We start from the raw sequence: 72,089 nt of genomic DNA, 5'->3' as shown, positions 1-72,089 counted from the left end.
GTATACAGTTTTTAAAAATTCTGACATTTATAGCTGTAGCCACTAAATAAACCAGCATGTGTTCCTTGAGTCTGGTGTCATTCTCTGTCTCAGGAGACCTTGGTCATATCCATTTGCTTGTCACAAGAAGTGAGAATTCCCCATATAGGGTTAAGTCCCTGAATCAACTCTTCCATCCCCTGCTCTTACATTTCTCTGGAATATAAAATACCAGATTCTGCTAGAAATGAAGAGGTTGTTCTGATACAAAGAGAGGCTGATTACTTACGGGTCCTACAGAATTGAGGACAACCGTTGCCGGTGTGGCCATTTCATCAAGTGAGGCTGGATTAGTGATATCAGAAATTATTATTCCAATTTCAGATGACAGTGTTGGTCTTCCTAAAATAAGAAATAAATTGTCTTAAGCAAATCCTGATACAGTATTAGATCTCCCAGATCTTCTTTTCATAGTAACCAGTGATGGCAAATTTACTAACTATATTGAAATCTAACTCTCCCTCTCAAACAAAAGACAAAAGGGTTTTAAATCAGGTAATAGAAAAGGAAAAGACTATGAGGAAAATGGAGTTAAAAGGATTGCTAAAAAACATTACTAACCTTTAAAAGAAAATCTAACATAAGGAACGTGTAAATGGCGGGCCCTCTAATTTAGAGGTCTTGCTGTTATGGAAATGACAGGCCAGCCAAGAAACAAGCACCACTCGGAGGGTTGGAGTACTCAGATGTATTACACTGGTGGGCTCAGAGGGGCTTCTGCTCCTAAGCTCTGAGCACCTCCAAGACGTGCACATGAGGTTTTATAGGGTTAAGTACAAGCTTGGGGTATTCGGCCAATAGGCATGGAACAGCTTTAGCAACATCATTATCACTAAAGTAGAGGCAATGAGGCAGCAAACCAACATTTCAAGGCCAGATATGTCTCTTTGAAAATCCAGCTGGCTAGCAAAAACTTGAACAGGGAATCAGCAAACTGACACTTATTAACTTAGATTTACGAGTTAGCCCAGCAGAACTCAGATCAGTAATCCGACACTTGTTACATTTAGATTTGTGACTTAGCTTGTTAGCCCTGCTGGGCTTTTCCCTTCATGTCACTATCGGCTAAACAGTGGGAGTGCTGGAGAATTCTTACAAGCAAAAAATAAAGCTTCAGGAATGTTATCAGTAAAACTCGGAAGCATTTTCTCCCAGCTCCAAAACACAAGGCAAAGTACAAACAATTCCAAAGAAACCAGCGCTCCACTTTCGCTTCCATCAAATACCAAGGGAACTCCAGCCCCACCAGCTACTAAATGGGATGGAGCTGGGAAAGGAAAACCTAAAGTTCTATTTCCCCAGCGGGGCTCCCCAAGTAAAGGAAAAACCCAAGCTAGGAGATTTCATCTGTTTTTCTGTTTGATGTAGGGAGCAAAACAAAGCTGACACTACTGAAGATCCGCTCCCCTTCTCCCTGCCTCGAGCAGGGCTGGGGAGCTGGAGGGGCGCTGCGGGAGGAGGGACGCCCATTTCCGGTGCCCGGAACCCCTCAGCCCCGAGAAGGGGGCTCCTGGGTGCGAGCGGCGGCAGTGGCGGCGGGGCCGAATCCGGGTCCCCGGAGCCCGCGCCCCTCACCCGGCTTCACAGCAGCCTCTCCGGCACTCTCCGCAGCTTCTCCGGGGAGCGGCCCGCGCGGCCCACGGCAGGTGGGAGGTCCGCTCTGGGACACCTGCTCTGTCATGAACTGGCCGGTGAGGCCAGAGGCGCCGAGCACCGCCAGGCGGAAAGGCCTCTGCTGGGTCGTCAGGGGAAGCCCACAGCCATGCGAGGCCCCGGCGGGCTGCGTCCACGCGCCTGCGCCTCAGGCAGCGACCCGGGGACCCGGCGCAGCAGCCCCTCCGCCTGCGCGCCGCCGCGCCAGAGCCCCTCCCATGGACGACCCCACCCCGCCTGGCGCCGGGTCTGTTCCCCGCGCCTCCTCTCGGGGGCTTCCCGCACTGGTGTCGGCGGTCTTGGCTCCGCGGCTGGTGCGCGTCCGGGGCAGGCAGGACCTGACAGCGGCCCATCCTCGCCCGGTCGTGGTCCAGGCGCAGTTCTGCCGGCCCCAGGCATTGCATCTTCCCACCCGCCTGAAGGCTGGAGCGGGCGGTGGCTGTAGCCAGTTAATGTGGTTGCAAGAGGGGGTTGTGCAACCAAAGAATTCATGAAAACCTTCTGATGGCCGAAGAGCCTACACCCGGAACCCCACCCCTTTTAAAATTTTTATTTGGGCTTTAGAATTACGTTGTCCAAGGAGTGTCTACGGAGCCTGATGGAGGTGGTGGGTGGACGTGGGGTCTGGGGTTTCCACGGATCGCCTCCGCCCTCTCTCCAGGCCCCTGCCTCCACCGCCTTGGAGGCCCTCTTCATGGCCTGTGACAGTTATTGGTGAAGCTCCGTGGGGAGGTAACTCCCAGAGCTAATTTTGTTTTGCAAATTATATAAAAGAACATTTCATGTTCATACGCTTTATTCTGTTTACAGTGCCTTGTAATAAAGTACAATGAGAAGAAAGATCAGTTTTTAAAGTTGATGACTGAACAAGTACTAAATAGGGGAATATTCAGTCTAACAACAATTTGGTGGAAAAAATTAAGGCCTTCACTTAACAGCATTTTAAATCTGAGTTGATTTTGTGGTGTGGTTGCAAACAAAACTAACATAATCTAGGCTACCTTGGTAAGAATTTACTGGCAGGGTCAAGGAGGTAATGGTTATACAGATTCTGCACAAAGCAGGTCACCTAAGATATTCAACTTACTTGTGAATTTCTGTTTTCATCCGGGTTAAGATACATTACCAAGTGATCAGCTAACCAAGATAAACCAACTAGTAAGAGATAGTCATGACTGGAATTCATATGTTTCTAGCTCTTTCTCATTAATCATTTTTTCATTTAATTATGTTTATTAGTTCTTGTAAGGCATTTAGCTTTGGAATAGAGACGCTTGAACAACTTAGCCAGAAGAAAGCATAAGAAAGACATCAACAAAGACATGAATTTCTACATATGCAAATTAAGAAAACCTAAAATGTATATCAATACAGAGAACTCGAAATCAAAACCTTGGTTTCATAAAGATTACAAGCTCTGGCAAGATTAATAGAGAAAAAAGTGGGTACATTTACACATAATTTTAGAAGTACAAATTTGAATATAAATAAAATTACTCCAGAAAATTAAAAAATAAGAAAAATTATGAAAACTTTATACACAATAAATATATAAATAAGTAAATTTCTAGAATAATGAAAATTAATCAAATTGACTCCAAGGAGAAAAAAATCTAAAAGTCACATGAACTTTAAGAGCAATTGAATCAGTAGTCCAAAAAAAACTTCTCATAGAGATAACATTAGGTCTATTTTGTTTACAGTTGAGTTCAATTGATATTTAAACCTTAAAAAAGTTCCACAATCTTACACCAGAGAACAGAATCATGAGGACTACTCAAGCAATTTTATGTGGCTTGATATGCTTGAAATCAGGGAGCTATGAAAAAAGAAATCTCCATCCAAACTAACTTGTGAAGATAGATGCAAACTTTCCAACCAAAGCACGAACAATCAGAATCCATAATGTAGAAAAATGGTAAAGACTAAACTGGCCACTTTGCTTTTATCACAAAAGTTCAATGTTGGTTTAATATTTAAAGATCAGTTTAAGTAATTGACAATAGTGACTGATTAAAGGAGAGGGGGGAAAATATCGCAATAAGAGTCAGGAAAAGAGAAAATTAAGTAATGGTTCATGATGCTTTAAAGAATATTAAATTAAGATTGGAAAGGCTCCACTTTATTAAGAGAATCTACACAGAAATGAATAGTGTATATATCTTATTTAGTATAAAATATTGAAAGAATCCTTTAAGATCACAATTTTCACTGTGACCACTTTTATTTAACATCATACTAGAAGATTTGGACAGATACAGAGATTGAAAAGAAAGGAACAAATCTGTCATTTATAGATGATATGATTATCTGCTTTGTGAACTGAGATGATAAATTATTAATAGGTGAATCTAGAAAGGAACCGTATACAAAATTAATATTAAAAAGCAGTTTGGTTTTTTTTACATCAGCAAAAATCAGTTAAAACAACACTTTAAAAATAAGTCCTTTAGTAATAAATAATAAAAGTACCATAGATAGACTCTATATGGAAAAACAAAGGTACAAAATAACCAAAGGAAATCCTAAAAGAAAGATGGAGATGGAGTTTTAATCAAACTTATCTGATGCAAAGACTTAGGACTCATTTTAAAAAAGAAATGATGACTGAGACAAAATGCTATTGGTATGAAAATGGATTTTAAAAGATCAATGGAACTGAAAAAAATAGCCTAGAAATATCCCATGCATGTATGGAAACTTGACTTTGAACAAAATAAATATTGCAGATCAAGACAATAGGATAGACCATACAATAAATGCTACTGGTACCACTGGTTATCTAAAGAGAAAAAAGCATCCATGTCTGTACCCCGACTTCATATTATACATCAAAATAAATTCTAGTTGAGACAAAGGCTACAATTTTAAAAATCATACTAAAAAATCTTGAAAGGCATTATCTTGGAATTTTTGCTTCTGACTGTGATTGAATAAACCTTTCTGAAACAACAAGAAAACTTGAGAAAGAAAGCATGAAACAGTAGTCTCACTGCACAACAGATAGTGTCTGACTGTGATCCCTGAGAAAAGAGAAAACAATGAGGTGAGGCTGACAGTAGCCCGGAGTGTTGCCTGAGTGAAGTTTCCGAAGTGATGTGCACTGAGGGAAAACCCAGACAGCACTGTCTGAAAGAGGAGTATTGGAGCAAAGGTAGGCCCAAGAAGCTAGAAACTGTGGACCAGAATATTAGAGAAGAGGAAGCTGGAGAGAGACAGAGACAGAGAGAGAATCAATGCAGATATCTGTGAAGGTGTAAAAGGGAACGTCCAGACTAGCTGAGTACTGAGTTGGATGGAGAACACTACCTTCCTAAGGCTGGTGGAAAACCACCAAAAAGCACGAAGAGAAGCAGTTCCTGGAGCTAACACTGAGCTGGGAACAGCGTGTTTTCCCACCACCTAATGGGGAACAGCTTTGTAACAGAGAGGACTGCAGTAAAGCACCTGGAGGGCCCTGCCCTAGTGGAGGGGCTAGGTTAGCCCCAGACTCCAGCCTGCTATAGATTCAGCTTAGCAGATCTTAAAAGCAAGCCTTAAAAGAAACCAATTTATTCCAAAACTGCAAGTCAAAACAAAACATGATACCCCTTAATTAATTACAACAAAACTGGGCACCCAACAGTGTAAAACCCATCACGTCTGTCATCGAATAAAAAATGACCTGCCATGTAAGCAAGCAGGGCTGTATGAAGCATAACCAGGAGGAAAATCCTGGTTGATGAGAAAAACAGACCAAGGTACAACAAAATTGAATTATTAAAAACAAAACAAAACAAAACAAAAATAAAACAAACAAACAAACAAACAAAAAACAGTGGTAGAGATAAAGAGAAAATCTTAAAAGCAGCCAGAGATAAAAAGACACAACATGTAGAGCAGAACAAAGATATGAAACATAGAAGATTTTTGTCGGGCATCACACAAGCCCGAATGCAGCACAGAGATATTTTAAAGTACTGGGGGAAAGAAAAGACAACAATAACAAACAAAAAGCATTAGTCTAGACCATTTCCCAGACCAAAACACCTTTTAAAAAATGAAGGCAAAACAGTTTCTCAGAGAAATAAAAGCTTTTTCACCAACACATGTAGACTAGTAGAAATACAGAGTTCTGATAAAAGGAATATGACAGCAGATGGAAAGTTGTCCCTACAAAAAGAGGTTAAGAGTAACAAAAAAGTAAATAATAATGATTTCTCCATGAACTGACACCTACAACAGGACCTCAGGCTTGCCCCCTCTTCAGCCCTAGGGCTTAACACAATGATTATTGAGTGACCAACAAAACAAAGTTAAAACAGAAATTTGGATAATCTGTATGAACATTTATTTGGAATTGTAGAACAGAAGACTATGCAACCCCCATTCCTGACCTCAGAACTAAAGAAAGCAAAATTGACATCACTTTGAAAGAGTTTCAATCAAATCTTAATGTAAAACTTTGCGTTTTCAGTGTATCCTTTTCAGCAACACTTTACCCCCGTGTTCCACGCACAGCTCAGTGGAGAACTACAGGGAAGCAATGAAACTCCGGAACTGAAAAAACAGCATAGTTACTAGCCCGAGTCCTCGTGGGACAAACCCCCAGTGTGCTGGCCTCTGCCACTTGGAGGGGACCAGACCCACCAGCTCTTGTCGCTTAGTTTACTGGGGTAGTACTATGCCATTTCTGAACCTGTTGTGGCCAGAGTGTTCTTTCTGTAGCGGGTTTTTATATCTCACCCAGTGTATATGTTGTGCCATTGTTGTTGGCAGTGGGAAGAGGGCAGGATTGTGGGGAAGGATGGGACACAGACATGGAGAGAAGGAAGGTGGCCGCTGGGAAGCCCAGGAGAAAGGCCTGGGACCTATCCCTCTCTCACCCTCAGAAGAGATTGATCCTGTGGCTTCAATAGCAAACAAACACATTATTTCCTCTTCTCATTTTCACGAGAAGAGTCTGAAAGCTGCTGTTTATGCAAGGGGTGGCCCTGGCCAGTTTTCAGTGTTTTGGTCCTTATGCCTTTCACAGATCTGATTGAAATGCTGGATCTCTTCCTTATTAGTTTTGTAATCTTGGACACGTACGGTAATTTAGTTGAGACTTGTTTTCATTATCTGCAAACTGAGAGTTCCAACACCTCCTTAGAATTGTGCAAAACCCTCAAAACTACCCTTAGCACACAGCACTACTCAGTAAATGTCAGTTGCTTTGTGAATTTCTGTGCTTGTATGCTGCCGTAATTTATATCAGAGGTAATCTTTGTATCAGTGAAAGACATTTGTTAAAGAGCACTTTGTCCCCTGCTTGTCATTGCTATCTCATAGAGCATCTAGAGGTTGTAAAGACTAGGTAGCATTCAAAATAAAAATGGACAATCACAGAAGGTAATTTTAGCAAGTGGATCATGTGACTTAAACAGCAGCTTTGCAGCGATGTGAACATTTTAAATCAGTTACCGAGCTTCCTGGGAAACCTGCAAAGTGTTTTGCACTTTATCTTGAAGTCACCAAAATAAAGCTAACAAGTATCACTGCAAGTCTTTCCAAGCACAGGACACAAATATCTAACTATTCCTGCTTCACTAAAGACCCAGTATTGACAGGGATTTAAGGTTTCTGCCTGGGGAGAGGGGGAGGGTGTAGCTCAGTGGTAGAGTGCGTGCTTAGCATGCACGAGGTTCTGGGTTCAATCCCCAGTACCCCATTAAAATAAACAAACCAACACACCTAATTACCCTTTCCAAAAAAGAAGAAAACAAACAAAAAATAGTAAATTAAAAAAAATTTCTTCCCATCAATACCTGATGAGAGAAGTACATTTTTTAGGCTTAATAAGCAGCATCAATACCCTGCAGCTGTAATGGAACAAGTTAAAACTGAGGTTGTTAAGGTGGACCCCAACGTGATATCAGTGGTATCTTTATAAAAAGGGGGAATTTGGGGACAGACACCTCTACAGGGAGAGCATCCTGGGAGCATGAAGACAGCCATTTACAAGCCAAGAAGAGAGGCCTAGAACAGATCATTTTCTCCCAGCTTTCACAAGGAACCAACCCTGCCAACACTTGACTTTGGACTTGCAGCTTCTAGAACTGTGAGCCAATGAATTTCTGTTTTTTAAGACATTCAGTTTATAGTATTTTGTTATGGCAGCCCTAGCAAACTAATAAAAACCTTATTTTTAAAATACCATAATTTTCATTTTGTTTTAATTTATCACAAACAAAAGGCTAATCTAATATCTAAAGAAGTTATAGAAACTGATAAAAGACTAACAGTTCAACCAAAAATGAGAAACAGATGTGAACAGTTCATACAAAAGGAAATACAAATGGTTCCTAAGAGAATGAGACAGTATGAAATCTGACTCACAGGACAACTACACTGAGAAATCACTTTTCATTCAGCTTAGGAAAATAACAAAATAGCAAAATGGGTAGCACACTATTATTGAGAACTTATTTATTTATTTATTTATTTATTTACATTTTTTATTGATTTATAATCATTTTACAATGTTGTGTCAAATTCCAGTGTTCACCACAATTTTTCAGTTATTCATGGACATATACACACTCATTGTCACATTTTTTTCTCTGTGAGCTACCACAAGATCTTGTGTATATTTCCCTGTGCTATACAGCATAATCCTCTTTATCTATTCTACAATTTTGAAATCCTAGTCAACCCCTTCCCACCCCCCCAACCCCTTGGCAAACACAAGTCTATATTGTATGTCTGTCAGTCTGTTTCTGTTTTGTATTTATGCTTTGTTTGTTTGTTTGTTTGTTTGTTATTAGATTCCGAATATGAGTGATCTCATATGGTATTTTTCTTTCTCTTTCTGGCTCACTTCACTTAGAATGACATTCTCCAGGAGCATCCATGTTGCTGCAAATGGCGTTATGTTGTCGGGTTTTATGGCTGAGTAGTATTCCATTGTAGAAACATACCACCTCTTCTTTATCCAGTCATCCATTGATGGACATTTAGGCTGTCTCCATGTCTTGGCTATTGTAAATAGTGCTGTTATGAACATTGGGGTGCAGGTGTCATCCTGAAGTAGGGTTCCTTCTGGATATATGTCCAGGAGTGGGATTCCTGGGTCATATGGTAAGTCTATTTCTAGTCTTTTGAGGAATCTCCATACTGTTTTCCACAGTGGCTGCACCAAACTGCATTCCCACCAGCAGTGTAGGAGGGTTCCCCTTTCTCCACAGCCTCTCCAGCATTTGTCATTTGTGGATTTTTGAATGATGGCCATTCTGACTGGTGTGAGGTGATACTTCATCGTAGTTTTGATTTGCATTTCTCTGATAATTAGTGATATTGAGCATTTTCTCACGTGCCTATTGATCATTTGTATGTCTTCCTTGGAGTATTGCTTGTTTAGGTCTTCTGCCATTTTTGGATTGGGTTGTTTGGTTGTTTCTTATTAAGTAGTATGAGCTACTTATATATTCTAGAGATCAAGCCTTTGTCGGTTTCATTGGCAAAATTTTTTTCCCATTCAGTAGGTTGCCTTTTTGTTTTACTTATGGTTTCCTTTGATGTGCAGAAGCTTGTAAGTTTCATTAGGTCCCATTTGTTTATTCTTGCTTTTATTTCTATTGCTTGAGTAGACTGTTCTAGGAGAACATTATTGAGATGTATATCAGATAATGTTTTGCCTATATTTTCTTCTAAGAGGTTTATTGTATCTTGTCTTATGTTTAAGTGTTTGATCCATTTTGAGTTTATTTTTGTGTATGGTGTAAGGGAGTGTTCTAGCTTCATTGCTTTAAATGCTGCTGTCCAGTTTTCCCAACACCATTTGCTGAAGAGACTGTCTTTTTTCCATTGTATATTCTTGCCTCCTTTGTTGAAGATTAGTTGACCAAAATTTTATAGGTTCATTTCTGGGCTCTATTCTGTTCCATTGGTCCATATGTCTGTTTTTGTACCAATACCATGCTGTCTTGATGATTGTAGCTCTATAGTATTGTCTGAAGACTGGGAGAGTTATTCCTCCAGCCTCTCTCTTTCTCTTCAGTAATGCTTTGGCAATTCTAGGTCTTTGATGGTTCCATATTAATTTTATTATGATTTGTTCTAGTTCTGTGAAATATGTCCTGGGTAATTTGATAGGGATTGCATTCAATCTGTAGATTGCCTTGGGCAGTGTGACCATTTTAACAATATTGATTTTTCCAATCCAAGAGCATGGGATATTTTTTCACTTTTTAAAGTCTTCTTTAATTTCTTTATTCAATGGTTTATAATTTTCTGTGTATAATTTTTTCACCTCCTTGGTTAGATTTATTCCTAGGTATTTTATTACTTTGGGTGCTATTTTAAAGGGGATTGTTACTTTACCTTCTTTTCTTGTTGATTCATCATTAGTGTAAAGAAATGCAACTGATTTTTGAATTTAATCTTGTAACCTGTTACCTTGCTCAATTCTTCAATCAGCTCTAGTAGTTTTTCTGTGGACCTGTTAGGGTTTTCTATATATTGTAACATGTCGTTGGCATATAGTGACACTTTTACCTCTTCTTTTCCAATTTGGGTCCCTTTTATTTCTCTCTCTTGCCTGATTGCTGTGACCAGGACTTCCAAGACTATGTTGAATAGGAGTGGTGATAGTGGGCATCCTTGTCTTGTCCCAGATTTTAGTGGGAAGACTTTGAGTTTTTCACAATTGAGTACTATGCTGGCTGTATGTTTGTCATATATAGCTTTTATTATGTTGAGATATGTTCCCTCTATATGCACTTTGGTGAGAATTTTTATCATAAATGGGTGTTGAATTTTATCAAATGCTTTTTCTGCATCAATTGAGATGATCATGTGGTTTTTGTCCTTTCTCTTGTCGATGTGATGTATTACATTGATTGGTTTGTGTATGTTGAACCACCCTTGTGTCCCTGGGATGAACCCCACTTGGTCATGATGTGTAATCTTTTTTATGTGCTGTTGGATTGTATTTGCTGATGTTTTGGTGAGGGTTTTGGCATCTATGTTCATCAGTGATATTGGCCTATAATTCTCTTTTTTGTTAGTGACTTTGCCTGGTTTTGGTATCAGAGTGAAGTTGGCTTCATAGAATGAATTTGGGGGTATTCCCTCCTTTTCAATCCTCTGGAAGAGTTTGAGAAGGACTGGTATGAGTTCTTCTTTGTACATTTGGTAGAATTCTCCAGTGAAGCTGTCTGGTCCTGGACTTTTATTTGTAGGAAGGATTTTTATTGCTAATTTGATTTCATTTTTAGTGATCAGTTTGTTGAAGTGGTCAGTTTTTTCTTGATTCAGTCTTGCTGGGCTGTATGTTTACAGAAACTTGTCCATCTCCTCTAGGTTATCCATTTTCATTCCATATAGTTTTTCATAATATTCTGGTATGCTATTCTGTATTTCTTTTTTACTTGTAATTTCTCCATTTTCCTTTCTTATTTTGTTAATTTGTGCTCTTTTTTCTTCTTTGTGAGTTTGGCCAGAAGTTTGTTGATTTTATTTACTTTTTCAAAAAACCAGATTTTGGTTTGATTAATTTTTCTATGGTTTTTTAAATCTCTATTTATTTCCTCCCTGATCTTTATAATTTCCTTCCTTCTGCTGCCTTTTGGGGTGTTTTGTTCTTCTTTTTCTAATTCTTTTAGTTGGTGGGTTAAGTTGTTTATTTTGAGATTGTTCTTTTTTGGGGAAGGCCTGCATCACTATAAACTTCCCTCTTAGCACTGCCTTTGTTGTGTCTCATAAATTTTGTGTGGTTGTGCTTTCATTTTCATTTGCCTCAAGGTAATTTTTAATTTCAACTTTGATTTCCTCATTGACCCATTGTTTTTTTAATAGCATATTGTTTAATTTCCATGCTTTCCTTTTTTCTCCTTTGTGTCTCTGTTGTTGATTTCACTTTCATGGCATTGTGGTCAGTAAAGATGCTTGAGATAATTTCTATCTTCTTAAAATTGTTGAGTTTTGTGCCCAAGTACATGATCAATCCTAGAAAATGTTCCATGTGCACTTGAAAAGAATGTATATCCTATTTTTAGGGGGTGTAATGCTCTGAAAATATCCACCAAATCTAAGTTTTCTATTGTATTATTTAGTTTCTCTGTTGCCTTATTTATTTTCTGTCTAGAAGATCTATCTAGTGTTGTTAATGTGGTTTTATAATCTCCAACTATGATTGTATTCCCATCAATATCCCCCTTTATCTCTGTTAGTAACTGTTTTATGTATTTACGTGCTCCTATATTGGGTGCATATATATTAACGTGTGTAATATCCTCATCTTGTATCACTCCTTAATCATTATAAAATATCCTTCTTTATCTTTCTTTATGGCCTTTGTTTTAAAGCCTATTTTGTCTGAAATCAGTACTGCAACACCTGCTTTTCTGGCTTTTCCATTTGCATGAGATATCCTTTTCCATCCTTTCACTCTCAATCTATATGTGTCCTTCTCCTTAAAGTGGGTCTCTTGTATGCAGCATATTGAAGGTTCTTGCTTTATTATCCAGTCTGCCACTCTGTGTCTTTTGACTGGAGCATTTAGTCCATTCACATTTACAGCAATTAATGATAGATGTGTGTTTATTGCCATTTTGAACTTATCTTTGAGTTGATTTGGTATTTCCTCTTTGTTCCTTTCTTCTTCCTTCTGTGGTTTGGTAATTTTCCTTTGTATTATCATGGATTTTTTTTAGTTTTTGTGACTCCCTTGTAAGTTTTTGGCTTGTGGTTACCCTTTTCTGTAAGTCCTTAGCCCATTAGTATATTCGAACTCATCCTACTGAAAACAAAAATTTTTAAAAGAAAGAAAAAATACTCTATATTTTCTTGCTTCCCTCTCCCACTCTTAATGATTTAGATGTCTTCTTTTAAAATTTCGTGTTTATTTTATTTGTAATTCATGAGTTATCACCTTTCCAGTTAGGAGATTCTCATTTCTGTAGCATCCTGATGCTTTTCTATTTATAGTATACCTTTCAATATTTCTTTTAGCATGGGTTTAGTGTTGCTAAACTCTTTTACTTTTTGCTTGTCGGTGAAATTCTTTTTCTCTCCTTCTATCCTAAAGGATAGCCTTGCTGGATAAAGTATCCTAGGCTGCATCTTTTTTTCATTCAGGACTTTGAATATACCTTGCCACTCCCTTCTGGCCTGTAGTGTTTGTGTAGAGAAATTAGCTGAGAGCCTTATGGGGGTTCCCTTGTAATTCATTCTTTGTTTTTCTCTTGCTGCCTTTAGGATCATTTCTTTATCCTTGACTCTGGTCATCTTGATTATGATGTCTTGGTGTGGGTCTGTTTGGGTTTTTCCTGTTTGGGACTCTCTGAGCTTCCTGTACTTGGATATCTGATTCCTTCTTTAAGTTTGGGAAGATTTCATTCATGATTTCTACCAATACCTTTTCAATCCCCTTTGATCTTTCTTCCCCTTCTGGGACCCGTATTATATGAAGATTAGCACACTTTATATTATCCCATAGGTCCCTTATGTTGTTTTCATTTGTTTTTATTTGTTTATCTCATAGCTGTTCTGAGTGGGTGCTTTCTGTTGTCCTGTCTTCTAGCTCACTTATTCTTTCCTCTACATTTTCTACTCTGCTTTGCACAGCATTTAGATCAGTTCTCACCTCAGCCAATGAGTTTACCAGTTGTACTTGGCTCTTCTTTATAGCTTCCATTTCATTTTTGACATATTTTATATATCTAAACATTATCTCTTTTAGTTCCTTTAGTACTTTGAACACTCCTTTTTTGAAATCTTGATCTAGTAGGGTATCAATGTCTATTTCATTGATCATTCTTTCAGGGGATTTCTCTTGTTCTTTTAATTGGGAAAGGTTTCTCTGCTTCTTCATCTTGCTCATACCTCTCTGGCACTGTGGCTTATGGAGTATCAGTTATCTATTGTGGTCCTTAAGGAGTTTATTTATTTATCTATCTAATGCCTATGTAGGTATAAAACATATTTTTGGCCCCTCTGTCTTTTGAAGAGGACGATGTTCTGTCGGAGTTCCGCAGGTGCTCTGGTTGGCTGAGTGGGTCTGTGGATGTGAGTCTTGGTGTATTTGTGGGAGAGGGTGAGCTACGAGCATCCTTCCACTCTGCCATCTTGGCCTCCTCCATGAAAATGACTATTGGCAGCAAGATTTAGTGCTCTCCATGTGAGCTCTTCATAGGGCTATTTGACATGGGTAGATCCTTTTTAAAATTGTGCTTTAAAAGGGCAGAAAGTAGATCAGAGGTTTCCAGGACTTGGAAAAATATTGCAAGTTTATCCTCTGGAGGTCAGCAGCATGGAAACGCACCGTTCCCTGGGCAACACCATTTTCCAGAATTGTCGTCTTTTTACTTTTTTGAATAATGGAGGATTTCTTTTGTCATAGAAATCTAGATTTACTCATCAAGAGAGATGCCTGAATGTTTCATCTTAAGGCCACAGTCTAGACATAGAAGCCAATTCTTCTTGTAAAGTAAAATCAAAGTCAACAATACCAGCCCCCTAGTCTGACTGCAGTCTCAGGGCGCCTGCCTAAAAGCACCCACACTTATCAGTATGCTTTGGCTGGTCCTGCAGCACCCACTCACTGAGTGAAGAGCCCCATGTGCCGTCCTGACCCAGAGTCATAACTTCCTCAGAAAGAGGAGACATACTTGTCTGTCACAGCCAGGACCTCTCTGCCTGAAAGTTGTCTGCTCTCCACTTCCTTGTTCCAGCACAGCTCAAATGATGTGGTCATGATGGCTGACAGACCTCAACAGAACAGGGTCTATCCTCAGCCCCACCTGCAGCAGCTTTGAGATCTGCCCCAATTTCTTTGGGACCCTTAATATTTCATTGCTCATCCCGACCTTCTGCCCCCGAGACCACTGGGTGTGTTTTCAAAGGCCAGCCCTGTGTCTTTTCTCTCTTCTTTGGAGAATTGCCTTTAGGCTCCTGGAGTCACTATGCTCAAGTGCACAGAGAGCCAGAAGATTCCTGGGAATCTACAGTTTACATCCTCACCATTCTCCTGGTGGAGCTCTCCTGTCTTGGGTCAGGACCACCCTGGGATGCAACTTCTGCCCCTATGGAATCAGGGCAATGCTACCCTTGGTGGGGCCTTTGTCTGTGATCACACCCTTGAGTGGCTTCCTGCCCTTCTCTGACCTGCTTCTCTCTGTCCTTTACTGATTTCTTCTGGGTGCACTTTGCTAATAAGTCACATGCACCCAAATCCTTGTCCTGAGGTCTGCCTGTTTGGAACCTGACCTAAGACATGGGCATTGATGGGAGATTGGGGCTGCCTCTGTGAAGAGTTCGTGTTATCTGAGACGCAGATGTCCAGCCATGGGGTGGGGAGGGGGGAAGTAAAAGCCTCAGCTTCTAATCATGGAAACAGTCAGACGATAGAACTTGATGGCTATGGTCACAGGCTTTATCAGGCAAACCCATGTTGCTGTCCTGGCTCTGTCACTTACCCTCTACCTTTAGCTTTGGGCAATTTGCTTACCCTCTTTAGATCTGAGTTTTCTCCTCTGAAAAATAGAGATAATGGTCACACCTGCTCTGCGGGATGGTTGTGAGCATGAAGGAAGCACGTGCGTGTGTAGCGCTGGGCACGTGCTGGCACATGGCAAGTACCCAGTGCGTACTGGCCCGGCTTATGGTTTGGTTCAAGCTGTCATTGTTCTTTGGCTTGTGCTCTGTCCCCAACTTGTAACTGTGTGTGCCAATGTCATTGTCTCCCCTGGTGGCCAGTTGTCATTTCTAGGTGGGGAGGGTAGAGTCAGGAGGGAGAATTCCTCTTCTTTCTCAGGAACAGAAAAAATATTTAAGCAGTCTTGACTGTAATTTGGCTTTTGATCGATTATCTGTAAAATGATTGATGATGCCTGTGTGGCATCGGTTGTTAACCATTTTTAACGTTGCCCTTGTCTGGGGAACTCCTGATGAGTCAAACTGAGAAGATAGTTTGCCTTTGATTTGACACAGTCTTTGAGAAAGTAAGAAGAAAAGACTGTAGGGGTTGAAAGTAGGAACTGATAGGCCTCTGGAACCTTCTGTGGACCAGTCATTATCTCATTGAATCCTCCAAGTCATACAAGGTTGGGAATATGACCCTTATTTCCCAGCTGAGGAAGCCAAGAGCTGTAAAATAATTTGTGTAGAATCAAATAACCAAGTAACTGGGAGTGACAGGTGTTACCCAGGTTAGCAAGTGGTGGAGCAGAATTACAGCATAAGGCTTGTTTTTCTAAATTTCCTGCCTTTTTTTTTTTTTCAGCACAAAGGGTTAAATGAAGACACTGAAATTATTCAGTAAAATTCAATGGGAGTGGGGTGAAACTTGGGCATTGAGAATATAATAAAAATCACAGAAGCTCTTTAAGTAATAGTTGGAATGGAAGATCTCACAGTCCCTCAAAGCTCAAAGAATTTGTGCCTATGGAAGACACCTTCTAGGTGCAAATGCAGAACTCTCAGAAGCTTCTTAGGACCTTTACTCCTGCTGTCACAGCCTCTGGAACCACCAGAATTGGATTCTCCTTACTAAATCCAGGAACAGTCACAGCCCTGGAGCACTGAAGGGGTTTCTGTCTGTTCACAGAGGCAGCAGGTGTCCGTTTTGTGGCTGGGTGTTTGGCGATGAGGCAGCATGCTGTGGGGATACTCACTGGGGCTTTGACATAAAACAGACCCAGGCTCAAATTCTGGCCCAGCCAATCAGCAGAGATGGCCCCTTGGGCACTGTCTGTCTCACTCTGTTTTCTCATCAGAGGGACGTATCTGAAGTTATTACATCTAGCACATGCTTCACAGTGCTTTGCTCCTGTCATGGTTCATGCTTCCCCACTTTGCTGTTTGGGGAACAAACGTTCTTTGTGGATTTTGTTCAAGGATCACCTTTTGTGGTCCTCCCACAAGCCAAGCTAGCTGATTTTCTCTCTCTCTCTCTATCTTTTTTCTGTCTCAGTAGAAAACTGTGAATATGTTGATTAAGGCACTTGTCACATTGTGTCATAATAATCTGTTTAAAAATCTGTGTCTGTAAGAAATCCTTTGGCTGCAAGTAACAATCAAATTCCAACTGGCTTTTTGGATGAGGAAATTGCTTATGTCAAGGGATGAAAAGCTAGAAGGAACTAGACTCCATCTCGGAGTTTAAGAGGTGCAATCAAGGGATAGAGGGGACAGAGTGGTTTTAAAATATGAATAGAAACTCTTTGGCACGCCGCTCTTCAAAAGGTAGAGTATAAATCCCTGTCCTTGAGTGCAAGTTCCTCTAGATCCTCATGGTCCTCATCTGTCTAATGGGGTAATGCTCACACTCACCTCCTGGGGTTATTATCAGTAGAGTGAGGTCAGGCTGGTAGCATGCCTCGGGGGAGACAGTGTTTCCAGGAATTTTGATGGTCATTCTGCACCCACAGGGACTCAGCTGTTGGTCAAGTAAGTTTGGGAAGCTCTGAGTTAAGCTGGTTGGCTGTAGGATTCCTCAGAGCCTTGGATAAGCTAATCTTCCTTGCACCCATCTAAGAAAGGCATATTATCAAGTGGCATTTCTTTGGTATATTTGACCCTAGAGTCCTACTTTTGAGGGCATTTTATGGGCCTGAGTCCACTGCCTTAGCTCTGTGTTAGGGAAGCCACCTGTGGCCACCTGTGTCCTTTGGTGGGTCCATGGCTGGCACCTCTCCTGTTTGAAGTGGAGGGCAGGCCCTGTGCAGTGAGTGGAGCCCCACCTTTCCTCCTGCCCTGTGTGAATTCTGGGCTGAGTATACTTAGCAGTGGCCTCACCTGTACCTCACTTGTCTCCCATAGTGCACAGGGACTCATAGTCTCAAGACTGCCCTGGGCATCTGGTGCCACGCTGTGGAAATGCACCTGGCAGGTGGTCCTGAGGGGCCCGGGCACACATCATACTCTTCTTACCACCTGTGTCTTGCAGCTCCATTTGTTACCAAAACAAAAGCCCCTGGAAATTCAGCTCAAGGATGACATGATCACCTTTAAGTAAAAGGCACCTTTAAAATCCGTATGCCAGATGAGGTGCTTCCTGCGTGGACACTGTCATGGAGAACCCATCCTTAGCTTCCTTAGCTCCCAGGGTAGCTGATGGGCATCAGGGCAGAAGAGGGCACTGACACAGATAGGATAGCACACAGCCACTCCCCGCCATTCCTCCCAAGTTTCTGTTTTCCTCCCCCAGAGAAAACAACCATTTCTCCTGGCTTTGAGATTGTGATGCAGCGCCCTTTCTGTGGTGGGTTCTGGCCTCCTTTGTCCCTGGCTGTCCCAGTGAGGCTGCATCTGTTTTTAAAAAATTTAATTTAATTTTGAAATATAGTCAGTTTTTTAATGTTGCATTAATTTCTGGTTTACAGCCTAGTGACTCAGTTATACATACATATATATATATATATATTCCTTTTCATATTCTTTTTCATTATGGGTTACTACAAGATATTGAATATAATTTCCTGGGCTAACAACAAGGTTAGCTAATTTATTTTATTTGTGTGTGTTCTTTTTTGCTTTTTTTTTTTTAGTGTGGGGAGGCAATCAGGTTTATTTATATATATATATGTGTGTATATATATATATATATATACACATATATATACACACACACACACACACATTTATATACATATATATATATTTAATTGTAGCACTGGAGATGGAACCCAGGACTTCGTGAATGCTAGGCACATTACCACTGAGCTATATCCTCCCCCATATTTTTTTTTAAATTGAAGTATAGTCAGTTTACAATGTTGTGTCAGTTTGTGGTGTAATGTTTCAGTCATTCATATATGTAACATATATTCATTTTCGTATTATTTTTCATTATAGGTTACTACAAGATATTGAATATAGTTCCCTGTGCTCTACAGTAGAAACTTGTTTATCTATTTATATATAGTATCTGCGAATCTCAGACTCCCAGCTTACCCCTTCCTGCCCCCTTTCCCCCTCTAGTAAGCATAGTTTGTTTTCTATGTCCATGAGCCTGTTTCTGTTTTGGGAAGCTCCTTCTTAAGGCAGAAAAAGCTATGGGTGAAGGAAGGGAAGCCTGTTGGGCCGAGGATTCAGACTCAGGGTTTATCTGCCCCGGCCCCACAGCTTTGGTACCCATAGTGTGGAGTTAGTTTGGGATTCTCAGGGCTGTTGGGCGATCTTGGAATGAGCAGAGCCTCTGAGTGGCAGTTCTTGGTCTATTTTGGGGAGCAGGTGGAATCTTTGATTCCTCTCCCCAGAGAAACACAAGCCAGACTGACACACATATAGTAGGCCTGGCATTTAGGGTAAAATCCCTTAGATTAGGGCACTATGAGTCTGCTCTCTTCTCATTTCCATTTTGGAGTCCCTGTTTGGTGTTGCCTTCCTTCCTTTTAGGGCTGCATTCGTGCCTGTGCCCAAGACAGTGGGGGTGAGACACAGGAATGACCAACCAGCTCCTCCATCTGTGATCCCCCATCCTGGTGATGACAGCACAGGTGACAGGGACCAGAGCATGAGCTTCCCTTGCCCAGAGCCTGGGATGGGGCAAGTCAGGCAGGGATGGAGGGTGGGGGGTGGGGAGGAGAGGAAAGGGATGGGGACGGAAGAGGAGAGAATTTGGGGAGGAGGAAGAGGGAAGAAGGAGAGGATGGAGGGGGTGAGGAAAGAGACCCAAGAGAAAGGGGGAGGGGAGGGGCAGGTGGGAGGCGAGGGGCAGAGGGAGCAAGGGTCCCTGACTAGGGGGCATTCAGCACAGGGTGATATGTGAGTGACGCCCAGTGACTTAAGAGGGAAGACATTGGCCTGAAAGGGAGGGGGACAGAAAGCCGGGCTTTTCAATATGAGCATTCATGTCGCTGTGACAGTGGTCACTTACCACGCCCTGAACGGGAGCTCAGGGCCCAGTGCTGCCGCCAAAGGCCTCCGGGTAAAGTTTTACCTGAGTGTGAAAGGGGCGGGGGCCTGGCTGAGCAGCAGCTCCTGGAGCTTCCAGGGCTGCAGGGGTGGCCCCCCCAGGGCTGGATGTTTGGAGCAGAAAGACTTTGGCACCAGAAGAGGGGACACAGGACAGGTTGTTTCCAGGTGGGGGACCCCTCCAGGCATCCCTGGCTATTGGAGGAAGGGATTGCTTCATACAGGGGCCTGGAAAGACCTTCTCCAGCCACCCTTTCCCCATTCAGTGTTGTGAGCCTGCCAGGGGGTGAGAGAGAGGGCAAGTTGGGGAGCATATCTGGGCAAGTGATGTCACTGGTGCCAGTTCAAGTTCTTAGAAAAAGATATTGTTTCATACTTACCACGTGTAGGTCATGTATAGATTTTTAATGAGGGTGACCCTCCCTGTTTGCTGTCCGGGAACTCAGGTTTCCTGGGATGCCGGACGTCCCACGTTAAATCTGGGACAGTCCTGGGCAAAGCAGGGCAGCTGATCGCCCTAATATTAATTTGTTTGATTTCACAGTAGCTCCTGGAAAGAGGCGCTGCATTTACATCCACTTACAAATAAGGAAACAGGCAGGGAGAATGAAGTTCCGGAGGCCACAAAGCCAGGGAGCAGGAGAGCCTGGGTCAGAAGGCAACTAGTCTGGTGTCTAAGTGTGCGCTCCCAACCCCTCCCCTTTGCCACCTGGAACCTAGAGGCGACACCAGTGTGATTAACATTTTCTGAACAGTGAACCAGGATGATGGGGGCCAAGGGGGTCACTGATCTGTAGGTCCCAGTGCTTGAGACAGGCCTGCCCCTCCCTAAAAATTAGATAAGAAGGGAAAGAAATACTCCTATTTAATAAAACTGAAATTAAAACGTTTCCATCACAGAATGTATGCCCAGCACTAATGAAACAATTTAACAGCATTTTAGTCCTGAGCACAGAGTACAGCGCAGCTGCACAGCTTTGGTCACGACAAGTAAACAGCAATACTTAACACAAACTGTGTAACAGTCTTTGTGAGTAGATTAAGGTCAACTCCATTTTGTGAAAAATCATCAATATACTGTCACCTCTCTTTTCCATTACATTAAAAGAGCTTTCAAATTTGGGAACCCTCTGTAGACTGATATAAATACCAGACAAAGAGACCACATTTTGACTAACATTCTCGACATGTTTAAATAAGTAAATCAGCTGAACAGTAAACAGCGGGTTGCATTGTATTCCAGATGTATTTTCTGACTGTCATAAAAGCAGATATCTTAATTTGAAGGTGTTTTTTAATAGCTAGGCACAAAAATCCAGCCATGATAAAAGTGTGAATCAAGCAGTATATCAATTATAGGATACATATGCATTGGTAGATATTAAAATTAAGCACACAGGATAGTACACAATTTTATTAGAATACCATTTACATTCAGCAGTTGGACTCAGATATATTTCCCAGTTAATCCCATTCACAATTTTGCCTAATAAATGCAAGATGACATTTTCCATACAGAACACAGAGTGTTATCTCAGTGTTCAGTTTATGACTATCTCCATCCATGTTTAATAACTGGCAATATCTTCCCCCAGATCTCCTGCATCAGACATTTGACCATCTTGTAAATTTTGAGCCTTCCAAATTCTCACAGTTCGATGACTACAAAATAATAAATTAAAAATGAACATGTGAAAAGATGTGGAAATATAAAGAAATAAGTTCTTAGAATTACTTATCATGGAAACATTTTCTGAAAAGACCTTTAATAGGTGTAAGTAAAAATATACATTATACTATAATTATATCAAAGTTACTCATAATAATGAACTTTAAAATAGCTCCTATTATCAAAGGCTTACAATGTGCCAGCATTGTCACTATGTGTGCCTTACAAAGATGAATGAATTTAATTCTCCTTGCCTACCAAAAGATACAGATAATGCTATTATCCCCTATTTACTGATGAGGAAACTGAGGTCTAGAGAAGTTAAGAAATTTGCCCAAGATCATAAAGTAAGTGATAAAGGCATGATCTGAATCTAGGCAGTCTGGCTCCAGGTCCTTGTCTCCTAAACATCACACTGATATGACAAGGTCAGAGGTCCTTAGGCAAAAGAGCCCAGAGTAAGGTCAGAGTTTAGGGGCTGGGCAGGGACTCCAGGGAGCTAGTGACTCTGTCAACAGTCAGGAAGAATCATGTTCCAGTGAAATCAGCAGAAGCCCACAGGAAAAGCGAGGGTATTAAGAAGTGGAATACCACTCTACCTATCATAGAACACAGAGGATGCAAAATTTTTCTGAGAAAACTATTTTTGTTGACCCAACATGTGGGCACTGGGGACCAGTCACTAGGCAGTCACATTTTTCTACCATGTCTCTCACGGCTGTAAAAGGGGAGTGTTGCTTTTCTCTAATTTCCTAATAAATCCAAAGCCAAAAAGAAAGATTTGCCATGGAATTTTATAGCTAAAAAGCTTTTCAAAGGTTATGCAGTCCATTTCAAGGATGAAGGACATTTACTGACTTGTCCAGTGTAACACAGTGGAGCACAGAGCAGAGCCTAGAATCCAGGGTTTCCAGTTCTTAATCAATAGTCTTCCCTCCTGTGAGAGTTCTCATCACAGGAATAAAAGGCACACTTTTTCTTTTTTCTTTTTTTTTTTTTGTATCTACATCAGATGATGGATGTTAATTCCTAAATTTATTACGGTAATCATTTCATTATACATGTCAGTCAAATCATTATGCTGCACACCTTAAAGTTGTGCAATGCTGTATGTCAATTATATCTCAATAAAACTTGGGGACAAATAATAATCTCATCCACCCACACAGCACATGTACATTGAAAATAGTAAGGGGCTGTGCTCGTCCATCCACCCATTTATCCATCTCATTTATCCCATTCAACCATCCACTCAGCACATTTTCATTGAGAGCTTGCTGTGCTCTAGGCACTATTTTAGGTGCCTGGGATGAACATAAAATAAACAAATAAATAAATAATAGAATTTTCTGCCTTTATAGATCATACATTCTAGCAAAAGGAGACAGACAACAAACCACAATAAATAATTAGATTATAAAGTTTATTAGAAAGTAATAAATGTTATAGAAAAATAAAAGAGCATGGCAAAGGGGAGCAGGAATAGCAGGTCAGAGGAGAGATCACAATTTTAAATAAAATGGCAAGGTGATTCTTCTTGAGGAAGAAAGAACTTAGAAAAAAGTCTGAAGGCAAAGTATTCCAGACAAAGAGATCAGCCAGGGCAAATGCCCTAAGGCTGGAGTGAGCCTGCTCTGTTCAAAGACCAGCAGAGAAGTGATCAGTGTTGTCAGAGAAGGAGCCCAGCAGAGGGCGCTAGAAGGTGACATGAGAGAGAACAGATGCTCAGGGGGCTAGGCCCAGTATTGGTTCGTTGCTACATAAGATGGACAATGACCACGAGCTTTTCAGCCAAGCAGAAACATGATCTGACTTGTGTTTTAAAAAAATTACTCTGGCTTCTGTACTGAGAATAGATCACACATGGGCAAGGACCCTTGTTTAGAAGGCTGCTGTAGTCATCCAGGAGCTGATGGTGACTAGGGTCAGTGAGGCAGCAAAAGACATGGTGAGAAGTGGTTGGATTCTAGATGTAATTTACAGGTACAACACCAACAGAATTTGCTGTTATGGAGTGTGAAAGAAAGGGAGGAATGAAAGTTTCAGCTCTGAGGAACAGAGGAGACAGAGAAGCCATTGACTGAGATGGAGAAGGTTACAGAGCAAGCCTCAGAAAGGCTGGGAGTTCAATTTTCAGCATATGAAATGTAAGATGATCACCACTACTAGTCATGAGAGAAAAACTTGTGCCAGATTCTCTCTCCTGTTGTAAACAAAGTGAAAACTTGAGAAAATGTAAGGAACATCTGTTTTCAGACACTGGGCAATGGGTAGTTCAGGCTTGTGATCCCTGAGAAAAGGGGAACAGAGAAGGTAAGCTCTGTGACGGACTTGGTTCTGCTCCTGGAAGCACCTTCCAGACTACAGCAGGGGGCGGGGGAACCAAGCAGAAAAATCACAGAATGGGAGGTGAAGAGATAGTAAGAAACACCTGGGAAGTATGAAGTCATTGGAATTTGTAAGACCAAGTGGAGAAGAGGAGAGAGCATGCAAAAACAACTGTGGAGCTACAGGGAAAAAATTCCATAAATACACATAGAGGCGAAGCTGCACATGAGTAAAGCCAGGCCCAAAACCTATCACTAGTTAAGTGTAAGTCAGACGACTCCCAGGGCGCACTGAGGGCTGTGAGATGCTCAGGTTCTGACCAGTAGAGCAGAGAGTGTCATCACACACCTAAGACAGTCAATAGGGATCCAAGAAGAGCTCAGAACAAGTCTCAGAAAGATGAAGCTGAGCCACAAGCAACTTAACTGCCTGACAGACAAAGCCCAACACTCTTTAAAGGAATATAATATAATCCAGATACTCAAACACAACACTGTCATGTTCAACAGTCAATAAAATATTACTTGACATAAAAATGGAGGGAAAATGAGACCCATAATCATAAGAAAAATCAATGACAACAGATCCAGGAATCAGATATGACAGAATCACTTCTACAGGGACTGGGAATTACACAGTGCCTCAGTTTTCCCTCCTGTAAGAAAGGGATGATGACAATGCTCCCCTCCTAGGGTTCTCATGAGGACAAAATTTTAGTGCCTGAAAACTCTTAAAACAATGCCTGGCAGATACTAAGCCCTGTACACGTTTGTTAAACAGCAAATATGTAGAACTAATTTGAAAATAGCCCCTCTGATTTTATTGTCTGTTTTCCTGATTTGAAGTTATGTGGTAAATGCATCTGCATCTGATGCACCAGGAGTAAACTGAGGGAAATTTCAGTTCTTTAAAAATAAAACTGGGTCATGGAAGGTACTACAGTACCCTCACACCTCACTGGACAGGCCTCAGGGACGCACAATTCTTTTATATTCTTACCTGAGTGTCCTATGACTTTGAGGGCTATTAAGTTATTTCCAGTAAACTGTCAAGGACATAACAAGTTTCCCAGGGGATAAACAAAAGCGATGACTCTTAGGAAAGTAATGCATCTTGGAAATTGCATCAATGAAGCATCAAAAGTAAGCACCCTAGAAAAACACAAAATAAATTGGCTTTGATGTTCTTTAAAGATGAGAGAAAGCAAATCTAAATGAAAAGAGGGATTTGAGGAAAATATCACAGATAATAAGAGACACCACAGAAATAGGACAGAGGCTTCAAAATAAAATCAGGGTTATCATGCACTTAGGATAAAAGAATCTGGAAGGTGCTCAAGTTAAATTAAGTAACATAATTGGTGCACAAATGACATGGGGAGGTTTTCAAGATAGATATTCAGGAGAAATCACATTTTATTTGAAGGAGACAAACACCTCACACTATAGTACATATGCTTTCCTTCCCAAAGTGCTTATACACATATCATGTCGTTTTTATGGTCGCACCTCTACACCTCCTTCAAGCACCTTCTTAAGTGTCACTGTCTCAGGGAGGGCCTCACTGACCACTCTCACTGCGCAATGCCCCCACCCCCACCCTGTACTCTCCTCCTTGCTTTGTTTTTCTCCATCGCGCCCATCACCGTCTGACATATTTTACTTATTTATTTTCTTTTCATCTCCTTAGAATAAAACTGGGGTTTGTTCATGTTTTGCTCACTTTGCTGTTCCCAACAGCCTAGGACAGTGCCTGGCACACAGGAGAGTCATCATGAATGAGCAAATAAATTAATCAATCCAGTCATCAGTATAGGGAGGAAGCAAATATTCATACCATGTATTTTAAAAGAGTTGGGAGAGGTAAAAGAGGTTTTTTCTTTTTTTTTTTAAATAATTTGTTCTAAATATGAAGAATGGCAAGTTTGTTGCCTTTCTGGGAAAAAAAAACTTTAGAAATTAGTCACCTATCAATGATTAAAAAAAATTAAAATCACCAGGAGAAGATCTGGCAGGAGACTTCCCAGTGTAAGCAGAGAGCTGATACAGGAGTAACACTAGTATCTTGTACCTGGGGAGCCCGAACTCAGTGCCCACAGTGGGCCTCAGAAAACAGAAATAAGACAGCATGAACAGCCATTAGAGTGACTGCAATAAAAGAAGGATTTCGCATGTTCTGCATTCCCAGATGCTGACAACAGAGCATTCATTAAATCTGAACACGAGCAACCAGTGTAGAGAAATATCACACGGGAAAGCTGACTCAGTAGCAGTAAAAGTGTGGGTGGAATTACCTCCTATGGCTTTGCTGGGGCCATCATAACCTGCCATCTCTCTGACGGGCACAAAGTTATCCACGTTCCAGAGTTTAAGAATACCCCCTCTGCAGCCACTGAGCAAAACTGGGTGGCACCATTCCCAGGGCACAGATCCAGTCCTTGTGTGTGTTTGGAACTTGCTGAGAGAAAAAGGAAAAATTATCAGCATAAGAGGAGGCTTCCAAAGAAAATTTTCATATGAAAACTAGTTACAAAAGTTTTTACTGACAAAATTCAATATTTGGAACACTGAATTGGCCTGGAAACTATTTTAAAAAAAATTTTGGTATGCAATCACTCTTAGTGATTTAAAGAAATAAGTCTATAATTTGCTCTGCAATTTGCCTCACTAGTTATCATCAGTGTTATCAGCATTAAAGGGTTAGAATATTAAAAATCTATAGAATCTAAAAGACCTGGAAACTATACAGGATTTTTCAAACATCACTTCCTCTTCAAAGGAGTAATTATCTCACCTTTCTCTAACATGTATTTCATGCAAGTTTGGAAACTTTAACCTGGTATGTAGTCTCTAAGGATTATCTCATAAAGTCACTGCCTTAAATTTTGAACAAGAACAAGAGCCTAAAGCTTTCTGTTGAAGGCTGGAGCTAAACTATACATTTCAAAATGAGTAGGCAATAATTATAAGCTCATACATTATGACCATATTTTATGCATAAAAATATTCCTATGCATAATATAGAAGTTACATCCAAGAATGTACATCTATAAAAGAAAAGCTTTTGAACACAATGTCTGCATCTGTTGCCAGGTTTTTTCTATCAACATACAGTCTACTTGTTTATTTGCTTTTCATCTGGTTGTCAGCAGGAAAGTGACAGCAACAGCAGGACAAACGCGCCCACATTGAGAGAAGGGAAAGCTGGAACCTGAGAACAAGTTCATATGCTAATTCATTTCTTCCTCTGGGAATTAGGGAAAGCCACCAATATTTGATTGTACTGACAAAACACTTCAACCCAACCATCATTCCACAGGAAATGAGAGAACCACCACTCATGGAGGTATGAACATGCTCCTGCAGAGGAGGCACCATTTACACTGCTCTGACTTTAGCTACACTTAGATTTCTTTGGACTGTGCATACCTAAATCAAAAACAAAACAAAATGAGAAACTGTAACTGCTTTACTCTGAGACCGATTTTATTTAGTAAGCAAATGCACAGGGCAATCCCAGACTTTCCAGTTCTTATCAGGGCCTACTCTCCTCTTATCTAAGAGGTTATCATTCAATGCTAAGTGTTGCCCTTTTCATAATTAAAAACCCTGATGGGTGACAATGAAACACTCTTGAAGAGGAAGCCCTGACTGATATCATCCTTAAATGATGAAATTCTACTTAGAGGCTCTTCAAGTTCTTATAGAGGATACTGGTGACTTTGAAGCACCCAGTCTGTCCCGTGCATTACCTGTAGAAGGTCTTTTTGAGCCAGATCCCGTTTCTTGATTCCATTGTCTCTGGACCCACTAACTAGGTTATCCCCTTGTATGATTATCACTTCAGTGCCATCATAATGAGGGGGCTCAAAACTGCAGGTGGGACTCACAGTTCCAAGAGCCCCTTCAGTTACATCAAACATCTAAATAAAAGCAGAAAGAAAGCAGTCATCCTATTTAACTTACATATAAGTACCTATATGTGTCCATTCATAGAAATACATAAGATGTATATTAACAAGACATGATTTGTTTTGTTGTGATATTTTACTAAGTTAACTAAAAAAAAACTGGCTATGAATGACTCAGAATGAACCTGAGCCCTATTTTCAGATTACTTTTGCTGACATATTAGGCTTTTAAAGGCAAAAATTTTTTCACGTATGAGTGCACAAATGGTATGTTCAATAATAAAAATGCTGGTTATCAATCCAGTTGCTATTCAAATAAGTGACATGATGGTTATTTCAACACTGCTAGTTGGCTCAGCGGTCCTGCTGGTCATCGCAAATACCCCAGAGCTGCTATTCTGAACTTTTCCCTCCCCTCAGTTGCCCTCATCTCTCTCAGCTGTTGACCTTGTGATGTCCTGCAAAGGCTAGTGTGATCAAAAATTAACTTTCTGGACCCTCCTCCCAGTTACAAAAGTTTGCTTTTATCCTCAGACATTCTCTTTCCCATCCCTTCTTTTCAGCTGCTAAAGTGTACTTACTTCTTTCCAAGGTTCACATCTTTGGTCGGACTCTTTTTTGGTCTGATTCATCAACTGCCACCCCTTTTCTGCTCACACTTTCCCTCTCCACTGAGCCCATCTCCCAAGCATTTAAACATGCTCAAGTCTATAGAATACAAATCCCATCCCCTTAACCATTCTCTTTTCAAGTCACTAACTCATTTCTCATCTTTTAATAAAAGTTCCTTTAAAAGGAGCACTTATATGCTTCCTAGATCTCTTTATCACTGTATCCTCTTTTATTCCTGTTGGTTCTTATAGGATTCCCAAGGCTGAGTCATGTCAACTTCTTGCTCCTTTGGCCATATCAACTACTCTAACTTCTTGAACATCTGCTTCTGTTTGACTGGCTCTGAAACACACATGTGTACTAATAACTTATCTTGAGCCTTGGACTTGCCTTTCAAATGGCCTACTGGTCTACACAAGGAAATCTTCAAACTTAACATCTCCAAAATCAAATTATGCATCTCTCTTCATCTGCTACTTGCATAAAACCTGAAGACCATAATATGTTCAGTATAAAAGATGGTGATGATGGGACTTAAGCAGTAGTTGGATTGACTGAGCCAATCTTTAAAATCCCTCCCAACCTATCTTCTGTGACAAGTGATCATATACGTATAAATAATAAGACAACAAAATCAGGAACTATGAGTGAGGAAGATCAGGAAGAAAAAGCAAAGGCTAGAAATGAGAAAAAAGAAATATGATTAAGAGAACAGGGTCCTAGGTGTATCTGAATACTTTAAATCTATCAATAGGAGAATATAATTCAACAACTGTATTATACACACTTTGATGTAATGATCCTTGGAGCTGGTGATGATTAGATCTTGTCCATTGGAAATCTGATCTACAGTTAAGACATATAACTGGGCCTAGTTGTCCTGTTAACTTTCCTGTGGACTGAAACCTTAGAGAAAAAAAAGAAAGAAAGAAAAAAATTTTGATTGGAAATATTTCTTAGCATGCTGAGGCTAAGTCTCAATAAAAATAATCTATATTCTTTGATAAAATTATTCATTCATTTTCTTCTGATTTAACTCCACCTCTATACAAGTCTGTTCAAATTAACAGTCAAAAAATGGCCAAACTACGATGGAAGTGTCAGAAGTCCTAAACAAGTTATTCCAAAGTGACTAATGTCATTCAAGTAGTAAACAAAAGGGCATCAAGAGTCCAAAAACTTGCTACAGGTTAATTTTAACTCCACCCTAAGTCCAGGTAAACTTTAACCTGTTAAATGTCTGCATATGTTATAGACATATGACTGATGTTATCAGGCCCGATGTGAAATTGGATTAAAACAACTATGTCACTGATATAACTAGAAAATAGCAATATGGAGAAAGTAAGATTATTTTTTACACACACATATTTTCACACATACACATGCACGTATATGTACACCTATCTTATATACACATGTATACACACATGTGTGGGCACTACATGCGTACACATGTGCACCAGGACATAGGTAGTCCATTTCATCAGTTATTTTAAAGATATGAAAATGACCAGGAATGTATCTGACTGGTAGAAAAGCATATGATGTCAAATGTCAGGGGTGACAATGAACTTTTTTTCGTAGTCCTGCTTCAAATCAAGCTGCTGGGATACAGAGATATATTTGGCTTCCAGAATATTACCATTTCTTGAACACTCTTTTCTTAGTTACTTTGTTAAGATGAATCTGTATTTAATCATGTTGCTGAAATCAGGCAGGTTTCAAAGGATCTAACTTTTCAGCAGAAAAGAAAGTGTGAAGATTTTCATAACCTGATCTTTTCTGCCTCTTGTGGTGACTAAGTTTCTTCCTCCATGGTGCTCTGGCTACAAGTTTAACATCTTCAAGAATAAACCAAGTCTTCCTCTCTTTCCTAATTTTCTTAAACAAACACTCATTTTATTTTTCTTCTTTTTATTTTTAAAACAGTACTCAGGGCTGTGTTTCTTCTTTCTCTTTCTCTCTCATTTATTTATATATAAATTAGGTTTATTATACTTTCTCAAACATGCATTAAAATATTACAAGTTATAACTAGCTATTCCTCAAAATTTCTAAAATAAACTTCCCTTTATTTACCACTAACAAATTCCTTCTAGATTGGATTATTATCTGAATTTCCTGAATTGCAGACTGAATCCTGTAATTGCCTGTTCAGTGGGCTTTATCCTCCATTATGAGATGAGTTCTAAGAAGGTGGACCCCACGTTTGTCTGGCTTAGCCTTTATCCCCAGTACCTACCACGGTGCTGGTACAGTGTCTGTCATAATTGATCTTGAATATATATTTGTTAATGAATAAATAAATATTCTCTTGCTGCCAAAATTGAAAGAACTAAAATAAATACTCTAGTGGATAAAATCTCATACTTCAATATATCATTTTTCTTTTTTTACTCACTCCATCTTCTTACGACTTCATCTTTTATATATATTATTTCATATTCACCAAAATCCTGTGAGGATTTATGTGCAAAGTTGTAAAGTTTATAAACTGAAAAATTTGAGATATAAGATGCATGACTGATGTTACAAAAAATAATTCTTTCAAAGGTACTAATGCAGTTAGGATGAGAGTCTTGGTCTCTTCTTAGTAAACAGTACAACTGGAGACATATATTAAGGAAGGCTGTTTTCCTTCATATATATTTTCCCCAGCAATGGAGATAAAAGAAGGAAAATTGGGAGTTTGCTAATGAGGACAGAAGAGATATTTAGGAGTGTTATATTCAGCAGAAAAGCCCAAGATTTTATATTAACTTCTGGGGTTATAAAAATTAGACTTCACATGCGCTAATGATAAGTGAAAAAATATATTTGCCATATAAAAGAAATATATTTTCCTTTAAAATTCTGCCTTTTAAGATCCCACATACTGACCGCATTTCCAGAAGCTGCACAGAGGAAGGTGCCAGTTGGGTTTAGTGCAGTTTGACTGATCTGGTTTTCCCCAGAAGGAATAGCAACTGTCCGGCTGGTACTTGCAGAACAGGCATCTCCAAGAGGAACTTGACCTGAAGACCTTAACAGAGGTGAAACAGCAAGGTAAGTCACATTTCTGGGTAACAGTTAGGCTTAGAATGCCTTAAATTCCTAGGAAACTGGCTGCAGGCAACCAGATCTGGTCACTGTAAGCAGCTTACCCAGCACAGCACTTCACACACACGTGACTGGCACTTATAAATAAACATTTTGACAGATAAATAAATAAATGAATGAAGAAAACAAGATGACATGGCTTTAAACTCAATTTGCAAGTCTCTTAAACACTGGAAATTATGGGTCCTGAATTAAGGATGACCTCAAAATGATTCAGAAAAGATTAGATGACAATGATTTAAAAACTCAGCAAGTGATGCAGTGCCACAGAGGTAATTCATTTTCCTGCAGTTTCCAGAAGCCCCCTGAGGGGCAAGCCTACCGATATTCTTTCATATGTAAGATTTGCCCTTTTCAGTTAAACACACTGAGGAATTTTAAAATTATTTTTAGTTTTTGTTTACTTTAACCCAATCATATATGGATTAGTTACTATTGCTTAACCATAACTTACTTCTATTTCCTCTGCTAAATTCTAAATGGCAAGTGTATTTTTAAATTTGGGAATATTTTCTCAGTTAACTTCTAAAATATCAAGTTATAATCAGTCTTTTCAAATTAGATTTTAGTCAGTCAACTGGATGGGTAAATTTCTAACATAAGATAACAGTGTTCTTTTTCTACAAAACTTCCCTCAAGAGACTTGTATTCAATACAGTAAATAATTAGTAGTTCTCAACATGCAAAATAGAATTTAATGTTAGTAAACCCCACTGTACAAATTAGTAAAAACTAACCACTCCTATGCTCCCTACTCTTATTTAAACCAACAGAGTTCACCCTAATTTTAATTATGTAAAACAGTTCATCAACCTTATGGCAAAAAGAATCATCTGCTCTACATTTTAAAGACATACATGATAAGAAACACAGGAAACAAACTCATCGTCCAATTATCCAACACAACCTAAAGTTATAAAATACGGTCTAACCTCAAGGCAGTGATAAGTCCTAAAAAAAACAAAACAAAACAACAAAAAAAGCCCTCTCAGTTATTCAATACATGCTAATTAAATGTTGCAGGTACTTCTTCACCATCTACAATGGTGATTCCAGCCATTTTCCAGGGAGTGGTATTCATTTGAAGTATGTAAATCATTTAACTATACAAGTAATAAATACTATGAAAATTTAATTCCTTAGTTATTTGGTTAGGGAGGAAATATGAAATGTGTACTTAGTCACAGATCAAATATGACTTCTCCCTTCCTGTTTAATATTGAGCTCTTATATATTATTTTCTCAATAGTTTTTTTCACCTTACTTTATCGGCATTCTTACTGTAAACATTTTAACATTCCTTGCAAGTAGACAGGTATAAATAAACAAAAATGCACTCACAGACCTATCTTTTCTCATATTTATAAACAAGGACTATTTGCCCCTTATGCTATTTGCCTTTAAGTTACTTACATTAGCATTTGAATGCACTTTGCTGAGTCTCTGATATCCCACACCTTAATATAAGATGTTGACACTGTGAAGACCAAACTTGTATAATATAGTATTTTACAGATATGACATTGTTGGGATGACCCCCCAGTGACATTATCCCATACTTTACAAGTACGATCTAAAACAAGCAAAAAAGAGGAAATACTGTCGATATGAACTAAATTAGACTCACTTAACAATAACAATTTCTCTTCTATGAGGAAAAAAATGAGATAAGGAAACAGTAATTATTCCATTCACCTGAAACAGGCATCCTAACTCCATCCCTGACACTTTGCAGCAGGTTCAAGGGCAAAGGAGGTGTGAAGGATTGGATGAAAGCTAGGGATGCATCATGAGGTATTAAAAAAATAATTACACAAAATTTTGAAATAGACATACGAAAAGAGTCTTACGCCAAATTGCCCCTGAATCTTAAACAGCCATCCTAAATCAGCTGTTTCAAAATCTGCTCTTAGCTCCTGAACACTCCATACTCATAAATACACACACGTTTCTTTTCCAGGAGTCATTGATGGATTTTATCTTTGACTCAAAAAACATAATCATAAAACTATTCTATTTTGTTTTTCTGACATGCTGAATGTGTAATTATACTGGAGAAATCAATTTAACTTGAATCATTAGAAAATTATATTTTTACAGAGTAAATTTTTTTTAATGGGGGAATTGCTTGCCATTATTCACAACGCATACGCTAGACTCTTGTATTTCCCTCATAGACAATGAACAAAAATGTTCACTGATCAAACTGAGTCTTGGAATATCCCTAAATGCTAAAAAACAAAAACAAAAACAAAAAAAACCTAGCTCCCCAAATTCCTATACATGCTTCCTTCTCATCGTCCTAGTCTCATTGCCCATTGTCATGTATATTCTACCTTTCAACTCAATTGGATTTAGTTTCCAAACCACTTCTTTTCTTTTCTTTTCTTTTTTTTAAGGATTAGATTTATTCATTTATTTCTGCTTGGAAGAGGTACCGGGGATTGAACCCAGGACCTCGTGTATGTTGAGCATGTGCTCTACCACTTGAGCTATACAGCCCCCTCCCCCCAAATCCACTTCTGCCTCCACATCTCTGCTTCTGCTCTTCTGTGTTCTTGGTTGCCAGTCCTTACCTGTCAATAGCAACAATCCTGTAAGGTTCATCCTAAGTACCTCCTTATCAAAGCTTTGCGTATTTTTACAACTTGGCATAATCTCTCCCTTTCCTGAAACCCCAAAACTCTTAGTCTCTAATTTTTCAACTCATTTATAGTTGATTATTTTAGCTGCCTGCCATTTTACCAAAGGGGTTAAGAGCACAGGCTTGGAGACAAATAGACCTAAGTTTCCAATCCTGGCTCTTCCACTTTCTAGCTAAGTTTATCTGGGGAAATTATTTAACTTCTTGAATCTTCAGTCTCTTCATCTGTAAAAATGAGGATGCAATATGTATGTCATTGGGGTTGTTGTGAAAATTAAGTGAGATGTAATTTGCATACTGTCCAGTGCAGCCTCTGACATACAGGAACTTTTCAAGAAACGGGGGCTGCTACCCACCTTACTCTCTCTGCCACACTGTACATTGCAATGGCCTTTTGTAGATTTCTACGCAGCCTGCGTTACTAAGCTCAGGGCGTTGCATACATAAGACTCTCAACTACCGAAGAGATGTATCCCCTCGCCATTCTACTCGCATCACATCAACAGAGGTTTTCCTTTCTTACCTCCCATGCAGTGATATTATGTTTTATATAATTCAGGGGTTGAACCATATTATCCCTCAGATTTTTATGAGTCTTAAACAGTTTGACATTTTTTTCAAAACCTGTTCAACGTAATCATTTTTAAAAGATCTACTATGTATCTAATGACACAACAACTAGCACCTTTGATCCAGTGAGGAGAAATCATAGCCCCCACACAGAGCCCAGCTGTTGTGCGCCCTTCAGATGTGTGTGTGTGCACACACTGAAGTGGGGGCGTTCTGATTCATTTTGAAGCTGGAAGTGGGTTGATTATGCCCCTGAGCTGGGAGAAAAATAAACAGAGCTTTACTTCAGTAGCTGTATCATGAAACTACTTTTAATTTTTTTCTCTGACTTTAAGAAGTCTTTCCAAGCAATTAGTAATAAAATCCATACTGGTCCCTTGTCTCATTTTTTAGGCAAAGGGACACAGTGTGAAACAGTAAAAGCAGTGATGGCATACATCAACTAATCAGGTGTCAGCTAGCAAGTGCCTTCTGCAAGGAGCAAAGCCAGTGCTGCATCTGGATTTTCTTATTAGTAATTTAATCTCTTTCAAATTTAATGAAGTAATATTGGGAGCTATTCAAGTATAGTGAATTCTGACAGGTAAGAAAGTATAAATGATGGTTAACTGGCAGATGTGACTCTGTCAGGCTGGAGTATAATTCTACATCAAAAAAGACATTCTGAAGAAAGTATAACACATATCACCTAAAGTACTAAGAAAGCAAATTTGAAACCAATTTGAAGAAATATAAGAATATCTGTATAGACAGAAATTCTAAAGGGAGAATGGCTCAAAAATAGCAAAAACTTTAAAACTCTTAACAGTGTCAAAGAAAAAAAATTAAGAGTAAAATTTTAAGAGAACAGTGAGGCTCTTTAGGGAGCTTTATGATAAATTTAATATTTCTAAGTTTCTGCTTTATGCCATTGGACTATGAACTGTGGAAATAGAAAGTTTATCAAAACACTGTCCTTATCCTACAAGAATTTAAGACAGGATCTGAATTGAAATAACTGTATGAGGAAGACTAAAAATGAGTGTGAATTAAGACATAATAAATATGTAGGTTGACTGTAACTGTGCTTCAGAGCAGGAAGAAAAATTATGCTAAAATATGCCCATCATCTAAGACAGATGGCATACTATGAGGGCAGATGAGGGCATGAAACCAAGCTTTCTGTTTCCATCTTCTTGATGAATGAGAACAGCCTTCATGATGCAAGGTGCGGGGATAATTAAGGAGAAATGTAAGCCCAAGATAAGTTAGAACTGATAATTAAGACTTATTCAATGAGTTCAAGTACTTCTGTTTCTGAAACACTATGTCACAGGGTTTTGAAAATATATACTATTGTGGAGGCAAAACCATTGTTGGTACACTGGATCAATAAAAGGGATAAAACACATAGACCCAATTTTCTAGGAAGGAGAAAAATAGTGGATTTCAGAGATTACAGATGAGTAACTCTTGTTGAGTCTCACAGAGGAAAACATTAAATAAATATAAACACTTAAATGCTCATATAAATGTTCATATAAGATAACATGGGGAAGTTCACTAATCTCATGGGGAAGTTCTTTGTAGAATCAATAGACAGCATGTTAGGAGAATGTCATATTCACAATATATTTTGACTCCAGAAAGGTCCATACAAAAAGCTTTTCAAATGACATCCTTGTAGATGTGGTGAGTAAGAAAAACACTATTGTAGTAAGTAAGGTAGTTTTCCATCAGTGCTGAAGAACCACACCTAAAGGGTCCATGTTCCTGTCAGTCTGGAAAGAGGTCTTCAATATCTAGTCAGTCTTTCCTCAGAAACAAAGACAGACATGGCATGTTTATTAAATTGATATATTAAAGAGATGCACTGCCTAGAAAAAATCACAAACAAAATTCATTTAGGTACATACCTACCACTAAAATATTCAATGGAAAAAAAATAAGCATAAAATTTAAGTTGAAGATAGAAGAGAATGCTCCAAGTAGGAAAGGGGCTTAACTCAATTTTACAAGCTAAATAAATTTGTTTATTTATATGAGATCAATGGCTTAACAATTTTTGATTCCTCTACCAACATTTTCAATGACTTGTGCAATACAAGTAAATATCTCAGAAGAAAGCAAGAGAGTTACTATATTCTGCTGAGGCCACATCTGAAATGAGATTGAGCTCTGGATGCCACATTCTAAGAAGAACTCTGAAAAATGGGAGATTTTTCCAAAACCGCGGAAGCAGAAAGAAGGATCCTAGACTATATCATATTAGGAGCAGATGAATCTAAAACTGTTGAGATGATAAGAGAACTTCCATTAGAGAGAGCATACAAAAGCACAGTTAAATGGCTGAATATTTAAAAGATCTGTCAGATACCCACAAAAAGATGTACTGGATTAATTCTACTAGAGCTCAAGAGGGCTGATGAAAGGCCAATGGATAGAAATTTAAAGGAGGTAAATTTAGGCTCAGGATTTTTTAAAGTCCTTTATTTTTAGGGTTTAGTTATATTGATTTCAAAAAATGAAGGGAGTTCCTCGTTACTAGAAATAATACCAGGAACTGTTACCACATGGATGTGTAATGACAAAATCCAAAGTATTATTTGCATACATGCATCAGTTTGAGATTTTTGAAACTAATGCTCAGTAACTTGTTGGTAATCTAAGAATTTAACCAGAACTGTAATGGGAGCAAAACCTCCTCAAAAGTCTGAATCTGCCATTTCAAAAGCTTAACTGATGTGGGGTTTAAAAGCTATGAACTGAAGCCATCAAATTATAACTATTGCTTCATATGTTGAAAAGTTATGATCTAATACACAGTCAACTGCTACTGTTACTTCGAAAACAGAATATGTATGTATATATGTATGTATGTACGTATGTATGTGTATTTTAAGAAGCTGACTATAAAGAAAAAAAATCCATGATAACAGCCTAAGAGTTGCATGATCTGCATTTAATGACCCAAATCACCCTAAGGAAAAAAAAAAAGAAAAACTAAACAGTACCCTCAGTTATATAATACTATGTCTCCAAAAATTTCCTTCATTCAGATCATTCTCTTTATCCTGAGAATCTATTAAATGTTCCCTTCATGACATAACATCCAACACAATTCTGTCATGTCAAAGGCTGTAACATTACAAAAGTAAATACTTGCCTCCAGTGACTTAATGTATGGCCCAGCCTAGAGACCAGGATGCCTTTTTTTCATTCTTACTTGTTTTTATTTTTTCAGACCTTTGAAGAAAAAGAATTTCAACACTAAATAAAGAATTTTATTCATTAGATACTGAAAAATACTCTCATATTCTCAGAATATTAGGGTCAATATTTTATAGAGATTACCTTATATCAAAGATAATAGAAAAAATACAGAAATTGGAAACATACATCCTTGGTATTTCTTTTCTATTAAAATTAATCTATTCACATTCTGGAATATATAAATCAACTTTAAAATTGTTTAAGTTAAGGTTAAACACTGCAAACTTACACAACAGATCTAATCTGAAGGAAAAATAATGCTTACTTTTGTTCCATTCAAAACCAGCAAAGTCTTGCAATGCTGTGAATGAGATTAATTTCCTCCCCCTTCCCCCACTTGCCTTCTGGAGGATCTACTGATGATCAGGAAAATGGCCATAAGACATGGTGGGGGGGGAAGTGCAAAGGGAAAGGAGACAAAATGATTAGTGGAAAGAGGAAATGATAGAAAGAAAAAGAAATTAAGGGTCCAAAAAATCTGTAACATGAAAAAATGCAACATTGTTATTTCTAAAATAGCATTTACTAGTTAAAAATAATAATTATTTTTTAAAACCTCTTTTTCTTTCTATTTCTTTCTATACTTTAGGTACCATAGTATCCTTTTTCCCCTAGCATACCTTTTTTCATCACAAACCCTGCCATAAACTTCTTATTTAAAATCAATAAACCAACATGAAAAACTACCTATTCACCTCCCACAATTTGAGGGGGCAATATTCACTGAGGAAATTAATTTTCATAGATCTAAATTTCTTTTAAAGAAAACTTTTAGATTATAGACAGAAAACAAATAGCACAATTTTTTATGTTATTATACAAAAAAGTCTGCCACTACTTTGTCTGAGAGTTATGATCACAAAAATATATTATATATATATATATTAAAATTTATGGTTAAAAATGTTAGTGCATTGACATTTACCAGTTATGAATGCAACAAAAATGGGACTTGCTTAAAGTTTCTAGGAAGGCATTTTAGAACATCACTGAAAGGTCAGAAGGTAGGAAAGACAGAAAGAACCTGTGTATCTCTGACACAGAAGAGTCACTTTTATCAGATCTACAGGGAAAGAGTCAGAATTATGAAGAGAAAGACTGCAGATGGTAACAGGCGGACACTGAGGCTGAGCTGATGCAATGGTATGAATAATAGAAACACAGCAAACATTTCCTTTAATGGGCCCTGCTTTCCTATTTGCACTGGATATCAGCAAATTCAATATACACCTAAATTAGCTACAATATTTTGTTCTTATGTTTTCTACCAAGATTTGGGGAGGGGGAACTTTCTATTACTGATCCATGGAACCGATCTGTCCTCGCTTTCTAAAATGTAGCCCCTGAAGATGAACGCCATCAAGTAAATGAAATCCATCACTTCAAGGTGCTATTTAATCTGACTAGTACTAGAAAACTTTTCCCATTTCAATAACCATTAATGAATTTTATTCCTCTTGATAATTACTTTAGAGTCTCATATGAAAATTACACAAATACATGTCTGTGTGGGGAGTGAGTCAGTCAAAATTTAATAACCTTTGATTTAACTCATCTCAAAAACGTGGAGGTCTTCTGCCTAGTCAGTCCCTCAGCAACAGCAGGGAGGTTTTGGTGGGATTTTAAAAATAAGTGAGCCATTCCTGTCAGCCTGAATCCTCCAGTACTGACAGTAAGTCTGGTTATTATATTAAATATTTAGCATGTAGAATCATACAATAGGCTTGGGAAGAATGAGGACAGAGTGAGTCCTGGCATGTCATGTCATCAGAAACAATGTGTTTGACCTAACTTCTAGCAGGTGAAATATGCTAGTCTCCAAAAGGAGCCCAAAAGAAAGTGATTCAGAAGGTAGGTGAGGGTTTGGGTTAAGTCAGTTATTCTAAGTTTTAATTTATAGAGATGACAATGCAGTTAAATGATTGGTAGCTGATAAACCATTTCAGTAAAAAACATGGAACTATGATTAGACTGTCAAGATTATCAAAAGACTGACAAACTTTTATGACCGTAAATACAAGGTGGACAAAATTTACTAATTCTTCATATCACTAGTGAAAATGGACTTCCTACAGACATTCCTAATGCTGTGCTCTTTTCTCAGTTAAATGAGAGGTATGATTTAACAACATTCAAGAGTCTTTTAATACTTGTTTTTAAATTTAAAAAATCACCTAACTAGATCACCTTAAAGAACATATCATATACTGATTAAACTATATTAAAATTTAATCAAGAATTTTATCCATAAATTAAGTAGATTAAAGATTACTTCAAAATAATCATGTATCTAAGTCTACAGAGCCATTTAGCATGATCAAACATGCCAGACAGATCTTAAACAGTATCCTGTAATTTCAGAAATCGTTGATATATGTAGGAAGATCATAGCATAGAAAACAAGTTGGCATGGGAGGCTGGATATCAAGTACATACGTCCACAACATTATAATTCAAAATCAAAGCAGACAAGTCAGAGTTAATAAATACTTTATGGCAACACCTTTAGTATGAAATTTTTACAAGAGAGATTCTGGCTCAATGTGGGGATACTTTTTCACTTCAACTTTGATGAAAATAGTATTTTCCATACCCCTCCAACTTTTCTTTCCCCAACAGCCCACCCTGAGTTCTACCCTCTCCACCTCTCCACCTATAAAGGTACTCTTATTTTTCAAGAACACAATGACTCAAGTTTTGTGGTGGATTTGTAGAACAAGCAAATGATAACATGTTACACATATGTGACACGGTCTTTGTCAGCTGTTATATCCACCAAAGATAAAATAATTTGCCACTTTTCAAGGCAGGATATTGGATTAGAGGCTTCTATGGGCTCAATGAACATGAAAAGTCCCAAGAAATTTCAACTTCAAGTGATCACAAAGATATTTCAATTCTAATTGACTTGCAAAAGGAAAAGGCAAGGCAAGTGCTGAAGTGAAGCAATGCAAATCTACAGCAGGGAATAATGTTCAACAGGAAAATAAATTCATCTAATTTTGTGTATATGGTTCATTTCCCATTGGAAAAACACATAAAATACAGCATGAGTTCACAAGTCAGACTCCACCTCCCACACAGAGAGAGCTAAGTGTTCTCTCTGGATTGTATTGAAATGCTCAGGAATATTATAACCTATAGTTGGGACTCTTTAACATAATGACTTACTTATCCTGCTGAACTGATGTGTTTCCCTGAGAAACAGTGAGACGATTAAAAACATTCAGTTCATTACGGGGCCAGCTTGGTGGGGAAGAAGGAGGTGAAGGCTAGCCTCTGAAGTTCCAGAATCTGAGCTACAAGGAAAAAAAGTTAAATAGGTGGCTATTTATTTGTTAGAAATGTTATAAGAAACATGCTTTAAAAAAAAAAAAAAAGCTTCTCAATAGAGAACTCCTTCCTTCCTTCCTTTCTTCCTCTCTTCCTTTTTCATAAGATAAAATGCACTCTGAACAATTTAATTCTTTTCCCCTACTGGATTGTGTTACATTGGCCAAAAGATGGCACTAATGAAAAAGTTCTGTTGGCTAAAATCTAAACTCAGTATGAATAAATCAAGGCAAATTTAAAATTATACAATTTTACACTTGAGATCAAGATGCTCACTTTACAGATGAGGGAAGAGACCCTGAGAGATTAAGAGGGATTTGCTTATTCAACTGATTAATTCATTTATTTTTTAATTACTTATTTGCTCCATCCCCTATCTCCTAGTTATTCTTTGAGATATTTGATTCATTAGAAACCGATAAATTACATCTTTAAATACAGGAAGCAAGGATGATTAGGACAATTTCCATGACATTCAAGGCAGCTAAACCAGTGGTCAAAGTAGAGAGTGTGCATGATGGTACAGGGGAGGGGATGGTATAAGATCACTCACTTGGGTACAGAAAATACCCAAAAACTTCTTTTCATATTTAATACTGAAGAAATTGGCTTTGCCAATATTTGAACAGAGATTGCCATTGATGATTTCACTTAAGACCATGTCAGAGATCTACCTGCCATCTGCAGCCCGTGAGGTGACCTGAGGGAAATGTGAGTGTGCCGCAGGTAGAAGGATACAGGGGCTCTAACCCATTTGTAACTTTCTGCGTGTTGTGGTGTTGCAATTTACAAATGCCCAGGTAAGTTGACCATCGGATTATATTATATACTGTTAGGCAGACTAACCCTCACAAAACAAACTCTCACAAAACACACACGTAGCTTCTAAAAGAGTTCAACAACAAAAAATTAAGGATAATACCAATTTAAATATGAAAGAACAGCAAGAAAGCACCATAACCCACACATCTTCTAACACTAGATTTTTTTCAACCACTTTAAAGTGGTGAAATCAATGTGTTTTATTCAGATAACAGTAACAGTCAGAATTAATTTCAAATTTTTCTAGAAGACTATTTGAGTTACAGTTTTAATAAACCTCTCCTCAAAGTTATATTAACTTCACAATGAGATACACAGATAATTGAAAAATAACAGTACATGATCAATTTATTTTACAGGTATGTGTGAGACCAAGAAAATTAGAAGACCACAAGCTGACAGCTGATTCAATTGTCTTAAGTCAAATCAGTCACAATCCCAGAGTCAGCCTAAATATGGAGAATAATTCCACTGCTGTCCTTTAGCATCTCAGTGCTGCTGATGTTTTATACACCCTATCAGATAAAAAAGCATTAGTAACTGACTGCCTTTGTTCCTTGGTCTTTGGGTTTTCTGCTTTCTCACACACCTTTCTTCTTGCTATGGGGGGAGGCTCTGGTGGGTTTTTTTCTGACAGAGATGACTGTCTAGAACTAAGAGAGAAAAAGATTCTGTAATCATCTAATTTTAAATATATACATAGAACGTTGGCAATTGAACCTAAATTTTTAATAGATTACTAAGTAGAACTTGAAAAAGGTTACTTGGGAATAAAAGATAGAACTAGGATAGGAAAATATTACATGAGTTATTTTTAATTAATGGGAGCTTGACAACTGTATATTTAATTTTTTAATTGGCAATCTTATCAAAAACATATAAGCCTATTATCTTTGAACATAAACATCAATGCTCTACTGCCAAATAGCTAACATGAATTTTTAAATTTTAAATGTCTTTAAGTTTGATTAAAACTGCTTTAGGTGAAGAAAAATTGTCTTTACAATTTTTCAAGAACAAAAATATTAGAATATCAGAATATGAGAAACAATGAAATTTAATGAATTATTATTTACAGAGTCACAAAAGAATACTACAGGTGAGCACAAAAAGTGTTTTACTTAACTATTATTTAAGTATTAGTTAGCTATGTAAGTTTTGGTTAAAAATATTCTTGTTTTATTATAAATTTTAAATGTTGAATAATGGCTATGTAACTAATAATTTAAGGCTGATTTTTGTGTATAGTGGTAATGAATTTTAATTGGAAAAAAAATGAAATTTTGCTATCCTTGGCTACTTATACTAATAAGGAAAAAAAACACCAAGGAATTAGAAAGCAGGATCCTCAGAACGGGCTTAAAGTGATTCCTACCTGAAAGTGAAAACTAAATGTAACCAAACTTCATGTGCCTGATTTTTCTAATCAAAGGAAATCACGTTTTAGAAGTTCTGCATCATTTAAGTCATAGGCCTACTTAGGTGAATGATTTTATTTTATGCAATAAAAGTCATGAATTAATGTGTTATAAGAGTTACCGTACCAGCATGTGACCAGCTCTTAAATTTGTACAGAATCACACAAGCATCTTAATTGATGAAAACTTGAAAATAAATCATGTGAAGAGACAGTATCTAAAAGATATTTTCTACAACCTGTCATGAATGATAACATTTTTAAAAAGAAAAAGGCAAAAAGAAGATATTCTGGATTCCAGATCATAGATTTAGTCTTGAATTTCCAAAAGTCGCTATTCATCTGACAGACTAAATGCTGAACACATGGGAGTTCCTAAAATCTGGTCTCAGTTCTGTATCACTACCTTCACCAAAAGCTTTTCTTCTACTGTTATCTTATCAAAAAAGCACTGAAGCCATAAGCCATACTAGTTAGCAATCTTTATCAGCAAATTCAATGGTTAATCACATAGGCCACCTCAAGCACAAGCAAGAAAGTTCTGCCATCTTCAAAATTAATTTTGGAACTAAAGGTAGCAGATGGGCTTACTGAATGGAAGACAATGAAAATACCTTCATAAGATGAAGAAAGTTATGAGAAACAGATATTCAAGTTGGGGGCGGGGAGTTTGTTATATTTTATTATTTGCAGAGTCATCTAGTATGTGCCATTTTTTGGCACTATTTCTCAATGCAGTCATGTGTTCATATAGTAAATCATTTGCTAGATCATATATGAGGGTTAGTTTGAAAAAAGTCATTAAAAATCTTTACCAGTGAATGACTGATGTAGTTGTAATACAACTAACAAACAAAACACACACACTGGCCTGTGTAGGAAAATCTTTCTTCTCAAGATAATTATGAACAATTTCTAAATAAAATCTGTTTTGAGTAGAATGTTTCTTGTTAAGATGATCACAGATGGGAAACGTTCCCTCCTTCAACTCTTTAATAACACAACAACAATTCTTTGTGTATACACTCATACCAGACATGCAATGTCTTCAAGGCAAAGGATTAGGAAAGTTCAAAATGGTTAAGTTGGTAACTGACATCTGCATTTTTCTTTAACGGTGTCAGCAAAAGTCTACTCACCTGCCCAGGCTCTTAGAATGAGGATGTACCATGACTCAGAGCAAACTGGAGAGGCTCCAAGTTTCTGTTTGCTGTAATGATTTTACAGGTGGCACTTTAACCTACATTTGTTTCTAAATAAGTTTTGTCTGTAATTCACATCTCAGCCTTCATAAAAATGATAATCTTTAAGAAAGACCCTAAAACTTAGAAATAGGACACAGCAATTTCAACAAAGAACATCTCATTTAGATTATTCCGAATATTCAAAAAATTAGGGGACACGACACCTGGCAGAAATTACTTTGAAAACTAGAGATCTTATTTACATAATTAAAAAAAAGAAATAAGAAATTAGCAATATATATATACATAGAAAAAGAAAAGAAAAGTCAAAAGAAAGGAAGTTAGTGTAGCTGGGCTAGACTTGCATGCTGCCTCTCTTAGAATCGAAGCCAGAAGGGGGAGGGAGCTCTTTTTCCCTAGCACAAGTACTGGTCTCAGTATTCATTCTAATCTCTTGCCCTTCTGCAACAGATGTAAAAGGGCCAGGCAAGAAGGCATCTCCTGTACTAGTGTCTGAAGGTAAAAACATTTAGCATGTCTTTCCCTAGCAAGTGTGTCAAACATAGCACGTATGACAGTGACAAGCCAGAGCTACAGACAGGGAAGAATTTTGGGGGTCATAATCATAGCCAACATTTGTATATGCTTATTGGATGCCAGAAATTTTTGTAAACACTTTATTATATTAGCATATACTATCATTATCCCAGTTCACAAGTGAGAAAACAGAGGCACACAGAAGCTAAAAGTCCAAAGTCACAGTTAGTAAGTGGTAAAGCCAGATTCTAAACCAGGCAATCTGCCTCCAGCATTACTGCGCTCTCCTGACACTCGTGGCCCGCTCCCTCAATGTCTCATAAAAAGAAAGAAAGAAATTAAACCAAAAGATAATTGCAGGGGATTTCAACTCAATTTTTATTTTTCCCATGCTTAGATGATTTATTTAATGTAAACTTTATTTTAATACTGATTTTTATATTTGTGGCCCCATTTTCATGACCCTGCCCCCTGATGTCTTAACTGGATGTTTAATCAGCCTGTTGGATATCCAACGCCAGCCCATGCTAGCTTTTGGCAGCATGGTGAGGCAGGTGAAGGTTAATTTTTCCTAGAATCTAAATTCACCATAAGCATTCCCTTCCATACTCCAGGAAAATCAAGGGACTACCTTGTTGTAAATGCTTAGAGTTGGATGTTATCACTAATGTATTAGATAATCAAGGTGTTTGCCACATTATAAACCTTTAGAGTGCAGAAACCCTGTTGTATTCAACTTTACATCACTTGCATTTAACATAGTGCATTACCTATTTAAAATACATAGCCAACTTCGTTTATTCAATGAGTGAAAAATAATGATCTGAGATCCTTTCAGGAATCTTCGCAGTTCAAAAGGGGTGGCAGAGAGCAAGAGAAAACTTTTGGAAAGAAAAAGCCCTGCAGACGCGCACCCCCCACCACCCCAGGCCCCCTGCAGCCGGCGCACCTCCACTCCAGGGCGTCCGCCCGCCCTCGGTCCATCCCTCCGCTCGCTCCCAGCTGCGGCGCCTCGCACTTGACTTGAGTCCCCGCCGCGCTCGTCTTCGCCGCCGGGATCCGCCGCCCCGCGCCATGGAGCCGGCCGCGGGCAGCGAGCGCCGCATCCTCCGCGGTCCCCGCGGGCCCGCCTCCACCAGGGGCCACGCGCCCTTGGCAGCCGTCCCCGGCCGGGCCCAAGGGGAATCGGCAGCTGCGGATCAGCGAGGGCGGCCAGTTCAGCGATGGGCTGGAGGATCGAGGCTTGCTAGAAAGCAGCCCTCGACCAAGACCTCACGAAGCCCAGAACCACAGGAAGAAGGCATTGGGGGCCTCCTGGTTCTCATTATTGGCACACAGGCCCTGGCAGGGGCTGCCTTCAGTGCTTTTAGCTGAGCATCCTCTGAAGAAATGCTGTGGTCTATTTTGTGCTTGGAGATGAGAGTGATGGATGCACAGGTTTGGGGGGCACTTCTCTTCTCAGAACTGGCAAGGCTCACATTTTAAATAGTGTGTCCATTGCAAATAAAGACAATTGCCCTTCACTGCCAAAAAAAAAGAAGAAGAAGAAGAAGAAGAAAGAAAGAAAGAAAGAAAGAAAGAAAGAAAGAAAGAAAGAAAGAAAGAAAGGGAAGGAAGGAAGGAAGGAAGGAAGGAAGGAAGGAAGGAAGGAAGGAAGGAAAGAAAAGAAAGAAAGAAAGAGAAGCCCTGCAGGCCAGTCTTATGTCCTGTCAATTCTCTCCGCTGCCAGTGGAATCATTTCCCGGGCCTTCCTAACCACAGTGGTGTTTTCAGGAGATGGCCTTGAGGCCACCCCTTCACATCTCTCCTGGGGATCCTACAAGGGCATGAATAAAAAGGCCTTCACAGGGCCCGAGACACAAAGTTACCTTAAGAGATTATCTCCCTGACTTAAGACTGGATCCAAACTACACTAGAATGTTTTCTTTGAGTCTGGGTACCTTCTGCTTAGTCACTTAGAATAATAAAATGCAAAACACATGTTACCAAGCCGGTGGCTCAAGGACCACTCATGAAGCCTGTCAATGTGCTTTGATTGGCAAGGCCATTATTTTAAAGATAAAGAAATTCTCCGTTGAAATTCATATTTAAGGCTTCTCTTGAAAAAAATTGAGAATCTGGTAGCCTTAGGCCCATATTCCATCATGGCAAAAATGAGCAAGGGCAGAGTGGTGGCACTTGTTTTAGATGGGGCATGTCCTCTTCAGGTAACCACACTGATCCCCCTGCTAATTGCCTTACATCCAACTGAAATACTCACCTGCATCACCTGGCTGACCACTGTGGGCCTCGAATCCACCCTGCCCAGTAGCACAGTATTGTTCTTTCAGGTCCTGATTCCACCCATTCATTCAGCAGATATTTACTAAGCACTGCAAAAATCCAAAAACATCTTAAGGTGGTTATAATTCACCTAGCAGCTGCCAACACTCAGCCTGAAATATATCATGTGCATCTTACACATTTAACAGTATGTATTACTCATATTTTTTAAACTTCACAAGTATCCATTATAGCCTCAGTTTTTAAAACACAATGATGATTAAGAGTTGGCCTATTCAAACCACTTCTGGAGACAATTAAACAAAATAAATAAGGAACACTTAAGAACATATTAGAAAGCTAAAATTTCAAAAAACTCCTATCAATCTAAACTATTTTGAAGGACTGCTCTCCATAATCATCTCTTATCTGGTGGGAAAAGTGCAAGAATAGAGTAGGTCACAAGCCCCATAAAGGAGAAAACTGTTCAATATAGCTTTTTGTTCTAAGGGGAACACGATAAAGCACTAACCTTCCCACACATGAGACCTTTGGTGAAAACATGCCCACCTGCGAGCCTGTGAAGAGCCGAGCCTGCGCCCTCCGTGTTCAATAGGAATCATGAAGAACAGCATTAAGAGTGTTCACGTGGTATTTTCAAATCTCCTTACTTTGTTTTTAGGTTTCACTTCACCACGAAGCTTCATAAGGTCTGAAGACAGTGAGCTATGTGCAGATAATTAACCACAAGATGAAAGGGGAACTTATTATAGAAAACTGTATGTCCTCTCTCAGTATAAATACGGGGGAAAATGTATATGCCTGTGGAAAACACAGAATGACAATATTCAAAATCAAAACAAATGAATTAAAATAATTCATTTTCCTTCCTTAAATATCGCATTATTTTTAAAGTTTTTGAAGTTTAAGCATTACTCAGCTTCGTTTCCATATTACTGTTTCTGGTGCTCTTCACTTAACTCCAAATTTATTGTCATAAACTCCAAAATTATTTCTCTTATGGTAATTGATGCAACAAGATAAATGTATTAAAATATTACAGTGGTCAGCTAGGTAATGCAAATGAATATTTCAGTTGGATGTAAGCTAATAACAATGGGCACAAACAATGCACACACGTTGCTGCATTTTGTTCCAGGGAGAAGCGTGCGCTCTGTGTGATCTCTCATGGGAGGGAGAGCGCATAAGGAAGCCTGGACATGGATTCCCCCCAATGCTTATCTGCATCTTTTCCCCACATAGTCCTGTTGTGGATCCTTCCTACATTGCTCTCATGAATCTTTGCCATGAATACAACTATCTGCTGAACCCCGTGAGTCTTCTAGCAAATCTCCAAAAACAGAAATATTCTAGAAGCATTAAAAAAGGAGGAAAAGGAAGGGGAAATAAAAATATTCTTCAAAGACTACAACACAAACCTATTAGGTATGAGGTACTGGCCCGGCTCCCCCTCCAGCCTCATGTCCCATCACCCTACACCACAGCCTTGTTGCTCCCGGGCACAACCTGCTTGAAGGGGTCACACCTATAATACTGTGGCTAAATGCCCACGCTTTAACTTACTCACTGCGCAGAGCAACTCTTTACTGCACCCCCTTCTACATTGTCTCTTGCCTAATTCTTTTCTTCCTTTATATTTCAGCTCAAATTTTACCCCCTCCAGAAAGCCTTCACCAGTTCCTCCATTCTTGCTGGGTAACCCCATTTTGTACCCCCATAATTCCCTGTACAAATTTCAGTCTCTGCCCTCACTGCAATGTATCACAAGCTGTTCACGGCCTGTCACCCTCAGCAAGGCATCAAGTCTATGAGTGCAAGATTTTTTGTCTTATCTTCCAATTTCAGCACCCAGTCCAATACTTGAGATAAATTGGAACTAAATAAGTATTTTTCAAAGCAATGCATTTGTGACTATGTAGCTTCCACGGATTTAACGTCCGTGCTTTTCTCCTTCCACACCCTTTCTTTCAGGAACCTGGGGGTTGGATCACCGCCCCAGCCCTCAGGGAAAATTTCTGTCACGAGTCACAGGTCATATTAGCTAAATGCGTTTTCCCTCTCTGTTTCTGACCCTTCTTTAAGCTACAGATGTTGGAAAGCTGTGAAAAGTAACAGCACTCATCAAATAGCAGTTTAATATTTTTCTGCACAAAAGGTCATCAAAGGAGGCACTGCATTTTTCTTCCAAGTTAAAAGGGATAAAGGAGCCATGAGGATAAAGAAGAACAAAGAGAAGGTGGAGGAGGAAGGTGGGAGCAGAACAAGAACAAGGAGGAAGAGGAGCAGAAACGTGCTTGATAAAACTTGGAATGGTAAAAATTCAGGTTATGATCCAGGACCGTGGGCAGTCTAACATGGTTACTTAATACAGCCACGGTTCTGCTCTCCACCCGTCCTTGTCACAGCTTGAGCGGGTTCAAAGGAGTAGCCTGTCCATATCTACATTACGGGGCTGATCTCAAGGAAATACTGTTTTGAGATTTTTCTGTCCGTATCTATATTACAGAATTGATCTCAAGGAAATACTATTTTGAGATTAACACACAGTGTAAACATGTAAAGAAAATCAAGTAGCTCATCTATTTTATTTGTGTAACAACTTATTTAACATAAATTTATTTTAAATTGATTCATAGATTATGTTTAATGACCTAGAAAGGTACTTACATTTAATCTTTCAGTTACATTCCTCTCCTTCAAGTATAAGTATTTAGAAAAATCTTGACAGTTGTGTGATTAGAAAAAAAAATTAAGATCAGATTTTGAAATACTTTTAATAAAAACTGCTCCAAAAGAATCATTCAGAAAAATCACAAGTAATAAAATTACCCTGATACGCTTGGCCCTCCGTGTATATAAATCATCAGGAGGAGCATAGATATTACTCAGGCTGGGTGTGGTTCACGTGAATATTGCAGTGACAAGAGAAAAGAACTGAAAATCTCAATATTCAATGAAACCTAAAGCTCTTTCCAACCTGAAAATACCATGTTACGATTATAAATATTGTTTCAATCTATTCCTATAAAATCCTTTGTATAGTTTTTTTTTTCAATTTATAATATATGTGCTTAATTTTATAAAACTTAAGAACAGCTAAAAATCTAGCAAATATATGCCAAAAAAATATATGCCAAAGATAATTAACAAAGTTATTTATGAGGGTAAAACAACAGATATGAGTTAACAGATATATTTAAAAATTAAAAAGGAATATATGTTCCCTTTTTTTCCTATAAGAAAAAAAAGAAGGGCTTATGAAACAGGAGCTGAACCTGGAGTTCAAATAATGAAACAGAAAATTAACTAACGTACTTATTTAAATATCTAAGAATTTAAAAATCAAGAAATGTGTAAGAAAGGCAAAAGACTTAGTATGTTTGTGGTCACAGGTACATTTCAAAAAATGGTCATGCAGAAACCAGCTGGCCGCCAATAAAAATGTTTAAAATAAGATGAACCACAATTAGTGTATGTGAACAATTGGTAATTCATGCAGCTGTAGGTAAACAGAAAGCTAAACCCACTTACCTAAAGGTGCACCATCTGGATCTGTGTAAGTAACAGCAAAAGGGAAACAAACAGCAACACTCCAACCAAAACAGACCCAATGTTAAAAACCCCCACGTAAGACAAGATTATGCACCATTTGTAAGGTATGTGAACAGATGCCACAGCAAACGCTTATAAACTTATTTTTAAGGCAATTAGATATGCAGAGTAATGAAACTGGTTAATACTTTAAAGAATTTAAATAACCAATTCAGAAACATGGTTGATATTTTTATTCCTAAATCTAGTTGCTTAATACTGTTAAATAAGCCCTTTTAAGTTGCTACTCATTTCTTGCAATGACAATAATTACATCCCCCTAAATTTATGCTTGCAAATTAAAGGAATGATTATTAAAAGCGTAAGTAAATACAGCAGCTGTTCAATCTGGCTACAGGGGACAAGGGAACAGTATAGCAAACTCAAAGAGCAAAGTTACCATGCAATTTATTTAAATAAAAACTTCATCCAAATTACCTTGTAAAGCATGGCCAGGTAGCGCATCTAGCTCAGGAAGTAATTCTGCTTTCTCTTTCGACATGTAGAATAAGGGCTGGTTTTGTGCAGCACTGGTTATTCCAGTTTGTTAAAGCCGACCTTCAAGTACTTTAATTTGAGCCTCCTTCTGGGCAGCCTGAGGACTCAACACCACCACCCAAAAAAAAATTATCTTAGATCACACAAAACAGAATCTACACACAAAGATCTCTATCAAATAGTGAATGCATATGATGTATGAACTCTGACATCAGATACTTTGATTCATCCCAGCCCCTCCACTTCCAGGCCTGGTGACACTGAGTAAGTTACCTTATCTTCCTGATTCTCAGTTTCCTCATATTCAAAATGGTATGAACAATATCACTCCCTTTTATGTTGTCAAGATTAAGTGAGAGAGCTAAACATAAAGGGTCTCGCACTGTCTCAACATGGGAAAAATGGTGAATCAGGAATCATTATCACTTTCAACATTTAGGCAAAAGTTGCTTAAGGTAAGGAGAGAGCAACTGTATTTTGTTTTCCCCTGTCTTTTTTGAGCTGTAAAGAATCAGTATTAAATCAAAATTGACTCTAAATTTATTTGCACCCCAAGGGATTTTTGTTTTAATTTTCCTTTGTTAAAGGAAAATAGAAATTATTTTATTCTTTATGTTGTATATCTGTTCTAATACACAAGCACAAATGATGACAAGCTAATGGAATTGATGTAAATAAAAGATTCTTTATCTTCCTCCATATTACAAAGGAAAGGATCACTGGAGAAAGATGAACAAAACTACAATGAATTAATCAGAAAGGAATAGAGACTTTATTCAGAAAGCCAGCAGACTGGGAAGATGGCTGACTGACGTCCTGGAGAACCATATTCCCCAAGTCAGTATTCAAGCTCTTTTTATACTGAAAAGGGGAGGGGGTGTGGTCACTTGTTGCAAATTTCTTGGAGAAGGAATTCTTTGTTCTTGGAATCCTTCTTTCTTGTAGCTGTCCATGTGAGTCAGATCATGGTGCCCCTGTAAATCCAACAAAAGTTACTTTCTCTTCTTCAAATTGTTATCTTTATGAATGTGGAAGTACTAATATCCTTAAAGGTCAGAGCCTTGAGAACAGGCTCTCCTGTATATTTCAGCCTACTGGCAACATTGTTTTGCAAAAGGTGCAGAGCCGGCAAGTCTACGTCTGGGAAACAGGACACAGGGTTAAAGTCAAAGGAACAGATCTAATACAGAATCAGATTTGTTCTTTTCTATCACAAGGCAGAAGCCACTTAAGGATTTAAATTCCTTTAGGTTAAAAATAAGTAAAATGTTAAAGGAACTTACATGCATAGGTGGGAATGTGCACAGCCTATTTGGAAAAACACACAAAGGGCTGTAAACAGTGACATCTCCAGGGAGGGCTGAGACAACAGGATAAGGGAAATCTTTCCTTGGTGTATTTTTGTGCTCTGAATTTTTTTACCATATGCACATATTTCTTTCTCAGTGAAAAAAGTGTAAGGAAGGAAAGGAGTAACCAGCTCAGCATGCCCAGCAGCCATGGAACACTGAGCCGTCACTTCTGCTTTAGGCCGGGAGGCATTACTGACTCTGCTGCTCCCAGGGCTGTTTTATGACTTCTTTTATTATTTATATCTTTTATAAAAAAAAATAATTTGCTATTCCTCATCCCTGCCCACAGCTGGGGGAAAACCAATTGAGTTTTCATGGAATTGTTTTCCAAGGAGTAGAAGTAAGTTACAAACAACCCATCTTAAGGGTACAGCAGGCAGAGTGGGTTTCCAGCGGCCAGACAGCTAGGAAGGGTTAGCAACAGAGGCACCCAGAGCTGAGAGAGGGAGCCTCCAGGCCCCACACAAAGCCGCCCAGAGCGGCTTGGCTTCCCCGTGCGCTGCTGTGGGTCCTAGAGGGGAAGGTCTACAGGACCCAGATTCAAGTTCAGCAGTAGCTGGAAAGAAACAGAATTAAGATTCTTTATCTAAAATACTTCATAGGTAACTAAATATGTTAGTTTTTTAAAAAGCTGAGACCTTTCTAAGTGTTATGAAGAATGAAAAGTATCTGTATACGACTACAATACAAAATGCAAGATGACGATTCTAGAATCTGCCCGGGGCTGCACGTTGAATCACCTGCTCATGTGGCTGAGGAACAAAGTTTCTGGTTTTCATTATTCATTGGCTCAACAACCATGTGCTGAGACACTGTGAAAAGCACTGGAACTGCAAGTTGAAGATGACAGAGTCCACCCTGAAGAATCACAAACCATAAACTGGAAAAACAGGCAACTTCCATACAGAGTCATAAATAGCACGGCAGGTATAAAAGGGGGCACAACTGGAACACTTAGAAGGGACATCCAGCTTTGTGCCAATACTGCCCCCTTTTGGTGGCAGTGATATGTAAGCAGATACCTGGAGGACGAGGACAAAGTGTGGGAGGGAGAGGGAAGAAGCAAACACAAAGACAAGAGGCAGGGAAGGGCTCATGTGGAAATGGAAGCAGTCTAGCTGGGCCAGACGCTGGAGCAAAGCAGCAGAGCAGGGGAGTAAAGAGATACATCTGAATATTTGGCAAGAAACCAATTGTTGTGTTTATTCCAAGGTAAGGAATTTGGAATTTTTCCTGAGGGCAAAAGATTAACCAATGACTGGAAACTTAATTGTCATCCACCAGTGGCAGCTACATGGACTGTGATTGCTTGAGTCTGGGTTTTTGGCCTCAGTCACGACCAGAAACTCGAGAAGCTGATGCCCTCCAGGTTTTCTGATGACAGTATCAATGTGCAGGGTGACAGTCCCACACGGCTAGCAGGAGGAGAGGAAGGATACAGCCAGAAATAAACACAGAACATAGGCTTGAGATTTTTTAAAGCTATGGATCATAATGAATAAATGAGAAGTATATTTTTCATTATGGATGGTTTTGTTTTCACAATTTTCACTAGGTATGGATAAGAAAAAATGTAACAGTGTCTGTTATTCAAACAATGGAAAGAGATGTTATTTACTATTCACAGTTTATTTCGGAAATCAATGTCTAAATGTAATTCATACATTTTGGCAACATACCTTCTTCTAGTTCTCTAGTTATATTTTTTCCAACTCCTGCTGCATCTGAAATAAGTCAAATAATATTTATAATGTTTAAATTAAATAAGAGACAGTATCATGGGAAAGAGAGCTAGCTTATAAAATGTGACTTTTAAATAATACTTTTAGAGACTAGATCAACTTGGGGATTGCTTAAATAGAAAAAAAAATCACATGAATAAAATAAAATAAATTCCTACCTTTTTTGGTTTTAGATAATAGAGAACATATATATGTAATGCTATTTAGATTCATCTGAAAACTACAGTAAATGTTGGCCTATTGAATATATATAATTTCAGATTTTGTTGCTTAAACAATTCAAGTCATATTTTACACTAAATGCATTACCTTGCAATTCTTAGAAAAATTTCCCTTTATAAAAGTTTGGTCAGTTTTTTTACTTTAATGGATTTTTCCTTAAAATGAGCTTTCCATTCTTGCCTTTTATAAAACTAAATTGTTAATGTATGTTCCATGCTAATAATTTTTTTTAGCACAGAATCTTAAACACATAAAATGAAGAAAGTGGTTCTGTTGTAATGTTTTGTGAAAATTCTACTGGGAAAAATTAAACAAATGTATTTTGCTTTATGTATATGAGTAAAACATTTATTTCAGAAAATCTCCTTCAGAGGGGAGGGTATAGCTCAGTGGTAGAGCATGTGCTTAGCATGAAAAAGGCCCTGGGTTCAATCCCAGTACCTCCATTAAATAAAAAAATAAATATCATCAATGTAACAACACTAAAATGAAATTTTAAAGTTGAAATACAATTGACATGTTAGCAAGTGAAGCTTTACTCTACATAGAGGTCAGAATTCAATTAAGGATTTTAAAACACTGGAAAAAAACCTCAGCATCTAATAATTAATCTCTTAGAATCTGTAAGAAGTACAGGGACTCCAAACTGAGCACTTTAGTGTATCCCAACAGAAATGCGAACTTCTGAGCTAAAGCTGACATTGTAAAAATCTTTTTCTTATGCTTATGAGCATCTTTTCCCAAACATAGATAGTAACAAAAATCTGTCTTATTTCTGTCAAATCTTTCAATTAAATTTACAAACAAAAAGGAATTAGAAATGAGAAGACTGTGAGCATTTAAAATATTTTAGTGTACTTCTTTTCAGAGTTAAATTTGTATTGCAAAATTTGCCTGATCTGGATGTTTGTAAATCCTTCATTCCTCCTGTTTTATTAAGAACAGAATCTCACTCCAACTGTAGGCTGAATGGTTTTGAAGCAGATTAATACATAAAGTACGCTTGCTATAATCTATAGTAGTAATTCAAGGGGAGAGGGTACACCTCAGGGGTAGAGCACCTGCTTCTCATGCACGAGGTCCTGGGTTCAATTCCCAGTACCACCACTAAAAACTTCAAGATGAAAGTATAAAATATTTTACCTTCAAGTGAGGATATTCTTCAGTAGAATCTTAAACACAAAAGGGACACTTAACCAATGATATGTAAACACGAAAGCCAACTGTACAGTGACGCAGAGTTTCTGCTGAGCGTAACCCTTCTGCTTGCTTTGGAAATGAACACGTTAGGTTTTGGTGTTTTTATTTTTGAGGGGCAGTTAAGACAGCAACAAGACAGAAACATGAATCCATTACAGATAATGAATAAAAACAGGAATATAGATTAAGATTTCAAAAGTATGATTATGTTTCAAATGACTTTATAAAATAGAAAAGTGCACATATACCAATGGGAACATGCTGATTGATGAGAAGAAAAGTGAGCTTTAATCAGAATAAGTCATGACTCCAAGAAGACTAATGCAGCAAGCACATCTTTAAAGCAGTTGACACCATCGACCACGAGGATGTATCATGTTCTCAATTCCCCTGTAATTTAGGAAGCCCACAGTTGTGATGATAGTTTATTTGAATGTGTAATTCACTTCTCATGAGAGAAAGTGTTATGAGTTGATCAGCTTGTGTACACAATTGGTGAATAATTGTTCATAAAAATATTTTTTCCCATACCCATGTGGGCTACTGGTATGCCTACATTTCTTGGATCCTCTAGCTTAACCAACTTAAATTTTTTCCTTTTTTTTTTTTAAGGTGTGCACTTTATTGAACTGGTCTCAAGTCAGTGTACAGGTAAGCCCTGGCTGCCTCCATGCCTCAGCCCACTCTCATGGGGACCAAAAGCCTTCATACATCTCAAGTTTAGGGACAAAAAAGGGGGACTGACCATTCAAAATAAAACAAACAAAAACAAGTATTAAGGTAAAGTTTTTTTTTTTTAACTTGCAGAACATCACTTACACAAAAGCAATGACATCACCCTCCCGTGTGGACTTCTGCAAGGACTTCCTTAGAGAAGCCGGGTAGTTTGGGGAAGGCAGGGGACTTCCTGTAACAGTGCATCTCATGATATTTGGGGTGACTATTTTAAAAAATGTACAAAGTCCTCGGTCACAAGGTAGAACTTTGGAGATGCTTGATCCAACTGCCTGCTGTCACGTTCACTGTTTTTAAATCCTGAGTCAAGTACCAAAAAAAAAAATTTTTTTAAAGAAAATAAAAAACAAAACAAAATAAAGCTATGCCACTCTCATCTCCTTTTCCACGCAAGTTAGGTTTTGTCAAGAGAACGGTGGACGGTAACTCAGTCCGCCTAGAAGCACTTGCTGTGGATGATGGAGGGGCCGGGTTCGTCATAGTCTTGCTTGCTGATCCTCATCTGCTGGGAGGTGGGCAGCGAGGCCAGGATGGAGCCGCCCATCCACACGGAGTACTTGCTCTCGGGGGGCGCGATGATCTTGACCTTCACCGTGCTGGGGGCCGGGGCGGTGAGCTCCTCCTGCATCCTGCTGTTCATGGCAGGGTACATGGTGGTCCCGCTGGACAGCACCGTGTTGGCGTAGAGGTCCTTCAGGATGTCCACATCACACTTCATGATGGAGTTGAAAGTAGTCTCATGGATGCCACAGGCTTCCAGGCCCAGGAAGGCGGGCTGGAAGAGAGCCTCGGGGCAGCGGAAGCGCTCGCTGCTGATGGTGATGACCTGTCAGGAAGCTCGTAGCTCTTCTCCAGGGAGGAGCTGGAGGCGGTGGTGGCCATCTCCTGCTCCAAGTCCAGGGCGATGTAGCAGAGCTTCTCCTTTATGTCACGCATGATCTCCTGCTTGGCCATGGTGGTGAAGCTGCAGCCACGCTCCATGAGGATCTTCATGAGGAAGTCCGTCAGGTCCCGTCCAGCCAGGTCCAGACGCAGGATGGCATGGTTGAGGGCATATCCTTCATAGGTGGGCACAGTGTGAGTGACCCCACCACCAGAGTCCATCACAATGCCAGTGGTGCGGCCAGAGATGTACAGGGACAGCACGGCCTGGATGGCCACGTACATGGCTGGGGTGTTGAAGTCCTCAAACATGATCTGCGTCATCTTCTCATGGTTCACCTTGGGGTGCAGGGGGGCCTTGGTCAGCAGTATGGGGTCCTCCTCAGGGGCCACACGCAGCTCATTATAGAAGGCGTGGTGCCAGATCTTCTCCATGTTGTCCCAGTTGGTGACAATTCCATGCTCAATGCGGTACTTGAGGGTCAGGCTGCCTCTCTTGTTCTGGGCCTCATCACCCATGTAGGAGTCCTTCTGGCCCATGCCCACCATGACGCCCTGGTACCAGGGGCGTCCCACGATGGAGGGAAAGATGGCCCGGGGGACATCATCGCCTGCAAAGCCGGCCTTGCACATGCCAGTTTCCATTGTCGACCACAAGTGCAGCAATGTCATTGCCCACAGCGAACTGGTGGTAGTGCAGCCCAGTGGCGACGGCGGAGCAATGAGGGGCCCGTGCTGTCGGGATGGACGTGGTCTCAGCTGTCATCTCAAAGTTTCTTGATCCATTAGTGCAATACGGTATATAAGACACACCTAAGAAATAATGTATATTAAGTTTTCCACATTGAAATATGATTATCAAAAAAGGAAAAAATAAACTTGATTGCCACAGAATTATTAGATACTAAAAGTCTTTTATATTTCAAAGTCACTGTAGTAGTTACTGAAAACAACAATTTTAGCATTTAGGGAATGAACCCTATTAATTTCTTTTGTTTCCAAAGTTAGTTTGGTTTGGTATCCCATGCTAATGTTTAAAAGGCTTTTTGTGAAACAACCAACTTATCAAAAAATTAGCTATCCTAAAAGAAAAAAAGCCAGTGTTTCCATACTCAAACTAATCTCATTTGAATAACAAATACCAATGCAACATACATCCTTGATGCCTGATATTTGTGAGCAGTGGCTGTGGTTTACCCCAGTTCCAGCCCCTTCCTGCTTCTGGAATTCTCTGCAGTGGCAATGATCTAATCTTGCTTCAGTGCAAACATATGACGCCATCTAAAATGAGTTCTCTCAAGTTTCCTCATCAATTCCCACATCACCTACCTTCCACCTTTTCTCCTCCTTCCTTCCTTTCATTGCATCCTTCCCTCTTCAAAGGTATCCCTAGATCTGTGGTCGTAATTCTTCCCCTTTTGGATTCTGTGGATGGATGGCCCCCACCACTTCTTTTTCCTCTCTGCTTGATCACAGTACCTTACATGGGTAATTTCTACTTCAGCTCTTTGCCTCCCTCTGGCTATAAACGTGCTCAGATAGAAAAACAAAGCCATGCTTTTCCTGATGCTGTTATGTCTTGAACTCTCCAGGGGCTCTTCTTCCTGATTACTCTAAACACACATCTACCCTCTTGCTGATCTGAGCGGGGTCTCAAGACCAGCAACAAGAGTGTCACCTTAGAACTTGTTAGAAATGCAGAATCTCAAGCTTGCTGCTCAGAACGTGCACTGTTCACTGGGTCCCCGGGTGACTAATTACAATTTGAGAAACCCTGGTCTATACTGAGTCTACTCGACTTAATTGATCCTTCTGAAATCTCGCCTCAAGTGCCCACTGTAACGCTTCCCCAACCTGAGACTGCATTAGAAGGCGCACACTTTCTAACGGTCTCTTAATCAGGAAGCAGCTTCCCTGCACCCCCCGTAACACACCCTGCTCTCTTCCTCTTCCTTATTCTCTTCTCTTGGCCGAGGTGACACCATCCTATAAGGCAGCACCACACTACATGACATGAAGGTCCAGACATTTACAGCTGCCCGCACCTGCCTGTGTTCACCCACGGCAGGGAGAACCCAGCTCTGCCTGATCAGGCACCTCAGCCCTCATTGCCCTCCTAACAGTGAGGAGGATGGGGACAGTGGGAACATTCGTGCTTCTCGGACAAGCTGTGGTGCTGGAAGCTCACTTCAGGTCCATCTCACATTTCAGACACTCTTCCTCTTTCCAAAGAGCTGTTCTGCCTTCCCACCCTCCCCCACAGTCCCCTCCCTCCTTTCCCTTCATTCACTTCATGTCCCCTCTGCTGTGCTCATTCTTCATCCCCTCTTTCCCTCATTTCCTGACTGTCCTTTGGTCACAGAGCATCTTGAAGTGAACCCAACAACCCAGCTCCTTAAGCGGCATCACAGTCTGACCTGCTGCGGGTGCCTGAGTTATGTAACTGACCTCCTTTTCTCACCTTTCCCCTCACTATACCTTCACCAGGTGATTTTCTTTGGCTTTTAGAATATATCAGAATTCATGTCTGAAATCAACATTCTGTCAAATGACTTTTTAATAAAATACAGTTCTTAACTTCTATTTCTTCAATTAATGTATTTTTTCCTGTTTGACCTGCAGCTCCAGATGAATTATCCACACACTTCTCTGGTCGACTCTCAGAGATACTCTGTTAAAATCAATATCAATAATGAGTTGCATAAAGATTTCCGGATCCCTTTGTAAAAAAACCCCTGCATTTTCTAACTTTAAAAAATTTTCCTATTTTGAAAGCAATTATACTTAAAATAAGAGAAAAATATCTAGGGAAACCAAACATTTAAATAGAAAACTTCATATATATTCTCTAGATCAAGTCTATCTTTTATCTTCATTTGGCTTTTGATTCAGTAAACTGAACGTGGAAAGCCAGAGCAAGTATTTTCACATGCAAAATACTGACTTATATTCACATTTCAACAAAGAATTAACTTCAAAACACCTAACTCCACTTTGAATTCCCCCACAAAGAGGAAGACATATTTAAAAATACATATTTTTGTAGGTAAAGCTGAATTGCTTTGCTGTACATATGAAACTAACATTGTAAACTGACTACACTTCTATAAAAAAGCAAAATTTAAAATACACTTATTTTTAAACAAATATTTTAGTAAGTATACTTGCTATAAATTTAAAATATTTCTAAGGACAGATACGGATTTAGCATTAAAATGAGATCCTTGGCATGAAAACAAACCTCGGAGTGTGTCACACTGAGTCCTGACAGCACTGTAGAAGCTGCTTCATTTCAGTAAACAATGGCTCAGCACAATCTATTATTTGATAAAACTTTTATAGTTAGGAAAACTAGTTGAATAAATTAGCAAAGTAGTAAGAAAAACACTGATGTTTTAATAACAGCAAAAACCTTTAAATGTAGTTATGTGACTCGTCAAAAAAGCACAGGGACTGTCATAAGGGAAGGATGAGGACATTTATTTCCCAACCCTCTGCACGTGCCCAGCCCTCACTGTGCACATTTTCTTTTCTACACACAAAAAATAATAAAAATGGTTATAAGGACAGCTACCCACTTGCTCCTTCCTCGTCACTCTAAGGTGCTGGGGAACAACGATAACCAGAAGTGACCCCCTGTTATCTGTCAAATGTCACTCCTCTGGGCCATCATGTGACTGGCTCCTTCCCGTCCTTCCCTTGGCAGCTGTGGTCACACTCCGATCTGTGCCGACTATGTAAATTCCACTCTTGCCCCACCCCCATCCTAGCTACAAGCACTCACTTTTGTAAAAAACTGACGTTCTCCGTTTTCTTTACCTGAAGGACTTACTGTGACTGACAGAGGATTCCTGTTTACTGGTTCTTCTGTTCCTACCCCTACAGCCTAACCCCTCAACCGGTACATTCAGTGTCTAACTGCCCGGCACGCAGTGGGTGTTCAGGAGCAGGAATTTCTTTAAGGTGAAAACATCTAAAATCTCAAAATGGCCTCAAGTACCAAAACACTCTGTACCTATCAGAGATCTCCACTAAGTCCACTGAAACGTGACACAACCCAAATGAGAAATCCACGTGCCCACTCTGACTTTCCCATTCTTAACTCCACTGCTGTTTATTGTCCGTCAGGTGTCAAAAAAGCGTCCTCAACACTTAGCCATGCATTGCCAGTGATCACTCTGTCTTACACTCGATAGCACCAGTTACAGACGACATGTTTTCACACTTGTTACCACGTTTGTTCATTGCACATACCTCGCAGGTGTCAGTACCAATTTACCAACAAACTCGCTGACATTCAAACAGCTCCAACAAGTTTTTCCAAGTCCCCACAGCTAGCGCATGCCGACATATCTGTTGACTTCAAACACAGTGCTGGGCCACTAGGCAGCAGCCGTCCAGATCCAAGGGCTCAGGGCCTCCTTACCTCTTCCCACAGCTGTCAGCTTCGAACATGTCATCACTGTTACTTACGTCGCTTCAACTACGGTCATGATCAAAACACAACACGCAGGCCACACTAACTATCCAAAAGGGGCTCACCTCATTAAAACATCACTAACCCAAACTGTTGGTATACTAACCCCACATATTTATCACTCTTCACCATGCTTCTGATTCTCGTGAAGTAATCCCTGAAGATCTATGACAAGGAAACTATAATAATTCCATTTCACAGGGATTTGCTTTCAAGGTCAATGTGGCAAAAACATAAAACAAAACGCAACAACACAAAAACACTCTTCTTTTTAATCTAACCTACTTTTCTCTGCACCTGCCTGAGAGTCTGACCAATCCATTTATACAAAAGAAACACACAATTGGTCACAGGCTGAAAAAGAATACATCTTTACTTTTTAGAGAAAACAACTCAAGAAGCCGACTCAATTCCATAGGACTTCTCAACATTGCTTTCTGGGCTACATACACTGGTTTCATTAGGTGAGCCTGGAAATTTCAGAGTGTCATAGGCACTGGTATGACATCAAGCACACAATGAAGCTCTTAATTGTGGATGAAAAAACTAAGAGAAAGTTTGATGGGCAAATGCAAAGGTGAGTAACTAATCTCAGGGCATCCCCTAATTTATGTATTAACATAACTCAAAACTTCTACTTGAAAATAGTAATAATAATAATGATACAATAGTACCTCCAGATGAGAAAGGGATTCTGTATCTCCCTCTACTCCTAAATTGAAAGCTGATACGCCATCTATAAAATGATGTTAAAGATACACGAATGAGAATATTAACCAATGTAAATTTTGAATACACATATGCATCTATTGCAAATTATGGATATCTCTATAAACTAAACTAGCGCAAAAGAATTTCAAAAACTTGTACCATTTTTTGTAGGAAAAGCTAAGGTGTACTTGAGATATTTACAAAGACATGTGGTACGAGTAAAACACTTAAAAACTAACACATATAATATTTAAATCTAGACAACTCAGAGTATTCAATGAACTAAATTTTTTAATGAAGGTAATGGGGAATGAACCCAGGAACCTCTGCATGCTAAGTAAGCATTCTATCTACCACTGATCTATACCCTTCCCACAGAGGAAACTAGCTTCTGAGCAGAGAGAAAACAAGGTAATACATGTTCACTAACTTACCGACATGTTAGTTTGCTGTGCTCCATCAACAGAGGTCAACGCATTAGGAAGTGTTACTTCCTCTGGAGCAATTTCAACAGTCTCAGGAACATCTTCTGGTGTTTCAATTTCTGGCTCAGTCGCCCCTTCCTATGAAAACAAAGTAAAACCAGAACCAAACTTCAGAAACCATCATATTCATACATGGTCATTCAATCAGTCAGGAACACAACAGTTGCGTACTGTATCTATCAGGTCACTGGCACTATCCTGCGAGAAGCTGGCAATACAAATCAAAGACACATGCGGCTCTCTACTCGGCCAGAGGCACAGATCCATGAAAGCGAATCACCACAGAAAAGTCTGAACAGCTCTACAAGTGAAGTGAATGGACAATGTCAGGGCACAAAGGACAGGAGAGCCTGTTGCACGTCCATGGCTCAGGGAATGCTGGGAACATGACTGTGTCTCAAAAGACAGCCCCAGTGCAGAGGAGGGGGACGTGAAGGGGGTTTGAGGAAAGGCAGCCTGAGCAAAAGGATGAGGTGTGAAACAACATCATAAGGTATAAGGAAAACTAGAACACTGTTGCTTGGAAGGGAATGCAAAACTCCAATATCCTAGGTTCAGCAAGGGATATCACTAGATTAATTTCACATGAGGACTGCTAAACACGAAGAAAAGGAAACAACCTCACTTTCACAGTAAACTCTATATTCAATGTCCTGTAATAAACCATACCAGAAAAGAACTCAAAAACAAAAATTTAGATACAGACACTGGTTTCATCAGGTGAGTCAGGAAAATTATCAGAAGTACATGATGCAGGCATCTGACATTAAGCACAGACTTCACTGAAGTATAGATTAAAAACTGTCAAAAATTTTCATCGTCAATTGCTAACTTCAAAATGCAAAGTGAAAACAACCATCTGTTTATCTTTAAGCATTCCGTGATGCTTATATTTTAAACTAAGAAAAATATTAACCTAGGATTACAGTACCTCCTTATCAGTAGATTCTTTATCTTTGCCTTCTCCAAATTGGCAGATTGACATTCCATCTGTAAAATGTAGTTACATATATGTTAATAAGAATATTACCACTGTAAATTTTATATACCCATGTTCATCTATGTACATTCATGGATATTTCAATATAAAAATTGGCAGAAAGAACTTTAGAGAATTAAAGTATTTTCCAAAAGAAAAGCTTAGTTATGGTTTGGATATTTTTGAAGATGTATAAAAAAAACACGTAAAATTATTTAATATCATATTTGGAGCTGCACAATTTATATTTTTGATATTTGAAGTTTTTTTTAAATGGCGGTACTGGAGATTCATCCCAGCAACTCCTGATTGCTAAGCATGCATTTCATCTACTAATGAGCTGTGCCCTTCCCTGCTGCACGCTACCTTCTAAGCATAGAGAAAACTAAAACTGAAAAACTCCTTCCCTGTTCACTATTGTAGTTAAGATGTTAATTTGCTGAAGCAGAACAAAACTTTTGAGCCTTCTTTCTCCATCTTGCACTATTTCCCACATCCGAACAAGGGGGAGACAGGTCTACTATCACTTGAGGGAGCGACCACAGACCACTGGTTCAGGTGTTTTCCTAACTAATGATCAACTGCGGAAGGCCAGGGCTCCACTCACTGGAGAAAATGATACGGGTGTGCTTCTCTCTCAAAACTCAGAACACGGTGCATGTTGAAGGCACATGTGCAAACCTGACACTTCTGCCTTCTGTCAGAGGACTCTTTTTTACTCTACAAGAGATACCTCCTTCCCATGTCAGGTTGGGGAAGTCACAGTCCAAATGTGTGTGCAAACAGACTAGAGGAACATGACAATGTCCCCAGTCAGGTTTCCCCATGCTTTATGAAGCCCTGGAGAGCGATCTCCCCTTCTTCTTCAGTGACTCAAGAAAGAACAGAGGAATACACTTTCGTCTCACCAAGTGGAGCAGTTGGTGGTGCTGGGCGAGGCTGCACAGGGCACAAGGGTGGCTCAGGTGGAGGTGGCCCAGGGAAAGGATGGGGTCCTCTTGCATCAAAAGTAACCTGCAGAACAGAATGGAGAGCTGTGTTGGATGACAGACAAAAGCACCAACACCAACAAAAGCTGGAACCCAACGCAGCAGCAGTCAGCACCAGGCACCCTCCCCTCCCCCGGGTGCCCAGACAGCAGCACAGTGTCACACACTTCACCCTCACATCGGGGGCCTGCCTGCACAGGTTGCCACGGGGATAAGACACTGTCACCGCACGTCACCACCGGTGTCTGTAAGTGGAGGAAGCAAAGCGGCCTGCCCTAGAGGATGCACAGACAGGTGCCAGCACACTGACAAAGTAGCGTCTTCCCAACAGGCAGCCACTCCGGGCAGGACGGCCCTCCCCGCCACCTTCCCCGGCACCACAGAAGCTGGCTCTGCATGACCAGGAACACGGAGAAGGGGCGGACGTGAAGAGCCCATTCTCCACATGTGGAAGCAGAGCCACACCTGGCCCCCACCCGGCCCTCTCTGCCCCCACCTCGCAAAGGGCCCTTATCCTCCCCGCAGGGGCTGCCCCTGGACACACAGAGCCCTGGGGAGCTGGGCACCCTGGAGGCCTGCGGGGGAGCCGGCAAAGTGCTTCTGAGGGGACAAGGCTGTCCTCAGAAGGCAGTCAATCATCCTGATTCTCAGGTAGCTCTGGATTTTAAGTTCACTACAAAACGCACAGTACGTGTGTCCTATGGAAAAGCAAGGTGGGAAGTCTCAACCCCACAACTGACACAGAAGGGATTTCAGCTCATGCGCAAAATCCCATGGTGTGTGATGAGATAGAGGAGCAGCTCTGACAGCTTCCAGGGCAGGACCTTCCCAGCTCAGGATGGGGAGCACAAGGTAAGGACTGTGGTGTCAATCGGAATCCCCCTGCAGGGAAATAGGCCTCTTCACTGCGGGCCCTATCCCTTCCGGCCTCTATCTCCTACTACAAATGCAACATCTCTGAGAGTCAGGCTTTCCTACCCAGAGGACAACTGGAGGGAGCGTGGAAGACACATTTACCTCCCCAGGAAAGACAGTGATGGGCTGTGACACTTACTACACCCAAGAGGACTCAAAGCTGCACCTAGCACATGGGATAAAGCTGGAGGGAGGGCTCTGCTCAGTTTTCAGTTATGAGGATTTGAATGAACATTCTCAACAGGCGAATCACCTGGCCTGAGACAAGAAAAGAGCAAAATAATGATGACAGGAATCTGTCTCAGTGACCGAGGGGCAATCCCGGGTGACAGAGGTCAGGAAGGAGTCAGCCATGCCAAGAGAAGGAAGTTTGGAGCGAGGGGTCCCCCTCCTCCTGTTATTTCAAGAAACACAAAAAGCCTGCGGTCCTCAGCCCCTAAGAACTCACTCCCTGATGGCTTCTGCAGGCACCACCAATGGTGACGGGCTGAGGGGAGAAGCCCACTGGCTCCTGGGCAAGAGTTTGAATTTGGAAAGGAATGACACGCTAGACCTGTCACAGAAAACACAATCTGGAGACAAGGCCAGCAAGGGCCGCTGGGAAAAAAAAAAAATCAAAGTTGCCAGAAAGAGTTCCAACAGAGAATGATCACCCCATTTACCTGGGCCTCTGTGGCCGCCTCAGGAGGGCAGGAGTTGCCGTTCTGCACCAGAGCTGCACCAGGTCCTGAATCTGATAAAAAAAAAAAAAAAAAAAAAACAAAGAAAGGATGGAGGATTATGCTTTGCTGCAGACTTTGCTGAAGAAAACAAAGCTTCCAAGCCCCCCTTCACCATATTACACTCTTCCCCCTACCAGAACCAGGGGGAGACAGGTCTCCTGACCCTTGAGGAAGAGACCAGAGCCCTGGTTCAGGTGTTTCCATAACTAATCACCCAGGATGGGAGCGCAGGGCTCAGATGTCCGGACATCAGCACTAACACAGGGGACTCACCTCACACTTCAGGGGAAATCGCAGTTTCTATACAGGCTAAACATTGAAATAGGAAGAGTCTTTCATTGGAAGACTATCAACAACCCCTGACCATGAGCTCCACCTCTCCCTCCTCAGCCTGCTGGGAAGCTGTTACAATCCTTCTGGCAGCACATGTCTTGTGTAAGTAACCAGGTGTCATGTAAATCTTTATGACAGAAGTGGCCTGAGAAAGACTAGTATTCTAATAAGTGGCAAAAGAACAGTGAATTTTATGGAAACCCTACTGGCAGATTTTAGAGTTACACGTTTAACTCTAGACGTGATACTCCACGTAGTAATGCCACTTGCTAACTGGCTACTCTACGTCACTGTGCAAAATTTTTTATAAGAACAAAGGGACCTGCAAAATTAGTGATGAAATGCCTGCTGTCTTAAAGCAGATCTTGGATAGAATAGTTAGTTATCCACCAAGACAAATGAAGAGAAAATTTTTTCTCACCAGGACACACTGCCTTCATTCTAAAACCCTGTGCATGTTATTTTCCTCAATGACAAGGAGAATTCAGCCTTCAATATTGTGTCCAGGAGGGAAGAGGGTGCTGACGCCCATGTCTTCCAGCGCACAGAAACCAGCCACACCAGCCACCCAAGGGCCTGGGGGGCAGTTCACAGTCCCTGGAGGGGCATGAGCTCCAGAGGCACAGAGGACAGAGCCCAGCTAGGTGGTGGCAAGTGAAGAAAACAGCATCTTGTCAAACAGCTGAGACACTGTTCCCTGTGGTGAGTGTGTGGTGTGGTGTGGTGTCCAGGAAACCCAACAATTACCCACGGGGACAAGAAGCCCAATCGGTGGCTTCTGCAGCAGAAATGAAGCTGCCACACTTCACAGTGCGCTCCTTACCTCTCAGGGGAGGAGACAGCCTGTGTGGTCCTCCTGGGGTAGGCTCCTGCCTCATGTATTCCTCTGCCTGCCTCTCTCTGAATGTTATGTCCAGTCTTAATGATGGAGAAAGAATGGCTTCAATAAGAATTACATCATCAGTTCCTCTACTAGATACAAAACAGCCAATCCTTAAGAATCTCAAAACACCCTTCAAAATGTGTCAAAATTCTGTACCTTTGTTTCAGGTGGGCATTCTCCCTTCTCAACTCAGCATTTTCCCTCTCCAGCTCCTGAGCCCTGAGCTGTGGGAGAAAAACACATCCACGTTCAGTTGTGGCCGACTGTGCACAAAAGGAAGGAAACAAATTCTTACCCAGTTGTCTTGGGTTCAGTTGTGGCCAACTGTGCACAAAAGGAAGGAAGTTAACAAATTCTTACCCAGTTGTCTTGGGCCTTCTTCTCAGCAAGAGCAGCCTTAAAAAGTCAACACATCAAGAAACACCCCATGGTGAGGGGTTCTCAGGGCCACGATAACCGTCTGCTTCAGGTGCTGAGGACTCAGTGTGTCAGGAGGAAGGCAGATTACCTGGTGTCTCCAAGTGATCTCTGCTTCCCGCATTTGCCCGTGACATTCTTCAAGTCTTCTCCTACGAGTTACAAATTGTTCCATCAGAGAAGACACAACGCTGGGTATGCTGTTAAATACCCTGCCCCATCCCACGTTATCCGCACTGCACACTCACACACAGCGTCTCACCGCACACGGCGCACTGCACACGGCTGCAGCAGCACAGCGGGTGCCAAGCTGTCGCCGCAGCCACTCCTCCCGTCACTGTTGTTGAACGCCTGCCGGGTCCTGCGCGGACACAATTCCCCGTCCCGTTCTCAGCATTTCCCTCACGTGTCCTGTGCTGAGCATCTTTCATCATAAAGCTTGATTCTTCCTTTCCTTACACCTGACTCTATTTCTCAGCCTTACAACACGTCGGTCTCCCCAGTGGCACGGGCATATTTATTGGTCCGACTGACGCTACACCAAACTGCTGTTCTCAGGTTGAGAAGAGTTTATAGCACCTTCAGAAACATCTCTGTGAACCGTCCTTCCACACAGTCTGGCCAGCACTGGGGACCAGGAAATTCTTAGCAACTTAATATTTTGTGAAGTTAAACCTTTAACTTAACACGTGTAAACTTAACATTTTTTCTCCTGTGTGAAGCATGTATACAAATGTCTTCTGAACATTTGTTTTGGTCTGTGTGTGATATTGTGTCTAAATATTTTAGAAAAGTTTTTAAAAAATCCAACAGCGGTTTTCGGAGCTGCGGGTGTTGAGGAGCTGAACTCACTTGTACTGCCGTGTTTCCCCTTCAGCCAGTTTCACCTTCTCCTCTGAGGCCAACAGCTGCTTCTTTTCCACCCGCTCACATCCTTTCATGTCCATCTTCCTGAGAGGGGAAAGAAACTCTGTGAAATTCTGCCAGTATCCCTCCCAGAAATTGGAGGGGAAGAATTCCATGTTCCTTTTGCCCTTCCCCATAAATGCTCAGGCTGATAAATACACAGGAAAGAATTAAAGGTCCCCCACTAATAAATATGAGAAAACTACACTCAGGCCTCTGGCAAGAGTTTGGTATCAGGGCTTTCCTTCAGCGTCCCCACCCCTACTCATTTGTGCATAATGTAAACACACAGGAAAAGCCCACGGGAGGTGTGCTCTGTGCCCCCCCAGGCTCAGGCTCCTGTGACGGGGACAGCGCGGGCTCACTGTGTTTCAACGTGGGAATAAGGGCCTGACCAAGTCATCACAACCGAACACACAGGATGGAGCAGGAGCCCATGACTTACCTGATTTCTCCCACTGAGAGCCCTGACTTCAGTCAAAGCCTGGGGCAAAACCTGGTTCTTTAGCAAATATAAGAAAATGTTTTCTTTTGAAAGCAGGTTAATAGGTGTGAATTCCATGACCTCTCCCTGAGAATGACAGGAAACTCTGGGCAAATTATGAAATCCATGATAGAACGTACCAAATTGCTAAAAAGCCAGGAAGGAACATGAGGCCAAGATGGAGAAGGAAGCCCCGAACTGGGTCCACCTTCCCCGGGGGTCAGAGGAAATGACTGAGATGCAGAGCAGCCCGGCAGCCGGTGCCCCCCATGCATGGGGAAGGCAGTCAAGGCAGCTGGAGCTCACAGCCCGTCAGCAAAGGTGATCCCTAGAGAGACCCGCAGGCCTTAGCTGGGATCCACGAGCGCTACGTGCAAGGAACAAAAGTGGACAGGAGACACACGGGCCTCAGGAGGGCTGGCTGCACTGACTGACCTCAGCTGCTAACTGGGTTAACAGGATGCAGCGCTGCTGGTGCCCTGATCACCTGCCAGCTGTAACGCCCACCTTCTCTGCAGCAAGTTAACCTCACACGAGGCCTCAAATTTTCCTATTTTCTACCCAATGCCTAGAGTTTAATAAAAATGACAGACACATGGCAGGTCATGACACTTTGATGTGGTTGAAACCTAAGGACAATAAAAATGGATCTGGGGGATCCGGATAATGAAGTGACTAAATCTGGTCCAAGAACCCACTAAAACCTCAAACTAAATACAAACAAGACTCTGGTAACCATTTAGGATGAACAGAAGCAGCAGATTACAGAAATCAAGGTCGAAAAATAAATGCAAATCTGTACTGATTGAATATGGTAAAGAAAATATGGTGGTAAGTATTCTGAAACATATTAAAATATCTACTTAATTTCACACATTCATTCACACGACATTATGTGTCATAATTAACATGCGAGCGTCTTACTCTTCCACGCGCCTGTTCGTCTGTCCACAAGTATCTCTAGGGAAGCGTGTGCTTTGCCGCAGCCTTTGGAAGTTGCCTCCCTCGCCCACTTGCACAGATCCAGACGCAGCATGGTGGTCTTGTGCTTTCTTTTTATGTTCTGGAAACATAAAACAATTGTCTTTGTGTGTTCACTGTGCACTCAAGAGCTTGGTTGTGGTGGGGAGTGAAGAAAGGAGAGAATCCTGAAGGCAGGAACCCATTTGTTACCTTCCCAGTGCAAACTCATTTTTACTACAGGTGTGTCTCACTTTATTGCCCTTCACGGTAACGCATTTTTTTTTTTTTTAACAAATTGAAGATTTGTAGGAACAATGAGTCCAGCAATTTTATCAATGACCTTTTTTTCTGACAGCATTTGCTCATTTCTTACCTCTGTGTCACATTTTGGTAATTCCTGAAATATTTCATTCTTTATCACTTTAATTAAGACAACCATGACATTCTTTTAAGGCAAACCCTAATCTAGCATAAGTCCCTAATTCTCAGCAATTCCACAAACCCTGAGAGAGGTGAAGAGGTTTCAGAAGAAAAGAGTGAAGCCAGCAGGGGTTGGCCCATGAAGTTTAAGGCAAGATTTCATCTCCACTGCATACCTGTGAAAGGTAAGGCGGGAAGAGCAGACCCAGAAGCTGCTGCAAGTTCTCCAGGAGATGAAGCTAAGGCAGCTAATGAAGGTGGCTGCACTAAACAGATTTTCAATGCAGAGAATTACAAAGGGAGGCCATCCGGCAATTTCATAGCTGGAGAGAGGTCAGCACCTGGCATCAAGGCTTCAATGGACAGGCTGATTTTCTTGCTAGGGGCTAACGCAGCTGGTGACTGTAAGTTGAAGTCAGTGTTCATTTAACATTCTGAAAATCCTATGTCCCACGAGAATCATGGGAAAACTACTCTGTGCTCTATAAATGGAACAAAGCCTGGATGGCAGCACATCTGTTTACAACATGAATATTTTAGCCCACTGTTGAGACCCACTGCTAAGAAAAAAAAAACCAAAGCAAACAAAAAACCATTTCTTTCAAAGTATTACTGCTCATGGACAATGCACCAGTCACCCAGGAGCTCTGATAGAGATGCATGAGATGAATGCTGTTTCCATGCTTAACACAACATCCATTCTGCAGCCCATGGACCAGGAGTAATTACGACTTAAGTCTCATTATTTAAGAAATACATTTTGGAAGGTTTGACTGCCACAGATAGTGATACCACTGATGGGTCTGGGCAAATGAATGGAAAACTTTCTGGAAAGGATTCACCATTTTAGAGGCCATTAAGAACATTCATGATTCTTGGGAAGAAGTCAAAATATCAACATGAAGCAGGGTTTAGAAGGAATTGATTCCAATCTTGATGTGTGACTTAGAG

General features: G+C 40.0%; 1 protein-coding gene, 1 long non-coding RNA gene and 1 pseudogene across 2 annotated transcripts; all 3 read right to left on the bottom strand.

Moving 5' to 3' along the window:
* Nucleotides 1-25,511: 25,511 nt before the first annotated feature.
* On the bottom strand, nucleotides 25,512-47,300 carry LOC116668110 (kinesin-like protein KIF21B). The gene is given in 7 exon segments (XM_032494664.1): nucleotides 25,512-25,975; nucleotides 25,977-26,023; nucleotides 27,318-27,488; nucleotides 28,876-28,944; nucleotides 28,946-28,994; nucleotides 45,899-46,220; nucleotides 47,210-47,300. Coding segments are annotated over 7 exon segments (1,020 nt in total). The 3' UTR covers nucleotides 25,512-25,704.
* A 9,277-nt stretch (nucleotides 47,301-56,577) lies between these two features.
* LOC116668148 lies at nucleotides 56,578-60,093 on the bottom strand (annotated as a pseudogene).
* A 612-nt stretch (nucleotides 60,094-60,705) lies between these two features.
* Nucleotides 60,706-63,183, bottom strand: LOC106730468. The gene is made up of 3 exons (XR_004325218.1): nucleotides 63,077-63,183; nucleotides 62,606-62,667; nucleotides 60,706-60,771 (listed from the first exon to the last, which is right to left on the bottom strand). It is a non-coding gene; the product is annotated as an uncharacterized LOC106730468 (long non-coding RNA).
* Between the last annotated feature and the right edge of the window lie 8,906 nt (nucleotides 63,184-72,089).

Source organism: Camelus ferus, chromosome 13 (assembly GCF_009834535.1).
Source record: "Camelus ferus isolate YT-003-E chromosome 13, BCGSAC_Cfer_1.0, whole genome shotgun sequence".
Taxonomy (NCBI): domain Eukaryota; kingdom Metazoa; phylum Chordata; class Mammalia; order Artiodactyla; family Camelidae; genus Camelus; species Camelus ferus.
Note: the sequence above shows the minus strand (reverse complement) of the source record. Positions and strands in the feature narration are given on the sequence as shown.